This window comes from Haliotis rufescens, unplaced genomic scaffold (genome assembly GCF_023055435.1).
Source record: "Haliotis rufescens isolate VD_foot unplaced genomic scaffold, xgHalRufe1.0.p SCAF_29, whole genome shotgun sequence".
NCBI lineage: Eukaryota > Metazoa > Mollusca > Gastropoda > Lepetellida > Haliotidae > Haliotis > Haliotis rufescens.
In genome coordinates, this window is record NW_025963990.1 from 5,729,122 (window position 1) to 5,801,210 (window position 72,089).

At 41.5% G+C, this 72,089-nt stretch overlaps 3 protein-coding genes across 5 annotated transcripts in view; 2 read left to right on the top strand and 1 right to left on the bottom strand.

Annotated features, from left to right (window-relative positions):
• Positions 1 to 12,600: 12,600 nt before the first annotated feature.
• LOC124123775 lies at positions 12,601 to 19,375 on the bottom strand. The gene is made up of 4 exons (XM_046486946.2): positions 19,183 to 19,375; positions 17,162 to 17,363; positions 14,214 to 14,293; positions 12,601 to 13,246 (listed from the first exon to the last, which is right to left on the bottom strand). The coding sequence occupies exons 1-4, from the start codon at positions 19,310 to 19,312 to the stop codon at positions 13,059 to 13,061; spliced, it is 600 nt and encodes a 199-aa protein (XP_046342902.2). The 5' UTR covers positions 19,313 to 19,375; the 3' UTR covers positions 12,601 to 13,058.
• A 241-nt stretch (positions 19,376 to 19,616) lies between these two features.
• On the top strand, positions 19,617 to 49,868 carry LOC124123771 (caspase-3-like). 2 transcript variants are annotated; one of them, XM_048402816.1, is made up of 10 exons: positions 19,617 to 19,802; positions 20,753 to 20,832; positions 22,815 to 22,952; positions 25,407 to 25,659; positions 26,187 to 26,296; positions 30,389 to 30,580; positions 33,959 to 34,175; positions 37,890 to 38,090; positions 44,283 to 44,392; positions 48,550 to 49,868. In XM_048402816.1, the coding sequence occupies exons 2-10, from the start codon at positions 20,827 to 20,829 to the stop codon at positions 48,709 to 48,711; spliced, it is 1,389 nt and encodes a 462-aa protein (XP_048258773.1). In that variant the 5' UTR covers positions 19,617 to 19,802; positions 20,753 to 20,826; the 3' UTR covers positions 48,712 to 49,868. The 2 variants fall into 2 exon arrangements, with proteins under 2 accessions (XP_048258773.1, XP_046342896.2); XM_046486940.2 differs by lacking the exon at positions 20,753 to 20,832.
• A 6,782-nt stretch (positions 49,869 to 56,650) lies between these two features.
• The window catches only part of LOC124123773 (caspase-3-like), a 20,960-nt gene continuing 5,521 nt past the window's right edge, over positions 56,651 to 72,089 (top strand). Inside the window, exons 1-7 of one of the 2 annotated variants that reach the window (XM_048402817.1) lie at positions 56,651 to 56,828; positions 58,321 to 58,458; positions 60,820 to 61,015; positions 62,364 to 62,473; positions 63,247 to 63,426; positions 65,702 to 65,918; positions 66,747 to 66,938. In XM_048402817.1, the coding sequence (XP_048258774.1) occupies positions 56,826 to 56,828; positions 58,321 to 58,458; positions 60,820 to 61,015; positions 62,364 to 62,473; positions 63,247 to 63,426; positions 65,702 to 65,918; positions 66,747 to 66,938 (1,036 nt within the window). In that variant the 5' untranslated portion in view covers positions 56,651 to 56,825. The remainder of the gene's footprint in view (positions 56,829 to 58,320; positions 58,459 to 60,819; positions 61,016 to 62,363; positions 62,474 to 63,246; positions 63,427 to 65,701; positions 65,919 to 66,746; positions 66,939 to 72,089) is intronic. The other variant, XM_048402818.1, reaches the window with a different exon arrangement.

The following is a 72,089-nucleotide window of genomic DNA, read 5'->3' on the forward strand; positions in this document are numbered from 1 at the left end:
CTCGTCACTCTCATTTAGAATAACGTCCCTTAAAGGGGAAATGTACACGCAAAAATCACTTTCTTTCTTTTTCTAAACAAAACGCAATTTTAGAATTAATTAGTATCTGTGTTTGAAAATATACACTCATTTTTTTCACAGTGAAAGTAGGAAGCTCACAATAGTGTGAAAATGATATGCCGTTATGAGGCCTTCGTTTTTCGAGCTAAACAGGCCTGAGTTATCCCCCTTAGATTATGACGTAATTGGTGCCAATTCAACTGGGTCCCTGTCTATTCTCAACGCAAAAGATATCAAGTACCGGTTTGCGGTAAAACAACATGGCCTACGACACACTCCGGCGCAGTGGTGACTCAGCATAACACTATGCTGGCTGGCATCTGAGACGCTAGAATCACACACCTAGACCTACACCACGTGAAGCGGCTCTAACAAAGCATGATGACGTCATAATGTTTATCAATTGGCACCAATGACGTCATATTGCAAGGGGCATAAGCCATGGTGTTTTTGTTGTGGAAATAGAACACTTGGTAAATGTGAAAAATATAAATCGTTTTAATGCGAAAAATATGTTAATTAATTGTGATATTTTTATATTTTTGTCTATGACACTTCTAGGTTAACACTTTTAATGTGGAAAAAGTACAAGAAAAATAGGTTAATTTCCGTGTGAACTTGCCCTTTAATTACCTTCGTCCTTGACTTTGTACTCGAAGTGTTGACATAAAACTTTACGGGCTCGCGAGAGGATCACTAGCAGGGGAAATAGTGAAGTATCTTTTTTGCACATTATTCCAATTCTAATAACTATAGTGTGGTAACGCTTCACTTATTGATTATAACATTTATTGCCTTTGCATAGCACACCGTTCGCTCGTCATACCGAAGACCCAGGTTCGAATCCCGACATGGGTGAAGCCCATTTCTGGTGTCCATCGCCGTAATATTGCTGGGATATTGCTAAAAGCGGGCTTATCTCATACTCACTCACTCACTCACTTTGCATGGCACACGAATGCTATTTGTGTTCGGGTGGTCATGGTATCATTTATCATAAGAACAAAACGTCTACATATTAGACATATGTAGCATTGAATGGACTGTCACTCAAGTACAGTAAAGTACGGTTATAACGAACTCAAAGGGACTACTAATTTTAGTTCGTTATAACCGTAGTTCGTTATAAGCATATATACAGCATAACTACAGCAAATAGTCGGGACCAAAAAAGTAAGTTCGTTATATCCGTAAGTTCGTTATAAGCGTGTTCGTTATAACCATAGTTTACTGTAGTTGCATGTTAAACAGTGTGACCTGACAATGTGATTATGAATTCTGTTTCACTTCTCCATGTTGTTATTGTCAGCAGCTGGGACATTCCCGTGACATCACTGGAAAAAAACCCGCTCTTTCAATCTCTTACACAAATGAGTTCTCTGATAGGGATCGTAACTTTATACGACCAGCGACATATTTAAGATAGTTTCGAAAATGTTTCTGATCTTAAACGAGATATCGTATCTTTGAACGTAAGTTGTTATGATTAATCGTACCTAAGATCCCTTCGAAAATCTAGACGTGGTCTCTGATGTTTCAGCCCCAATTGTGACGCGCCAGTTCATTTGAATGAGTTAGTCTAATGTTTCAGCCCCAGTTGTGACGCGCCAGTTCATTTGAATGAGTTAGTCTAATGTTTCAGCCCCAGTTGTGACGCGCCAGTTCATTTGAATGAGTTAGTCTAATGTTTCAGCCCCAGTTGTGACGCACCAGTTCATTTGAATGAGTTAGTCTAATGTTTCAGCCCCAGTTGTGACGCGCTAGTTCATTTGAATGAGTTAGTCTCTAATGTTTCAGTCCCGTTGTGACGCGTCAATTCATTCGTATGTGTTAGTCTCTAATGGGCTCTTTGTCCTCTACAAACTGACAAAACACAATATTCCCCAAATTCGATCTACTTTATTGGCAGCATAAAAAAACATGGCGGATTGGTGTCCCGTATAATGCATGTGTACCCAAAAAGGTTTCAGAATTGTATTTTGGGGAAGAAATGACAGCCAGATAGAAAGCAATGACAGAGCTGAAAATTTATATTTTCGCATGAAACACTCACGTGACACAGCCCACGCGTCTTTTCTACTAAAACTGCATTTCAGCAGAAGTGATTCTAATTATTTCCTCACAAGAGTCAAACGAGAAATCAAGAGAAAAGGAGCAAAATTAAAATGAGATGCGATCACGTGCGCGCTATAACGGGGAGCTGGTTATTGTTGGTCCTCAGTGATAACTGGTCAGTACCGATATAAAATCCCGATGAAATTGTCCTTGTTTTTTACATCCTAACAAAACTGACGGAAGTGGTCGTGATTAGTTCGTACGCAGACTGTCAAAGAGTATGTTACAATACGAATGACAGTTTGGAATGTATATCTTGAAGAAATCCCGGTTACGTCCATGTATGTTTCAGTGACCGTGCTCTTTCATTAGTGATAAAAACAACTTCGGGGTAATTGACACCGGACATTTTCACAGGACAAAATGTGTAACATCGCTAAACAGCCCTAAAAATACTCAAATTGACATCGCTCAATATCTGACATCATTATTATTTCTTAATAATTAACAAGAGCATAACGTACTACCACCAAAGAGTATGTACATGTAGATTCAATCAAAATCGTTGAAACGGTTTCATGGGCGGCAAATCTATTCAACAAACCTATTTTCGATCACACGTAACGTGGGCGCTGTATGTCATACAAGCATATTGCTTCGTTGTGTTAAGATGTGTTGTTAATGGTTTAAATCTACCTTACACAAAGCTTGAAACGAGATGTAATTGGACAATTTTAAACTTGAATTTGAAAGCTCAAGAAGCATAGAGTTGACTTTATTTAATACAAGGAAACGATAACTTGCACAGGTGAAGGAAGGCAATATTATTGTTTTTGCGGTACAATTATAAGTATTAACTAGATCAAGTGAAAGAGAAAATTACGAAAATATTACTTACTTCGATTGAAGTAGTGGTCAATGTATATACAGTTCAAGTGCTCAAAACAAATTTGTTTCACAATGACCATTAGAAAACATACATCTTCGTCTCAGCATGTATTTTGGACTTGGCTGCCTCACTTAGACCTTTGCTCAAAATACATATACTTGTATAGTCAGTCCTTGAAATACAACTTTTTCTTTCATATTGTTTTATAAATACGACTTTAGAAGTGTATTTGTATACCTAGGTGATGCACCACTTCCTATAACGTGATGGTTTCCATGTTTCAGCTCCAGTTACGGACACCACTATATAGTGAGTTAGTGTCTGTGTTTCATCTGCAGTAGTGATGCACCACTTCATATAATGAGTTTCTCTCTAGTGTTTCAGCTCCAGTTGTTATGCACCACTTCATATAATGAGTTGGTCTCTTGTTTTTCATATAATGAGTTTCTCTCTAGTGTTTCAGCTCCAGTTGTTATGCACCACTTCATATAATGAGTTTCTCTCTAGTGTTTCAGCTCCAGTTGTTATGCACCACTTCATATAATGAGTTTCTCTCTAGTGTTTCAGCTCCAGTTGTTATGCACCACTTCATATAATGAGTTTCTCTCTAGTGTTTCAGCTCCAGTTGTTATGCACCACTTCATATAATGAGTTTCTCTCTAGTGTTTCAGCTCCAGTTGTTATGCACCACTTCATATAATGAGTTTCTCTCTAGTGTTTCAGCTCCAGTTGTGATGCACCACTTCATTTAATTAGTTGGTCTCTAGTGTTTCAGCTCCAGTTGTTATGCACCACTTCATATAATGAGTTTCTCTCTAGTGTTTCAGCTCCAGTTGTGATGCACCACTTCAGATAATGAGTTGGTCTCTAATGTTTCAGCTCCAGTTGTGATGCACCACTTCATATAAGGGGTTGGTCTCTAATGTTTCAGCTCCAGTTGTGACGCGCCACTTCAGATAATGAGTTGGTCTCTAATGTTTCAGCTCCTGTTGTGATGCACCACTTCATATAGTGAGTTGGTCTCTTGTGTTTCAGCTCCAGTTGTGATGCACCACTTCATGTTATGGGTTGGTCTCTAATGTTTCAGCTCCAGTTGTGATGCACCACTTCATATAGTGAGTTGGTCTCTTGTGTTTCAGCTCCAGTTGTGATGCACCACTTCATGTTATGGGTTGGTCTCTAATGTTTCAGCTCCAGTTGTGATGCACCACTTCATGTTATGGGTTGGTCTCTAATGTTTCAGCTCCAGTTGTGATGCACCACTTCATATAATGAGTTGGTCTCTTGTGTTTCAGCTCCAGTTGTGATGCACCACTTCATATAATGAGTTGGTCTCTAGTGATTCAGCTCCAGTTGTGATGCACCACTTCAGATAATGAGTTAGTCAGTAATGTTTCAGCTCCAGTTGTGATGCACCACTTCATATAAGGGGTTGGTCTCTAATGTTTCAGCTCCAGTTGTGACGCGCCACTTCATATAAGGGGTTGGTCAATAATGTTTCAGCTCCAGTTGTGATGCACCACTTCAGATAATTAGTTGGTCTCTAGTGTTTCAGCTCCAGTTGTGATGCACCACTTCATATAATGAGTTGGTCTCTAATGTTTCAGCTCCAGTTGTGATGCACCACTTCATATAATGAGTTGGTCTCTAGTGTTTCAGCTCCAGTTGTGATGCACCACTTCATATAATGAGTTGGTCTCTAATGTTTCAGCTCCAGTTGTGATGCACCACTTCATATAATGAGGTGATCTCTAATGTTTCATCTCCAGTTGTGACGTACCAATTCATATAGTGAGTTGGTCTCTAGTTTTGTAGCGCCAATTGTGACGCGCCACTTCCTACTGTATGAGCTGTTTTTTATGATTTATGTCCAGTTGGGACGAAGCGGATTCATATTCCAGACAGAATCATTTTTCTCAATATTATGGTGTAAACTCGGTGCTACTTTAACTCCATACAGTTTCTATAGTCACGGTAATCATGTCCTTCTACAATTGTAGGTAATACCTAGACGACCAAGGTGCCTGGATATGGGTTACACATTGCAACTGTCCGTGGTCATGTGGGCTCCATTCAGAGAAAGCCACGCTATGCTGGACTTTCCCTGTGAAGAATGTGATCAGTAGATATAGCGGTGTATTTTGCTGGTCAGAATGTTCCGAGTAGTGGGGAAAGTATAACCTTCCGCATCCATGGTGAAGTGTAAGAATGAGTTGCGGGTGCTGCTCACACCCAATGATACCCCAGTTACCGTAGAAAGGCAGTTGTAGTGTCAGCTGAGGTCTTCTGGAAGTCCTATCTCTGGAGCACATATACTGATAGATATGGGGTACGCTGAAATGTATTGTTTGTTAAACTTTGTTTTATGGATTTAAGGATTAGATTATGGTCCACTGGCTCTCTTGTTGATAAACCGGTAAAGATTGATTAAGTCCGTTTTCGCGAGAGCGATACCTACTCTACTGAAAGATCTCTATTTTGGACAATGAGCGACAATAAGCCATTCAGTTACCACAGTAGTCCTGCACCATGACCGTGGAATATATTTATTTTATGAAAAAATAATAATCTAGAAATGCATACAAAAGCAAGTCTAGCCATCTCAAGCTAGCTCTATTCCACATAGAGAATTTTTTTTATTTTTAGAGTCAAGAAGGATATTGTGTAATATAAGATTTCAGAGACTAAATGTTAGTCTATTACCACAGGACCAGCCGGGGTTTCTCTGTGACCCAAAACATTTTCACAAGCAACAAAGACCAGCTTTTCCCAAACTATTCGACACGCGTCTCAGCCGTCGAGCATTCATTCGGAGATCTATTTCGTACCCAAACGAGGCTCCACATAAGCGTGCTGTTCTCAGCGTCTCTGGGCGTTTCTACATGAAAGTCGTTGGTTACGGCACCCCTGCAGAAGGGAATTTCATTGTGACCAATTACACGTGGGACCAATTCCACAAAGATATCGTAGCGCTAAGACGATCGCCACTTCCATACGTAACATAGACGTACGACTGTCGTAGAGCCAAGTTAGCTTTGTGGACGTGTTGAGGTGAGGTGGGGTGTAATAGGTTTGTGATCTCGCGTCCAAGATTATTACACGTATATAGCGACGCGTGCGTGCGTGTGTGCGTGCGTGTGTGTACTAGTCCGGACTGATGCCGATTTATAGTGCTTGCCCACTGAGATACCATGCCGCAGTTTAACATGAATACCCCACTCAGACACAGTATACTGACTCCGGACAACAAGTACCATCTTTTAACGTCTTTTGGTATGAGTTGGCCGGGGATCGAACTCCCGACCTTTCCCATCTCTGGGCGGACGCTCTACCACTAGACCACGGAGTCTTCAGTGTGCAACCTGGGTGTTACATTAGGCTGATGTTTTATATTTAACCCAAAAGGGATTTGGGAGTTATTTATGACCTGGTGCCTGAGAATGTTAAAAATAGTTTTCAAAGCCATGAAACATCAAATCTTGTTGAAGAAAAATCAAAAACACAACTGTTAACAGTATAAACATTTATTCTTTGTGCTGGTCAACAAAGAGTTCACAACAGCTGTATTGCTGAAGACTATCATGATACAATAACATATCTGACATATATTTATCTTTTAACAACAACAAACACAGACATTGTGCAAGGTAAATATGATAAAACAAAGTGTCATAGCATGACAAAACATATTATCTAGCAAATAAGAGTACAGAATGCAAACTTACCATGCTTACATATCAGTTAAACCTTGTTATTTCAAACACAGGCATTGAACTATTTCCGTTTTTGATTTAGGATCTAAAGTGTACAACAAGAAGAATACTTTTTATCCATATTTGAAATTGTTGAATCTCATTTTACAATAAGCTGGATAATAATGACCATGTCACTGGCATTCTAATACAAGAAATTAAGAATCCTGAATCTTCATTTACTATCATGTTGTTCAAGACAATGTAAGTTCACAGTCAACAAAGATTTGTTTGTTTGTTGCACTCTGCAATATTCCAGCTATAGGACGGCGGTCTGTAAATAATCAAATCTGGCCCAGACAATCCAGTGACTGACATTATGAGCATTGATGTCAATCACTGGATTATCTGGTCCAGACATGATTATTTACAGACCGCCATCATGTAGCTGGAATATTGCTGAGAGCGGCATTAAACAACAAACAAACAAAAACAAAAACTAAACAATGAATACTTTTGAGAATTCAAACTTATGTCATTATTTAATTATAACATTGTTACCTTGTAATTAGGTTAGTCAGTAAATTAGGTAAATCAGTAATATGTAGAGACATTGTTACCATGTAATTAGGTAGATTGTTGAACAACTTGAATCATACTTGCTGGGGCTGCGATAAAGCCCCTGCCTATGTACCAGCTGCCATAAAGCCCCTGCCTATGTCCCAGCTGCCATAAAGCCCCTGCCTATGTACCAGCTGCCATAAAGCCCCTGCCTATGTCCCAGCTGTGATAAAGCCCCTGCCTATGTACCAGCTGCCATAAAGCCCCTGCCTATGTCCCAGCTGCGATAAAGCCCCTGCCTATGTCCCAGCTGCCATAAAGCCCCTGCCTATGTACCAGCTGCCATAAAGCCCCTGCCTATGTCCCAGCTGCCATAAAGCCCCTGCCTATGTCCCAGCTGCCATAAAGCCCCTGCCTATGTCCCAGCTGTGATAAAGCCCCTGCCTATGTCCCAGCTGCCATAAAGCCCCTGCCTATGTCCCAGCTGCCATAAAGCCCCTGCCTATGTCCCAGCTGCCATAAAGCCCCTGCCTATGTCCCAGCTGCCATAAAGCCCCTGCCTATGTCCCAGCTGCCATAAAGCCCCTGCCTATGTCCCAGCTGCCATAAAGCCCCTGCCTATGTCCCAGCTGCGATAAAGCCCCTGCCTATGTACCAGCTGCCATAAAGCCCCTGCCTATGTCCAAGCTGCCATAAAGCCCCTGCCTATGTCCCAGCTGCCATAAAGCCCCTGCCTATGTCCCAGCTGCCATAAAGCCCCTGCCTATATCCCAGCTGCCATAAAGCCCCTGCCTATGTCCCAGCTGCCATAAAGCCCCTGCCTATGTCCCAGCTGCCATAAAGCCCCTGCCTATGTCCTAGCTGCGATAAAGCCCCTGCCTATGTACCAGCTGCCATAAAGCCCCTGCCTATGTCCAAGCTGCCATAAAGCCCCTGCCTATGTCCCAGCTGTGATAAAGCCCCTGCCTATGTCCCAGCTGCCATAAAGCCCCTGCCTATGTCCCAGCTGCCATAAAGCCCCTGCCTATGTACCAGCTGCCATAAAGCCCCTGCCTATGTCCCAGCTGCCATAAAGCCCCTGCCTATGTCCCAGCTGCCATAAAGCCCCTGCCTATGTCCCAGCTGTGATAAAGCCCCTGCCTATGTCCCAGCTGCCATAAAGCCCCTGCCTATGTCCCAGCTGCCATAAAGCCCCTGCCTATGTCCCAGCTGCGATAAAGCCCCTGCCTATGTCCCAGCTGCGATAAAGCCCCTGCCTATGTCCCAGCTGCGATAAAGCCCCTGCCTATGTCCCAGCTGCCATAAAGCCCCTGCCTATGTCCCAGCTGCCATAAAGCCCCTGCCTATGTCCCAGCTGCCATAAAGCCCCTGCCTATGTCCCAGCTGCCATAAAGCCCCTGCCTATGTCCCAGCTGCCATAAAGCCCCTGCCTATGTCCCAGCTGCCATAAAGCCCCTGCCTATGTCCCAGCTACGATAAAGCCCCTGCCTATGTCCCAATCACAAGGTTTCACTTCACGTATCCACAGCTTAACATACAATATCCAAGGAACCGAAAACACAACCATAGTAACTATAAGATATAGTTCGACATCAAGACAGGACTGTAAGAGACACGGCACACATCCAACACTACCAAGGACATGCTTCACAAAGCAGTCTCAGCAATGTGACTTTAGTCTATGACACATGATACAAGTTCCAACAGAACGTCTTTATGAAACTGGTCCCTGAGTCACTAGGTGTGACATAAAGAGGTTGTGTCATGCACATGTAATGATTATTGCAAAGGTAAAAACAATTAATCTGTATTAGGGCTGGGACGGGTAACTGAGATACCCGGGTTGGGTTGGTACTGACTAGGACCTAGGTACCTACAGGACTACCCGGACCCGTGGTTAGTCACGTGATATATTGTTTAATGACAAAAATTATCTCGGACTCTATGGTTACAGTACAAGTCACTGGGGCGGTGGGGTAGCCTAGTGGTTAAAGCGTTTGCTCGTCACGCCGAAGACCCGGGTTCGATTCCCGACATGGGTACAATGTGTGAAGCCCTTTTCTGGTGTCCCCCGCCGTGATATTGCTGGAATATTGCTAAAAGGGGCGTAAAACCATAGTCACTCACTCACTCACTACAAGTCACTAATGTTCGCATTTCTTTCTGACTATGCACCAATTCCTTCTGATTTTTCATATGGTTGAATAAAGAAATAACTTAATTCAACGTCAGTGTATGAATGACCAGATTGTTTAATACGTGCATTGCCTATGCTACATTTTTCCAGGGCTATGCTAAAAATGTTCCCAATCGGACCTACAGTGGGTACCCGGGTAGGGTTGGGTAATAGGGGGATGGGTACCCGGGTAGTAAATTTGGACTCATCCCAGCCCTAATCTGTATATCATCAAACATACAAGCCACCTATTTTCAGCTGAAAGAAGCATGGCCTAGTTAGCTGCTTCTAGATTATTATCTGTGACTTATAGTGCACAACACAACACAACAATCACCCTTGAGGCCATCTGAACGTGAATGTGACATGTGACAATATCCAACTGCACAAACAAAAGCAAACTATTGCAACATTAATCACAGTTTCGTTGTTCAATGATGTATTTGATTTTACTCGATGATTATTTTTCTTCACTGTGACCTTGATTTAAGTTAAAATGCAATATCATAACGATCCCACCAATAAATATTGATAGTATGAAGCATGACTATGAAATTCTAAGAAGTTAAATAGTGTTTGTTTGTTCGTTTGATGTTTAACACCGCACTCTGCAATATTACAGCTATATGGCAGCAGTCTGTATATAATCGAGTCTGGACCAGACAATCCAGTGATTGACATCATGCAATTGGGATCGATGACATGCATCAACCAAGTCAGCGAGCCTGACCACCCAATCTCGTTAGTCGCCTCTTACGACAAGCACAGTCGCCATTTACAGCATGTATGGGTTGCTGAAGACCTATTCTAACCCGGATCTTCACGGGCTGACAATAGATATTAAGCTACAACTCAATTTAAACTTATATTAATGAGGGACTTGGGTTGAATTCAGCTTTGAACAATATTCGAGTTTATGAATTATATCACAGTGTCAGCTTCACGTGGAATGAAAAACCCTAATTGATGCAGGTTTCGGATGCTTACCCTTTTTTTGCACTGGGCATGGGTGTAGTGCCAACAAACAAAGAAACATAGTCATTGCGAATCGGTTGCTAGGGATCTGTTCTAACCAGGTATCATCACACAGCTAAATATTATTGGTTAGTAAAACAACAGCAATTGAAAAAATTCTGTCTTCATGAAATGTCTTGTTCGATAGGAATGATCGTTTTTATAAGTCTCACATTCTAAAACAATAAGTACTGAAATATAGTAAAACAAGTAGTTTTGTAACACACATGCAAAACAGTAAGTACTGAAATATAGTAAAACAAGTAGTTTTGTAACAAATACAAAACAATAAGTACTGAAATATTGTAAAACAAGTAGTTTTGTAACACATACAAAACAATAAGTACTGAAAAATAGTAAAACAAGTAGTTTTGTAACACTTACAAAACAATAAGTACTGAAATATTGTAAAACAAGTAGTTTTGTAACACACATGCAAAACAATAAGTACTGAAATATAGTAAAACAAGTAGTTTTGTCACACACATGCAAAACAATATAAAAAAGTATGAACATAAAATTAACAATGGAAAACGTTTCAATGTAAACAAAATTATTGCACAATTTGAATGCCAATAAATCTCTCTAAGAACTGTCACTGCAAAAGCAGACACATAATGACAACATTATCACAAAAGTGAGCATAAAATTTCCTCAAGCGACACGTCACACTTGTACCCAACATGACACTCTCAGGTCTGACATACTGAGCGAATTGGGTTTAACGCCGCTTTTAACAGTATTCCAGTTATATCACGGCATGTCAGCTTAATGTGGGAGGAAGTCCGAAGTGATGCAGGTCTCAGACGTTTACCACTTTGATGAAACCCACGAGCACGGGTATTGGGCTGACAAACCTAGAAACATAACTGGGTGAACCGGGATTCAAACCCACAATCATAGGTTTCTGGCATGCCCAAGGGACGCAACTCTGCACAGCGAATTGTGGCCCCTTAGGCGACTGGGCCAACCGTGGCCCTGTCAAGTCGGACATAAATATCTTCGCATGGACACATGTGAAAAGATAAGGAAATGTTTTAAGTCTGAACTTGTGTCACATGCTACACTCTTGAGGCTTCCCTTAAAAGGGGAAATTAGTCACCAATCAATAGCATTTCAACCATAAGTATTTTGAAAACAAGGTCTTCTCATTGATTTAATGAAACCTAAAACTGGAATCATTGGAGTATAAACATGATGAATATCCATAGAAAACTATCAATACTCAATGGGAATAACATGCACGTAAATACTCAATCGCTTAATACATCATCTGCAGTTCTGCCTATGTTACTTCACGACAGAATGACTTTCAAATAAATAAAGAAAGAAAGAATGGAGATATAACACCCTGGATAACGGAGGATGGTACAACACACTAAGGGGGAAGCTGCAGTAGGCTGTAGCCATGGTAACTGTCAGTGTTCATTCATGTCCTACATTTGACTGAAAATATCTGATACTTGGCACAAAGTATAACAGCACAAAAATAACAAGTTGAGAATGTTTGCTGAAGACGTGAGCCTGATCTACGACACTGGGATGAGGAACAAAGTATATGTTAATGTCAATCTCATTCACTATAACGTGGTCTGCTATGTCACAGCAGTAGGCAATGCATGACCTGTGTCACTAGCCATACATCCCGTTATTGACACATTCAACAAGTTTATCAGAAGTTTGCAAGTATTGGAGAGACATCTGCATGTGACAAACTTTCAATATGATAATTCAAATGCGAACAGGGTCAATTGTGACATGAACAGGAAGTGACATCACATCAAACATGTCACGGATGGGAGACATGTCCATCGGGCAGTTTCTTTTATCAAGGCTAAAAAAGATAATAGTCTTGGTTCTCAGGCACCACCTGCATCAAAAAGTTCACTGCACGTTTCATTCATATTTCCATTTTAAAAAAACCAACAAAAATCCAAAAATATTCCAAGTCCAACGGTAGTTAAATACTGTATTCCAGTATTTTACTCATCAAGGAATACATTTATGTAGGGAGGCCCTTTCCCAGGTAGATTGTACACAACTGATTATTTGGTTATATACTAGTTTGAACAACCAACAACAAAAAACACACTGCCCGCCCACCCGCCTGCACTATATTTTCAAAAGCCATTGCCTGAGAACCAATTCTTTTAAAGACCAATACTATTCTGGAACACAAAATCATAGTAATAATAATGATGATACACCTACACTTCTATTCATATAAGTTTCCATAAGTACATTTTATCAATCAGCCAAATATTTGTCAATGAGATCATCTTAGTATTAAAGATATTCTTTCATGGAACCGACACACAGAAATATGGGTTGTGGGGTAGCCTAGCGGTTAATGCGTTCACTTGTCATGCTGAAGACCCGGGTTCGATTCCTGTACAAGGGTACAATGTGTGAAGCCCATTTCTGGTGTCCCCTGCCGTGATATTGCTGGAATATTGCTAAAAGCGATGTAAAACCATACTCACTCACAAACATGACCTCTGCATAAACGAACACAACTGGGGCTGGTCTGATACAACCGTTTTGTTTGTTCTATTGCTTGCAACAGTGTTTCTCTGAAGAGTTTATTGTTTATATTATACTCTTACACACTTCATATCAGTCTCCTGAAACTGTGGAAGAGGAAGTGAACGATGAAGATGAGGGAGACTGTGACAAAGCTGTGGGACGTCCTCGTCGCGATGTCAAACACAGTGGGGTCATACTCGAAACAGTTGGTGCCCTCGACAACTTGGAAGTTCTGAGCCTCACAGAAAGCTGTCCCATTCTGGTACTTGTAGCCTGAGAACAATTAACACACACAATGTAATAGTTAGTATCATTGAAGTCAGATCTTGTTTGTTTGTTTGTTGTTTAACGCCGCACTCAGAAATATTCAAGCTATATGACGGCGGTCTGTAATAAATCAAATCTGGACCAAACAATCCAGTGATTGACATCATGAGCATCAATCTACGCAATTGGGATCGATGACATGTATCAACCAAGTCAGGGAGTCTAGCCACCCGATCCCGTTAGTCGCCTCTTACTACAAGCACAGTCGCCTTTTACGGCAATCATTTGTTGCTGAAGACCTATTCTACCCTGGATCTTCATGAGTCCACAGCGGAATTTGTTGCTATGAGGGAGGTGGTTGGTGGGTGTGTACGGGTGATTGTTTTTAATTGTTCTACACTGTTACAGGATTGAAGCAAGAAGGAATATTGCATACTGTTGTGTCAGGATAAGCATATAAATAAGGGGAATACTCCGATTCTCTATACTTCTTAAATAAAGACATACATAGATCACTGAGGTAAGCGTGTTTCCTTATCTTAAGTTTCATAAGTAAGGAAAAAAAAAATACTACGCAAGCCGTTAATGAGGGCAATAATCGGTAAATCATACAATGTCATTCAGAAAGAAAATACGGATAGACAGACCAGATAATGACAATATTTTGAGTCCGCTAAGGCTAAAAAAATAATCGTCTTGGTTCTCAGGCACCGCCCACATCATCAAAAAGTCTGCACATGTTTCATTTTTCCATTTTAAATTCTTAAAAATAACCCTTATACTTAAACAATGCAATCCAATATAACACAGTTACTTCCCTTTACATACCCACTGCTTTACTGCACATCTCATGTTATGGTCATGGCAGCAATAGGAGTTTGTATGCTTGTTTATGTAGGGAGGCCCCTTCCCAGGTTGATGCCTGAGAACCAATTCTTTTATTTTTTTAAGACCAATAGCCTGAGACACTCACCGACAGTGTCTCCTTCAAAGGAGGCTGTCTTGCAGTCTTCATACAGCGAGTCACAGTACTCAGAACACACCATCAGCTTGCTGGAACAAACAAACTAGTCTCAGAAAAGTTATATCCACACTCAGGGCGATTGATGCTCAAAATTCTCTTTTGTGACAGTATGACATATATATGTCAATAAAGTGTTCTTTATTTATATGTTCCCAATTATGAAAACAATGACGACAATACGTGGAAATGTTATCACAAATTGGCCTAAATCGCTAATAATAGACCAACTGAAGTTAGCAGGCTCTGGCACACCGCTGTTATTGATTGAAGACATGCTATATAAAATGTCACAAGCATAAGCAATTAAGAACTTCACAAACAACATCAATAATAAATTAATTTCTTAACAAGCACCCATTAAAAATGTCCAATTTTAAAGTCGAATAAACAATTATCCTTTTTATTGTTCACACTTGCATACTTTTTAGTGAGTGAGTGAGTGAGTTGGGTTTAACGCCGCTTTTAACAGTATTCCAGTTATATCGTGGCGTGTCAGCTTAATGTGGGAGGAAAGCCCGAAGTGATGCAGGTTTCGGATGTTTACCACTTCCGTGAAACCCATGAGCACGGGTATGGTGCTGACAAACCTAGAAACATAATCGGGGCGAACCGACATTCGAACCCACAATCATAGGTTTTTGACGTGCCCAAGGGATGCAACTCTTGTTTGTTATAACCGTAGTTTGTTATAAGCATACATACAGCATATATATACAGAAAATGGACGGGACCAAGAAACCCTTATATCCGTCAGCTCTTTATAAACATAGTTTACTGCATAAAAACATAAGTATAGAGCCTTTTCCTAATTTTCAGTGAAACAAAGTCACCATTACAACCCTGAAACTTTTATGTCATATTTGTCCTTAATTGCTGTAGACATTGAGAGACCTCGGACGGAATATCCAGAGAATGGCCTATGAGAACACCCAGATGAATGTGTAAATACTTCCTTCAAGTCAACCTGAGGAGGTTGGGTGAGGACTGGCCCCAATGTTAAGGAAAACCTCATCGATATAAACATTGCCGATGGCTGATAAATACACTAATTTGAGTTCCATATAACCGTAGTTCATTTTTATCATATATACAGCATATATACAGCAAATGGCCGGAACAAATAATAAATCTGCAAAATCCATCAGTTTGTTGTAAGCGTGTTGGTTATAAACATAGTTTACTGTACTAGCATGTGTCTGGTGGGCCAGCATATTTGTTGAACCCTGTAGAGTTACTGTGAGTGAGTTGGGTTTAACGCTGCTTTTAACAGTATTCCAGTTATATCACGGCTGGTCAGCTTAATGTGGGAGGAAAGCTCGAAGTGATGCAGGTCTCGGACGTTTACCTCTTCGGTGAATCCCACGAGCACGGGTTTTGTGCTGACAAACCTAGAAACATCACAATGATAGGTTTCTGGCATGCCCAAGGGACGCAACTCTGCACAGCAAATTGCAGCGCCTGAGACAACTGGGTCACCCGTGCCCCCACTATCAACAATAAGACGGCCTAACTGCACACTGATGTGTAAATACCAATTTGAATATAAACACAAACACGGTTTATCAAACAGCAGTTGTAACAAGTATCTAACAATGTCATTTAAAGAATAGGAATTACACAATGGGCATCTAGTGAGCTATCACTGCTGTGGTCAAGAGTTCTACCCAAACAAGGCATCATTGACCACTCCAGCAGTCCAGACAGACGCCACCCACGCAACACTTCGCCAAAGGCCAACACGACACAACGCGCACCGATGGGCTTCATCACACTCCTCAGATCTACAGCCTTTATCTTGTCATCTGCCTTCAAGTTTGTTGACATCTTCTCAGCAAACCAATAATTGGACTGTTGTTGGATCAATTATTATATTGCCCTTGAATTTCCGCAATGCAAGTCTACAGAATAAACATATAAACTGTGTTGTTTTTAGGAAAACATTGTCTATTGTTTTTACGGAAGTGCTCTAAGTCAGCACTGATAAGCGGTGCTATTTGTGTTTGATTGGATTAATTTAAGGTTGGATTAATGTAAGGATATGTATCATTCCACTGGGGATGGGGTGGAGGGAGTCGCATTGGCAGTGAGTCTTATTTTTGGGTAGGGGTCAGCAGTCTTGTTAATTTAAAGATTTACAGTATTCATTGTATTTTAAGAGCAGTTATTCGTGTCTGTCATTTCATCCATCAGTCATGACCACTGTCTACATGATCATTAATTCATTCTACATGTTCTAGGCTCTAAGATAATTATCAAACATACAGTTCACTACACCATTTCATTACTTTACGGGCAGGACCCTCATATTGCCTGTATATTGCCATATAATAATTATTGGGGCCCCCTCGACTCCCACTTTCGTAAGTCCAGGTAAAACCCTGCGGTTTGTATTGAGCTTGCATAACTTGTTAATTTAAGATTGTTCTAATCATACTAAGAGTACTAGACCATCCAATTTAGCATTTTGATTTGGTTTGTTATTTAACGCCACACTATATGCCAGCTATATGATGACGGACCGTGAATAATCGAGTCTGGAACATATCAATCAGTGATTGACATCATGAGCATCGATCTACACCATTGGACATGATGACATCCATCAACCCAGTCAGCGAGACAGACCAGCTCATCTCATTAGTCGCCTTTTATGACAAGCATGAGTTGCTATTTCTGAATTCTAAGCTGGATCTTCATGGGTCAATTTTGGTTTCTGCAGGTGATAAGGTAAAGCTCGCTGCTATAATCATAAGGCTGGGCCATTGGAAAACTTTGCAAACATTACAATTTTAAAATCGCTACAGGATCAAATTGATATATGGGTAAGCACATCATGAAGTCAGGTGTAAGTTTGTGATGCATCAATACATCAGTGAAGCGTGGCATCCCCAACTTACTCCCTGTAGAAGAGGTACTGGTCTGGGCTACAGAAGTAGCACATAAGATAGTTCATCTGGTAGCGGCAGATCTTGGTGGCTTGATGGAGGGGGTACATGCTGGAGAACACGGACGTCACCTCAGTGCGCTTGCAGCAAGCCTGGTTTGAGTACCAGGAACAGTTGATGAGACCTGGGGATGGGGCTGCAAACCTCTTTTCATCTGAAACATAAGAAATAAATGAGGAAAACAGACAGTGAAATAGTGACACTGCATTACTAAAGCATTATTAACTACAGTAGTTGTAATTATTTTTTTACTGTGATAGTTTCACTGTTAGTTATATATTTATATATAAACAAACAGACCCGCCATCTACCTATGCTGATTGTGTACACATATGATGTAGATACATAGAGATTGTTTGTATAAATCTGTATCGAATTATCGTATTGACTAGCAGTTACATCTTTCCGAGGTAAGGTAGTTATCTGACTTTAAAAGTCCAGTTTCCACCCTTGCTGAACTAGACTGGAATGACTGGGCTCATTCGTTGCGCCACCAGTGGCTATTACCAATTATGTCCCTTCTAAGCCCCTCCTATGGACCAATCAGATTCAACCTCTTGTATCACTTGTGTTTGCTTCACACAAAATGGTGGCGCCCAGTCAGGACGATTTGATCGATAATCAAGATCTATATTGTCATAAAACGGGTCTTAATCACGTGAGCACCTTGATTAAAAACATGAAAGGACTTGGAAAATATCTGCTGACAACGAATTGGGGATGCACATGCTTTGCAAACCCTGCAATTGATCGAAATCTGCATGACAGTTTACGAACCGGATTTTGATTTCGGTGCGCGATTTTGATTGGACTATGCATAGACTTGTTAGTCCAGATAAAATGTAACTCCATTATACCAGCCTAGTTCGGCAAGGGTGGAAACTCGACTTTTATAGTCAGTTAACTCCCTTGCCTCGGGAAGATGAGCAGTTAGGGCTGGGACAGGTTACTTGGGTCGGGTGGGTCCTGAGTAGGACCCGGGTACCCACATGACTACCTAGACCCGTGGTTAGTCACGTAATATATTGTTTAATGACAGAAACTCACAATAGCTCAGTGGTTACACTACAAGGTGCTAATGTTCGAATTTCTTTCTGACGATGCACACATTCCTTTGGATTTGTATATGTCTGAGTAAAGACAAAGCTTCAGACAACTTCAGAGTACTGTTTGATACATACAGTATCCAAATAGCTTTTGTCAGGGCTGTGGTAAAACTATTCCAAATAAGACATTTTGTTCCCAATTCTTGAGACCTACAGTGGGTAGGGTCTGGTCATAGGGGGTAGAGTAGCCGGGTAGTACATTTGGGCTGTCCCAGCCCTGCTAGTTATGAACATGGTGAATGTAAGAATGTTGAGGTGGAGAGTATGCTTATGTAGCGACCATAAACTTTCTGAGTCCTGTGATGGGATTCGAACCACGGACCTTCTGATCCAAGGTCGGACACCTTGTCCACATGACCAAAGAGGTTTACCCCGTCAGCAAGCTGACAAGGTAAGGATGTCATCTGTCGGATGACTCCACGCCCTGCTACATACTCCCCCGTCAACGAAAGGCACGTCCCAGGCCGCATAGTAGGGTAGGCCCTACTGAGGCTTATTTTGCTCAAATCGAATATGTACGTGCCCAGGCCGACATTGAGCGCCAATGTAGCGACCATAAAATTTCTGAGTCCTGTGATGGGATTCGAACCACGGACCTTCTGATCCGAGGTCGGACACCTTGTCCACATGACTAAAGAGGTTAACCACGTCAGCAAGCTGACAAGGTAAGGATGTCATCTGTGGGACGACTCCACGCCCTGCTACACTTACATGAACATGCATACGATGGATGTTCGGTTAATGAGTAAATACATGTGATTTTAGTGTCTATATGGGCCTCTATATGTCTGAAATTAGCACACGCTGAGCGGAGCTACTTGTCATATTCTGGCGTTCTAAATTCAAAGTTAGGCCTTCAACGCTTACAGAAATATGGGCACGGTTTCTTTGTCGACTCTTCATAATGCAATTCTTCCGATGCACTTTTCCCAGCAAAACATGTTAACACTAACGTACAAATGCACACGACTTTAGCGGCACTAATTTGAGGTAACATTGTAAAATTTCCGTCTTGCAATCTACCAGGAATAGTCTATTGATCAGGTGCTTCCATCTTGAATATACTATTTATTGTAAAAGAGAACTTCTAACATTTAACGGAAACGGAATATAATATTTATTTTTATTACAATGTAAGACCAAAATCAGTTCATCATATGACTAAAATGAGGACAAATGTTATATATTGTCTTGTACTTATACGATACTATAGAGTGTTTTTGAAGTCTGACATCTAATGTCCATGGTCAGCTGATTCTCATTCCACTTATTAGTCTTTACACGCACCTGCAACTTCCGCCTGACAGAAACGCGACAAGCTTCCGCATCGTCGTTAGGCAAGGCAATGCCTATCGTTCGTTAGAAGTGGGTTACAGATCCACGTTTCTGGGAAATCTCGGTCTATTTTCGTCGATTATTTGGATCCACACTTGCCTAACTTAGGGCTATACGTTGTTTCCCGCTATTGTCAAGGTAGAGGCATAATGGTTAGTATGAGAAATAATACCAAGTGAGAGTGTTAACATTTACGGCTTGCACGGTAAAAGGAAAGTAGACTAAGATGATGGTACTGATTAGAACGTCTTGATATTATTATACTTGTTCTGCATGAGACTGAGAACAGCTCACAACAAGATCGAAGAATGTGCACAGTATATACTATCACCTACTGGAACCCTGTGAAGATCCGGGTTAAAATTGGTCTTCATCAAACCATGCTTGTTGATGCATATGTCATCCTATTCCAGTGGCAACTGCGTAGATTGATGCTCATGATGTCAGTCACTGCATGGATTTTCTGGTCTGGTGTAGTGTATTTGTGAGACTATATATCATGATCACGAACTTGAACGACCAACACATAACTGGGAGGAACATCAAGTACAAATGACGTCTGAACTGAACAAGGATTTATTCGTAGCTGACCACAGTTCATTGTCATGACGTCACTCCCGATGCTGGGGCACGTGACGTATGGCGTAATAGCGCATGCACTTTGGCGCTCACAATATGTAAACAAACCTAACACAACATCCGGAATCAGTTATTTACAGACGCTTGGGGGGCGGTCGGGTAGCCTAGTGGTTAAAGCGTTCGCTCGTCACGCCGAAGACCTGGGTTCAATTCCCGACATGGGTACAATGTGCGAAGCCCATTTCTGGTGTCCCCCGCCGTGATATTGCTGGAATATTGCTAAAAGCGGCGTAAAACCATACTCACTCACTACAGACGCTTGCTGTAGCTGAAATAGTGCTATATGCAGCTGAGAACAACAAACAAACAAAACTTTACAGGGAGACTATATAAAGTCTTGGATAGAAGTTGGAACAATATGAATACGTGACACTTTTTGTTGTTAACAACTTCTTTATTGTTTGTAATACTAAACTTGTTTGAAACATTTAGACTAGCTTTCTTGAAATCTTTATTATTTAAGTTTCCAGGGAGGATAAGGCCCCAGGTACCCTTTGCATATCGGAAGAACTGGATTGGCAGGATCAGGCTGTAACAATGAATGTACCAGAAGGCAATCCTAGTTTTACAACTTACCACAAAGTTATCCCAATTACTTAGGGATTTATCTAGACCTGCTCAGAGGCTGAAATTCAGCCTCAATGTCAATAACTTAACATTTCCCAATTCAAGTTGCAATATATATATATATATGCATCATTTTATATAATTGCATTAAAATGCAGTCTTAAAATACCTCTGAAATGAAGAAATTTTTAAGGTATCCCAATTTTGAGCAAAATAATGATTTTTCCCCATTTGCTTGCCAGGGACACTTATTAGTACTCAAAAGTGGGACTACATAAAATTTCAAAACACAGTAGGTTTATCTCCTAAATGTAATAGTTAGTGGGCGTGTCCTCTATCACTGTGTCCACATGTTCAGCCATGCTTACAAGTTGTGCTATGCAACCTCTGTCATTACCGGAGGCATCGGTATGGAATGTTTAAAGTGTATCACAATATTTTATTTCTGTACGCATGTTACCGTATTCAACGCCCAGGGCGCTCTCAAAATTAGAAATAGGGGGCTCGAGTTGAAAGATTGTAAATTTCACGGTTTATGCTGACAGCCTGAAATGATTCAAAAGAAAAGTCTGTGCGTATTACACACGACAGATATATTTTCCAGAATTTAATTGCCCATAATTAAGGGTGCATGTAACACACGAGTGTGTATTATACCCGAATAAATAAGTCTTGTGTACATTGGTCGGAAGGGGTGCTAACTGGGATTGTTCACTAGCCAATATATTAGCAAAAATTGCGGTGGGTGCTTATTAGAGAGGGACGCTTATTATGTCGAATACAGTAATTGAAAGTAATTGGGTTTTATATAGTTTGGGGGTATTTTACGCAAATACAAAGCTTATCTGCAGCACTGACTCAGATTGGCTGCAGACAAGAAATATTTTTGAGAATACGCACACCAATTTCTTCCATAATCACTTAGGCATACCCCAAAATGTGTGTAGGTTACTTATATTTGTCAAAAGTGAACTTTGAATGAGTTTTCCAGATCAAAATTAAAAACAGGCGCAGGTAACCATGGTAACAGGTGTTGGATACAAGATGGCGCCTCCACAAAAACAGCATCAGATTTTGTTTTCGATCTGGAATCTTTGATCATACCAAATAATTTTAATTGTTAACTTTCAGTAATAATTGATCAAATACGTTTCATGTTGTCCTTTGACGTGATTCACAAGTTAATATTCTACTATTTCCATGAGATGTCTGTGGTATATCATTGTATTTCGTGTGGTATTTGTTAATGTTGGGACGATACACCGATGCATCCGAGGATCACAGTATTTTACTTCCCGATACAAGTATCGATCATAGAAGCATACTTAGTACAAAATATCCATTCATACCTTAAATGTTTTCTTTAATGGCTGTTACACCATGGCTGTTACACCATATGACCCGTGAAGATTCCGGGGTAGAATAGGTCGTCAGCAACCCATACTTGCCGTAAAAGGCGACTATGCTTGTCGTAAAAGGCGACTAACGGGAACGGGTGGTCAGGCTCGCTGACTTGGTTGATACATGTCATCGATCCCAATTGCGTGGATTGATGCTCATGATGTCAATCACTGGTTGTCTGGTCCAGATTCGATTATTTACAGACCACCGTCATATAGCTGGAATATTGTTGAGTGCGGCGTTAAACAACAATCAATCAATAAATCAATCATGCTACACCATATACATGTACTAATTATTAGTGAAAATTAGTAGTGAAAAAGTAAGTATTTTCATCCGTTGCGTCATACTTGACAGTGTGCCAGGTATTTGACTATCCTGTCTATGAAAACAAAGGTGTAAACACCACAGATAAGAGTTCATACAAACAAGTATTGTGATACGTATCGGGTCGTGAACAAGGTATCGTGATGCATATCGAATCGCACAGTTGATGTATCGTCCCAGCCCTAGTATTTGTTGATATGTCTACAGCTTGTCACTTATCAATCTTTCAGGCGATGGAGACAGCTCACAAGGAGATACTTCGAACTAACCGAAGTTACTTAGTGGAGAATCTATCTGATATTGCAGAAATTGTCAACCGTCTTTTTGAAATGAAAACAATCACTGCTCCCATGAAGGAGGGCATTCTGGTTTGTATGGCTTTGATCAGTAATTCTATGGCTTTGATCAGTATTGTATGGCTAGGATCAGTAATTGTATGGCTAGGATCAGTAATTGTATGGCAAGGATCAGTAATTGTATGGCTTTGATCAATAATTGTATGGCTTTGACCAGTAATTGTATGGCTAGGATCAGTAATTCTATGGCTTTGATCAGTATTGTATGGCTAGGATCAGTATTTGTATGTCTAGTATCAGTAATTGTATGGCAAGGATCAGTAATTGTATGGCTTTGATCTGTATTGTATGGCTAGGATCAGTAATTGTATGTCTAGGATCAGTAATTGTATGGCTAGGATCAGTAATTGTATGGCTAGGATCAGTAATTGTATGGCAAGGATCAGTAATTGTATGTCTAGGATCAGTAATTGTATGGCTAGGATCAGTAATTGTATGGCTAGGATCAGTAATTGTATGGCAAGGATCAGTAATTGTATGGCTTTGATCTGTAATTGTATAGCAAGGATGAGTAATTGTATGTCTTTGATCAGTAATTGTATGGCTTTGATCAATAATTGTATGGCTTTGACCTGTAATTGTATAGCTAGGATCAGTAATTGTATGGCTTTGACCAGTAATTGTATGTCTAGGATCAGTAATTGTATATCTAGTATGAGTAATTGTATGTCTAGTATCAGTAATTGTATGTCTAGGATCAGTAATTCTATGGCTTTGATCAGTAATTGTATATCCAGTATCAGTATTTATGTCTAGGATCAGTAATTGTATGTCTTTGATCAGTAATTGTATGTCTTTGATCAGTAATTGTATGGCTTTGATCAGTAATTGTATGGCTTTGATCAGTAATTGTATGTCTAGAATCAGTAATTGTGTGGCTAGGATCAGTAATTGTATGGCTAGAATCAGTAATTGTATGGCTAGGATCAGTAATTGTATGGCTACGATCAGTAATTGTGTGGCTAGGATCAGTAATTGTATGGCTTTGATCAGTAATTGTATGTCTAGTATCAGTAATTGTATGGCTAGGGTCAGTAATTGTATGGCTTTGATCAGTAATTGTATGTCTAGAATCAGTAATTGTGTGGCTAGGATCAGTAATTGTATGGCTTTGATCAGTAATTGTATGTCTAGAATCAGTAATTGTGTGGCTAGGATCAGTAATTGTATGGCTAGAATCAGTAATTGTATGGCTAGGATCAGTAATTGTATGGCTAGGATCAGTAATTGTGTGGCTAGGATCAGTAATTGTATGGCTTTGATCAGTAATTGTATGTCTAGTATCAGTAATTGTATGGCTAGGGTCAGTAATTGTATGGCTTTAATCAGTAATTGTATGTCTTGTATCAGTAATTGTGTGGCTAGGGTCAGTATTTGAAAGGCTTTGATCAGTAATTGTATGGCTTTGATCTGTATTGTATGTCTAGTATCAATAATTGTATGGCTTTGATCAGTAATTGTATGGCCTTGATCAGTATTTGTATGGCTTTGATCAGTAATTGTATAGCTTAGATCAGTAATTGCATGGCTTTGATCAGTAATTGTATAGCAAGATCAGTAATTGCATGGATTTGATCAGTAATTGTATTGCTAGGATCAGTAATTGTGTGGCTAGGATCAGTAATTGTATGGCTTTGATCAGTGATTGTATGTCTAGTATCAATAATTGTATGGCTTTGATCAGTAATTGTATAGCTAGGATCAGTAATTGTATGTCTAGTATCAGTAATTGCATGGCTTTGATCAGTAATTGTATGGCTAGGATCAGTAATTGTATGTCTAGTATCAGTAATTGTATAGCTAGGATCAGTAATTTTATGGCTTTGATCAGTAATTGTATAGCTAGGATCAGTAAATGTATGGCTTTAATCAGTAATTGTATGTCTAGTATCAGTAATTGTATGGCTAGGATCAGTAATTTTATGGCTTTGATCAGTAATTATATTGCTTTTTATAATTGTACTGCAAAATTCGTCTGGGACTGGCAAGTGTGGAAGGATCCTCAGGATCTACATATATATATTCTACATGTGCCTACCTTTCAGATATCATTCTGAAAGCATCAGATGTATTCAGATTAATGAGAATTTGACTTTGATCATTTTAATACTTGCATATATGGTACCTTCAACAACACTAAATGTAGAGGTCAGCTGGGCTTGATGGAACGACAATTTTCCATTTCCAATTGTCTCCTTGTACTGTTTGACTATTGTCAAATACTCTTGACATGCTTGAACTATTGGATTTGAGCCAGAAATGGGTGTAGATATATCTAGGACTAAGGGGCTTTAATTGTGTTTTTTTAAGGCAGCAATCTTTGATTTTCTAATGTCAATATTTTATTAAAAAAAACAGCATGTTTCTGGTACTGAAGTTCAATCCCATCAACTCCTTTTGCCAAGATTAGTCAACACCCTGGTCTCACTCGAGTTATGATTCAGTGTTGTTGTTTTTGCTCTAAAGGAAGGACAAAACACGAAAACGGAGAAAAAAAGAGCTTTGCTTGATTTACTACCACGAAGGGGGAAGTTTGCGTTTGATGATTTCTTCAACGCCCTCATTGCAAGTTCCGAATACACTGCTGCTGATGTCTTGAAGCCAGGGCAAGGACAGGCCGCCATGGAGGCGGACAGACAGGCTGGAAAAACTGCCTACTCAGCCCCACAACCCCGGGCTCCGTATGTCGCCTCACCGGTGGAGGATGACCTGCCTAGATGTAGGTGTACCAGTATTGTAATCATCTTCATCACATCTTCCCGAGGACACATAAAGATGCGGGGTAGAATAGGTCTTCAGCAACCCATGCTTGCCGTAAAAGGTGACTTTGCTTGTCGTATGAGGCGACTAACGGGATCGGGTGGTCAGGATCGCTGACTTGGTTGAAGCATGTCATCGATCCCAGTGTCGTGGATTGATGCTCATGATATCAATCACTGGATTGTCTGGTCCAGACTTGATTATTTACAGACCGCCGTCATATAGCTGGAATATTGCTGAGTGCGGCATTAAACAACCAACCATCCCTCCATTGTAGAGGTAACTTGTATATCAATGACAACAGGGCCAGTAAAGTGGAAGAGGCTTTGATGCTCGGTTTTACATTATCACACTAAATGCATTGTGTTAAAATACCTCCAAATTTAGGATATTTAGAACTGATGACAATCATGGGTTGCTGAAGGGCACTTTTAACCTGGATCTTCACAGATTGATACGTCATCTCTGTGCGTGTATTTGTTTCAGTTTGGCCTGATCAGAACTACAATGCAATGGATGTACAGGTTGTGAATGTTGCAGAAGAAGATCACAATATGCGGAATAAATTTGTCAGGTCTGGTACAGCTCAGTCGGGGGTAGGATCATATTTCTCACTCTATGTTGGTTGGTTGGTTTCTTGTTTAACGCCGCACTCAACAATATTCCAGCTATATGACGGCGGTCTGTAAATAATCGAGTCTGGACCAGACAGTCCAGTGATTGATATCATGAGCATTGATCCATGCAGTTTTGATTGATGACCTGCATCAACCAAGTCAGCGAGCCTGACCACACGATCCTGTTAGTCACCTCTTACGACAAGCATAGACGCTTTTTACAGCAAGCATGGGTTGCTGAAGACCTATTCTACCCCGATCTTCACTGGTCCTACGTAAACAGACACTTGAACAGACTAACATGTCTGTCTGTAGTCCAAGCTATGCAGAAATGGCACTGCCATCTACACGCAGGGGGGGGCGGTCGGGTAGCCTAGTGGTTAAAGCGTTCGCTCGTCACGCCGAAGACCCGGGTTCGAATCCCGACATGGGTACAATGTGTGAAGCCCATTTCTGGTGTCCCCCGCCGTGATATTGCTGGAATATTGCTAAAAGCGGCGTAAAACCTCACTCACTCACTCACTCTACACGCAGGCAATTTGCTACAGCTCTGTACAGGGACCGACTATTTGATGTTCGGGGGGTCAGGGAAGGGGTTGGGGATTTTATCGGGGGAAAATTGTCCTAGAAAATTCTTGAAAGAAATAATTATGCTTTGAGACTGTTGAATAGAAAAGAACTTACCTGCCACAAAAATGACATTGATGCACGGTGTTTTTCTTTTAAACAATTTCAGGCTCATTGTTTTTAAATTAAAACACTATCTTGTTTTGAAGCTGTAACTGAAAAAATATCTTATTCAAAACCCAAATCCCCCCTATCAAATGGATGGTCCCTTCAGATTCAGAAAAAAATTATATATTGTCTAAGCAGGATAAGTATTTAGTATCACCTATCATGGTGATACATGGTGATACATTGTATTAGACTATTGTAAAATCAAGCCCTGAATTGCTGTGTTGCTGATATTCTAACCCTTGAAACATCGAGACATTGCCATGGTTGCTGTCTTGCTGATGTTATAACCCTTAAAACATCGAGACATTGCCTTGAATTGCTGTCATGCTGATATTCTAACCCTTGAAACATTGAGACATTGCCATGATTGCTGTGTTGCTGATATTCTAACCCTTGAAACATCGAGACATTGCCATGATTGCTGTCTTGCTGATGTTATAACCCTTGAAACATCGAGATGATGCCATGATTGATGTCATGCTGATGTTATAACCCTTGAAACATCGAGACATTGCCATGATTGCTGTCATGCTGATGTTATAACCCTTAAAACATCGAGACATTGCCATGATTGATGTCATGTTGATGTTATAACCCTTAAAACATCGAGACATTGCCATGATTGCTGTCATGCTGATGTTACAACCCTTGAAACATCGAGACATTGCCATGATTGATGTCATGCTGATGTTATAACCCTTAAAACATCGAGACATTGCCATGATTGCGGTCATGCTGATATTCTAACCCTTGAAACATCGAGACATTGCCATGATTGCTGTCATGTTGATGTTATAACCCTTGAAAACATTGAGACATTGCCATGATTGCTGTCATGTTGATGTTATAACCCTTGAAAACATTGAGACATTGCCATGATTGATGTCATGCTGATGTTATAACCCTGAAAACATCAAGACATTGCCATGATTGATGTCATGCTGATGTTATAACTCTTGAAACATCGAGACATTGCCATGATTGCCGTATTGCTGATGTTAAAACCCTTGAAACATCGAGACATTGCCATGATTGCTGTCTTGCTGATGTTATAACCCTTAAAACATCGAGACATTGCCATGATTGCGGTCATGCTGATATTCTAACCCTTGAAACATCGAGACATTGCCATGATTGCTGTCATGTTGATGTTATAACCCTTGAAAACATTGAGACATTGCCATGATTGCTGTCATGTTGATGTTATAACCCTTGAAAACATTGAGACATTGCCATGATTGATGTCATGTTGATGTTATAACCCTTGAAAACATTGAGACATTGCCATGATTGATGTCATGCTGATGTTATAACCCTGAAAACATCAAGACATTGCCATGATTGATGTCATGCTGATGTTAAAACCCTTGAAACATCGAGACATTGCCATGATTGCTGTCATGTTGATGTTATAACCCTTGAAAACATCGAGACATTGCCATGATTGATGTCATGCTGATGTTAAAACCCTTAAAACATCGAGACATTGCCATGATTGCTGTCATGCTGATGTTATAACCCTGAAAACATCAAGACATTGCCATGATTGCTGTCATGCTGATGTTATAACTCTTGAAACATCGAGACATTGCCATGATTGCCGTATTGCTGATGTTAAAACCCTTGAAACATCGAGACATTGCCCTGAATTGCTGTCATGCTGATATTCTAACCCTTGAAACATGGAGACATTGCCATGATTGCTGTCAGGCTGATATTCTAACCCTTGAAACATTGAGACATTGCCATGATTGCTGTCATGCTGATGTTATAACCCTTAAAACATTGAGACATTGCCATGATTGCTGTCTTGCTGGTGTTATAACCCTTAAAACATCGAGACATTGCCATGATTGCTGTCTTGCTGATGTTATAACCCTTAAAACATCGAGACATTGCCATGATTGATGTCATGCTGATGTTAAAACCCTTAAAACATCGAGACATTGCCATGATTGCTGTCATGCTGATGTTATAACCCTTAAAACATCGAGACATTGCCATGATTGCTGTCATGCTGATGTTATAACCCTTAAAACATCGAGACATTGCCATGATTGCTGTCATGCTGATGTTATAACCCTTAAAACATTGAGACATTGCCATGATTGCTGTCTTGCTGATGTTATAACCCTTAAAACATCGAGACATTGCCATGATTGCTGTCATGCTGATGTTATAACCCTTAAAACATTGAGACATTGCCATGATTGCTGTCTTGCTGATGTTATAACCCTTAAAACATCGAGACATTGCCATGATTGATGTCATGCTGATGTTAAAACCCTTAAAACATCGAGACATTGCCATGATTGCTGTCATGCTGATGTTATAACCCTTAAAACATCGAGACATTGCCATGATTGCTGTCTTGCTGATGTTATAACCCTTAAAACATTGAGACATTGCCATGATTGCTGTCATGCTGATGTTATAACCCTTAAAACATCGAGACATTGCCATGATTGCTGTCATGCTGATGTTATAACCCTTGAAACATCGAGACATTGCCATGATTGCTGTCTTGCTGATATTCTATCCCTTGAAACATCGAGACATTGCCATGATTGCTGTCATGCTGATATTCTAACCCTTGAAACATCGAGACATTGCCATGATTGCTGTGTTGCTGATATTCTAACCCTTGAAACATCAAGACATTGCCATGATTGCTGTCTTGCTGATATTCTATCCCTTGAAACATCGAGACATTGCCATGATTGCTGTCATGCTGATATTCTAACCCTTGAAACATCGAGACATTGCCATGATTGCTGTCATGCTGATGTTATAACCCTTGAAACATCGAGACATTGCCATGATTGCTGTGTTGCTGATATTCTAACCCTTGAAACATCGAGACATTGCCATGATTGCTGTGTTGCTGATGTTAAAACCCTTAAAACATCGAGATGATGCCATGATTGCTGTCTTGCTGATGTTATAACCCTTGAAACATCGAGACATTGCCATGATTGCTGTCATGCTGATGTTATAACCCTTGAAACATCAAGACATTGCCATGATTGCTGTCTTGCTGATGTTATAACCCTTAAAACATCGAGACATTGCCATGATTGCTGTCATGCTGATGTTATAACCCTTAAAACATCGAGACATTGCCATGATTGCTGTCATGCTGATGTTATAACCCTTAAAACATCGAGACATTGCCATGATTGCTGTCATGCTGATGTTATAACCCTTAAAACATCGAGACATTGCCATGATTGCTGTCATGCTGATGTTATAACACTGATTGCTGTTTCTGTTTCTACCATTGCATTGTTGTTGAATTGTCTTTGACCATTGCTCTGCTTGTGACTGTTCCAGTATTACTGTATGCAGCGGAGACCAAGGGGAATTCTTTTAATAATTAACAATGAGAAATTTTCCACTGCAAGACAGGAGAAAAATCTTCCACTTGAAGACAGAGACGGCACAAATGTAGATGCAACATCCCTCGATATGCTGTTCGAAAAACTGTCTTTTATAACAATCACCGAGAAAAACCTGACAAGGGAGGTAAAAGTCACTTTTTATTCTTGAAATGTTTTGATGAATTTCAGTTCAAAATGTTGCTAAGACAAAACATCTATCCATTGCACAGTCCAGATTAATACATCACACACTTCGGGTAACAGATTCATCTTGCGTCACATATTTTATCATAGGTAGATTTTCATTTGAAGTTCTAAACATATGCTATTTTCACTACTTTTAGACATATTTGTGTACTTGACCTTGGCAAAAGCCCCAAACTGATTAAAATAATAAAGAACACATGCTATTGTGAAGCCTAGTTAGCCTAGTGGTTAAAGTGTTCGCTCGTCACACCAAAGACACAGGTTCCATTCCCGACATGGGTACAATGTGTGAAGCCCATTTCTGGTGTCCCCCGCCGTGATATTGCTGGAATATTGCTAAAAGCAACACAAAACCATGCTCGCTCACTCACTCACTCACTCACTCACTCACTCACTCACTCACTCACTCACTCACTCACTCACTCACTCACTCACTCACTCACTCACTCACTCACTCACTCACTCACTCACTCACTCTTGTGAAGCCATTTGAAAATGCAGGTGCCATCCTTTCATCATTTTCTACAACTTAAATGTGTTCCAGTGGGCCACAAATGTCCGTTATCCTTACTCCACCTTCAACTGGTGAAAAGGTCAAGATAAATAGTTCTAGATTTTTCAAAGGCAGCTAAACTGAGAATGTACTATGTTTTTGTTTAATCCCTTTTATGAATGACCAAGCATGCTTAAGTATGCATCAAAAGATTTTTATTGTTGTTGACTAATATACTTTTAACATCTTCAAACCACAAAGTATGTTCTTTGGATAATATCAGAAAGTTGAATATTGTTTAAGGATCTAATAATATCGCTTGTTAGAAGTGAAGTGTTTGCTTGTCCTGCTGAAGGTCTGGGTTCCCCACATTGGTAACAGCAAGTGAAGCCCACTTCTGGTGTCCCATGCCGGGTATTTTGGGAACATCGCTCACTCACTCCCACCCTCCTTCACTCCCACCATCACTCCCACCATCACTCACTCACTCCTTTACCCCCTCCTTCACTCCCTACCTCACTCACTCACTCCTTTACTCCCTCCTTCACTCCCACCCTCACTCACTCACTCACTCCTTTACTCTCTCCTTCACTCCCTACCTCACTCACTCACTCCTTTACTCCCTCCTTCACTCCCACCCTCACTCACTCACTCACTCCTTTACTCTCTCCTTCACTCCCTACCTCACTCACTCACTCCTTTACTCTCTCCTTCACTCCCTACCTCACTCACTCACTCCTTTACTCCCTCCTTCACTCCCCCCCCCACTCACTCACTCCTTTACTCCCTCCTTCACTTCCCCCCCCACTCACTCACTCCTTTACTCCCTCCTTCACTTCCCCCCCCACTCACTCACTCCTTTACTCCCTCCTTCACTTCCCCCCCCACTCACTCACTCCTTTACTCTCTCCTTCACTCCCTACCTCACTCACTCACTCCTTTACTCTCTCCTTCACTCCCTACCTCACTCACTCACTCCTTTACTCCCTCCTTCACTCCCACCCTCACTCACTCACTCCTTTACTCCCTCCTTCACTCCCCCCCCCACTCACTCACTCCTTTACTCCCTCCTTCACTCCCCCCCCCACTCACTCACTCCTTTACTCCCTCCTTCACTCCCACCCCCACTCACTCTCTCACTCCTTTACTCCCTCCTTCACTCCCACCCTCACTCACTCACTCACTCCTTTACTCCCTCCTTCACTCCCACCCTCACTCACTCACTCCTTTACTCCCTCCTTCACTCCCACCCCCACTCACTCTCTCACTCCTTTACTCCCTCCTTCACTCCCACCCTCACTCACTCACTCCTTTACTCTCTCCTTCACTCCCACCCTCACTCACTCACTCCTTTACTCCCTCCTTCACTCCCACCCTCACTCACTCACTCTCTCACTCCTTTACTCCCTCCTTCACTCACTCACTCCTTTACTCACTCCTTCACTCCCACCCCCACTCACTCACTCCTTTACTTCTTTACTCCCTCCTTCACACCCACCTTCAAACCCACCCTCATTCACTCAATCCTTTACTCACTCCTTCACACCCACCCTCACTCACTCACTCCTTTACTTCTTTACTCCCACCCTCACTCACTTACTCCTTTACTCACTCCTTTACTCCCTCCTTCACCCCCACCCTCACTCCCACCCTCACTCACTCCTTTACTCACTCTTGGACGCGACGTTAAACCCAATTTCACCTCACCTCACCTTTACTCACTCCTTTACTCCCTCCTTCACACCCACCTTCAAACCCACCCTCACTCACTCACTCCTTCACTCCCTCCTTCACTCCCACCCTCACTCACTCACTCCTTTACTTCTTTACTCCCTCCTTCACTCCCACCCTCACTCACTCACTCATTTACTCACTTCTTTACTCCTTCCTTCACTCCCAACCTCACTCACTCACTCCTTTACTCTCTCCTTCACTCCCACCCTCACTCACTCACTCCTTTACTTCTTTACTCCCTCCTTCACTCCCACCCTCACTCCTTTACTCCCTCCTTCACTCCCACCCTCACTCACTCACTCCTTTACTCTCCTTCACTCCCACCCTCACTCACTCACTCCTTTACTTCTTTACTCCCTCCTTCACTCCCACCCTCACTCCTTTACTCCCTCCATCACACCCACCTTCAAACCCACCCTCACTCACTCACTCCTTTACTTCTTTACTTCCTCCTTCACTCCCACCCTCACTCACTCACTCCTTTACTCCCTCCATCACACCCACCTTCAAACCCACCCTCACTCACTCACTCCTTTACTTCTTTACTTCCTCCTTCACTCCCACCCTCACTCACTCGCTCCTTTACTTCTTTACTCCCTCCTTCACTCCCACCCTCACTCCTTTACTCCCTCCATCACACCCACCTTCAAACCCACCCTCACTCACTCACTCCTTTACTTCTTTACTCCCTCCTTCACTCCCACCCTCACTCCTTTACTCCCTCCATCACACCCACCTTCAAACCCACCCTCACTCACTCACTCCTTTACTTCTTTACTTCCTCCTTCACTCCCACCCTCACTCACTCCCCTATTTACTCACTTCTTTACTCCCTCCTTCACTCCCACCCTCACTCCCACCCTCACTCACTCACTCATTTACTCACTTCTTTACTCCCTCCTTCACTCCCAACCTCACTCACTCACTCATTTACTCACTTCTTTACTCCCTCCTTCACTCCCACCCTCACTCACTCACTCATTTACTCACTCCTTTACTCCCTCCTTCACACCCACCCTCACTCACTCACTCACTCACTGTGAGACACTGTAATTAGAATGTTGAATAACTGCTGGATTGTCTTTTCAGGGAATTATTGAAGTCCTAAGAAGACAGCAGCAGGTCAATCATGACAATTATGACTGTTTTGTGTGTGTCATCTTGTCCCATGGGACTGGCGGGGGCGTGTTTGGTGTTGACGGCGAGGTCGCAAACACACAGGACATCACTGATATGTTCAACGGTCAGAACTGCAAGACACTCGCTGGGAAGCCAAAACTATTCTTCATACAGGCCTGCCAGGGAAGTAAGTGCACCAGACATTGCCAAAGTGAGCATGTTTCATGGGTTTTGGTCCATTATCATTGGGTAAAGGATAACAACCTTCTCCCACACCCGTGAAGATCCGGGGTAGAATAGGTCTTCAGCAACCCATGCTTGCTGTAAACATGAAGGCGACTATGCTTGTCGTAAGAGGCGACTAACGGGATCGGGTGGTCAGGCTCGCTGACTTGGATGATGCATGTCATCGATCCCAATTGCATGGATCGACATGATATTAATCACTGGATTGTCTGGTCCAGACTCGATTATTTACAGACCGCCGTCATATAGGTGGAATATTGCTGAGTATGGCATTAAACAACAAACCAACCAACCAGTTTATACAACTTTAAAACCTTTTTACAATTCAATGGAAGCTGGAGCATTTCCTTCCAAAGGGTCGGGACATTGGGGTGGAATGCCCGAGGTTCTTGGTTAATGAATACAATTGCAGTTTATCAACATTTTAATACCTACTCTACTCACACAGTAGTGTTACGTGACAAAAGGTTTATAATCCCAGTGATATCATATTGTAACAGGGCTATTGCTGTCTTTGCATGTTTTTAAAACAGATTTATTTAACCTATCCTGCATTACTCCTTAAAACATTCACTGCTTACCTTTTGACAGTAGTGAAGCTGTGATTGATCCTGCTGAAGAAAGGAAAGTGCAGTTCCGTTCAGAAATTTCTTTGTGGGGAATAAAATTTGTTTGGTTTGCTCTTTATTTAGACAACCAACTTGTTTACTATTTTGATTTAAATTGGCTTGTTTCTTACGCTTGGCACTAATTGCCAGGGATTTTTTTTCCAGAGATCCTCACTCTCGGTGTCTAGACTGCACCATACTTTGCATTTCATCACACAAGATTCCGGAACTGCAAGCTTTATTACCCTCATTTCAGCTTGAGGCCACACTTTGTCACCCAGTGTGTGATCTGAATGTAGTACTTCAGTGTTTCACTCTGTTCGAGCCTCTCCACGCAAAATCCTTCTTCACCCCCCCCCAAATGACAATTTTTTTCTTGGCCTTAGCCACAGCGGCAAGAGTGAGCGAGATTTATGCGCTCGACATCACTTGTGTACGCTTTGAGTGGGGCACGCAAGGAGCAGTCCACCTCGGGTTATGCTGGGATTTTATAGCTAAAACCAGTTGCCGGGACAACCCGATCGGTCTTTCGCTAAGCCACCATCATCATCAATCGTGGGAGTGGAAGACGAGGATGAACTATTATTGTGCCCTGTGCGTGCATGACAAGCTTTAGGCATGGGACATGGAAACAATTGTTTATCCTGGTTTCTGAGACTTCCATGAGCAAAGTCAGCCATATTACCGTTTCATTATGGTTGTGAGCTATCATCCTTCAGGCCTACAAGATTGTTAAGATCGAGCGACTGAGAGCCAACAACCCCCATGAGATCCGGGCGGTTGCCTCCACGATGACTCTTCACAGTAATTGTTCTATTAGAGTCATCATGGAAGGATGTTTTTGGAGGTCGGACTCGGTCTTTGCTAGCCACTTCCTGAGGGACTTGGCTTTCGAAGACGTCGACGGTATTCGCAGTTTTGGACTACTGGTTGTAGCACAGCAGGTAACCAACCAGCGACGCCATAAAAACATATGAATCATGTCCAGAGCCAGCCTTACCCTACTCGAGTAGTTTCATCATTCAATTGTTTAGGTTTTTTTCCCCCGCCGCGCGAAAGCGAGAAGCGGGGGACATAGTATTCACGACCGTCCGTATGTCCCACCTGTTTCTTGCCGCGATATCTCAAGAGCTAAACACTGGATTGTCTTCATATTTGGAACTATGGTGTATATACAGACTCCGCAGACCACAGTCGGTTTTGGTGACCTTGACCCCATTTTCAAGGTCACAGCAGGCAAATCTGCTTTTGGAGTTGGAAAACGGTGTTGCCGCGATATCTCAAGAACTAAACACTGGATTGTCTTCATATTTGGAATTATGGTGTATATACAGACTCCACAGACACCAGTCGGTTTTGGTGACCTTGACCCAATTTTCAAGGTCACCTCAGGCAAATCTGCTTTTGGAGTTGGAAAACGGTGTTGCAGCGATATCTCAAGAACTAAACACTGGATTGTCTTCAAATTTGGTACTATGGTGTATATACAGACTTCGCAGACACCAGTCGATTTTGATGACCTTAACTTAATTTTCAAGATAACAGCAGGGAAATCTGTTATTCGAGATGGAAAACAGTGTTGCCGCGATATCTCAAGAACTAATTTCTGGATTCCTTCATGTTTGATAATATTGGCTTTTGGAGTACGACAAATAGTTCCATGGAGGTATCTAACACAGAAAATAAAATTATTCAAAAGGAATAAAATATTTGGAAAAAAAACACATATCGCATAAGGCGACAGGGGACATTTCTTCACTTTGTGACAAATACTTGTTTTTACTGCGTTCACGCTATCGTAGCTTGGTAACTCAGTTTCTAGACCTTACTGAAGCTGTTGTCTCTTATTGTTTGTTTACCCGGACATACTCATACTCTCGTAACCTTTCCGTGAACAGGATTGGCTGATCAGTTCCCAATCTGTGCAGAAGAATTGAGCCACACAGCCGACACGACCTTTAGTTGGGAGAGTTTTTATCGAGTTCACATCTGAAGGTACTTCTGCCTCCACACCGTCGCGTACAGATGCAGTAAGGAGTTATGCAGGATAAGTTAAAAAATCGGGTAAAATGTTGATATTTTCTTATTTGTATACTTATCCTGCATTACTTTGTCTAAGGCCCCACCTGTCATAGACATGCCCCCCCACAATATCTTCAGCCATTTCATGTGTGACCGACAGTAATATCATCTTCCCGAGGCAAGAGAGTTAACTGACTCTAAAAGTCCAATTTCCACCCTTGCCAAACTAGGCTGGAATTCCTGGGCTCCATGGTAGTGCCACCAGTGGCTATTACGAGTTATGTCCTTTCTATGCCTCTCCTATTGACCAATCACACTCAACCTCTCGTATCACTTGCATTTGCTTCAAACAAAACGGTGGTGCCCAGTCAAGACGATCTGATTGATAATCAAGATCTATATTGTGATAAAACGAGTCTTACATCGCAAAGTGCATCAAATCACGTGAGCACCTTGATTAAAAGCATGAAAATATTTAGAAAATATCTGTTGACAACGAGTTAGCGGTACACATGCTTTGCAAATCCTGCAGTCGACAGAAATCTGCATGACACTTTACGAACCGGATTTCGATTTCAGTGCGCGATTTTGATTGGACTATGCATAGACACATTAGTCCATAATACCAGCCTAGTTCGGCAAGGGTGGAAACTGGACTTTTATAGTCAGTTAACTCACTTGCCTCGGGAAGATGCAGTAATATGGAGACATCTTTTGTCTACCACTTCCAGTATGACACAGCAGCTAGTGATTGCAGGGGGGTCCTACTCCTGCTTTTCTTTCTTCAGCAGGATCAATCACATCTTCACTGCCCTCAAAATGTAAGCAGTGAATGCATTAAGGAATAATGCAGGATAATAGGTGTGTCATGATAAATCGAAATATTGATATATTGCTATTGGTAAGCACTTAAAGTCAATATATCTATTGTTAAATCAATTTCCGATCAATAGTTTTAATTGTATTTACCACATCTTACAGTTCCCTGTAATGTTTTTGTATTTTTTACTGTTTTTTTTCTACAGCTAAGCGAGATACAGGCAGTGCTGGAGCACAAGATCCCTCTGTGGGTGAAGTCAGTCTCAAGTTTGAGAAGATGGGCTTGAAGAATGAAACAGAGGCATCATCCAAATCACAGGTGCAGTGTGAAACAAAGGCGGATTCTGTTGCTGAAGAAAACCTTGGAACCAGAGCAGACACTTTTGTCGCTCTTGCCACAACACCAGGTGATGCAGCAGTCTGGTCTATGTTGGTTGGTTTGTTGTTAAACGCCGCACTCAGCAATGTTCCAGCTATATGACGGCGGTCTGTAAATAATCGAGTCTGGACCAGACAGTCCAGTGATTAATGTCATGAGCATCGATCCACGCAATTGAGATCGATGACATGCATCAACCATGTCAGCGAGCCTGACCACCCGATCCTGTTAGTCGCCTTTTACGACAAGCATAGTCGCCTTTTACGGCAAGTCTGGGTTGCTGAAGACCTATTCTACCCCGGAATCTTCACAGGTTCTCGTCTATGTCCCTAGTGGCTTGACTTTCATTTCTTGCCATGGCTTCATGAAGTATTCTCAGTCACTGCACCAGGATATATTTTTATTGTGTACAGATTTGGCCTCATCCTTGTGTTAACTAAACATTGTGACCTCTTCAGTGTGTGGGGTGGTCAGGTAGCCTAGTGGTTAAAGCGTTTGCTTGTCATGCTGAAGACCCTGATTCGATTCCTGACATGGGTAAAATGTGTGAAGCTCATTACTGGTGTCCCCCACAGAGAAATTGCTGGAATATTGCTAAAAGTGGCGTAAAATCAAACTCACTCACTCACTCATGTTGAGAAGTAATTGATATGACATCATCCATTGTTGATGTCAAACATTACTTACATTATGTCATCTGAGCCAAAGGCTGTCTTCACTCACTCATTCTTCAGTGTGTACTGTACAGTGGGTGTCTTCAGTGTATACTGTACAGTGGGTGTCTTCAGTGTGTATACTGTACAGTGGGTGTCTTCAGTGTGTATACTGTACAGTTGGTGTCTCCAGTGTGTATTCTGTACAGTGGATGTCTGCAGTGTATACTGTACAGTGGGTGTCTTCAGTGTGTATACTGTACAGTGGGTGTCTTCAGTGTGTATACTGTACAGTGGGTGTCTTCAGTGTGTATACTGTACAGTGGGTGTCTTCAGTGTGTATACTGTACAGTGGATGTCTGCAGTGTATACTGTACAGTGGGTGTCTTCAGTGTGTATACTGTACAGTGGGTGTCTTCAGTGTGTATACTGTGCAGTGGGTGTCTTCAGTGTGTATACTGTACAGTGGGTGTCTTCAGTGTGTATACTGTACAGTGGGTGTCTTCAGTGTGTATACTGTACAGTGGGTGTCTTCAGTGTGTATACTGTACAGTGGATGTCTTCAGTGTGTATACTGTACAGTGGGTGTCTTCAGTGTGTATACTGTACAGTGGGTGTCTTCAGTGTGTATACTGTACATTGGGTGTCTGCAGTGTGTATACCGTACATTGGGTGTCTTCAGTGTGTATACTGTACAGTGGATGTCTTCAGTGTGTATACTGTACAGTGGGTGTCTTCAGTGTGTATACTGTACAGTGGGTGTCTTCAGTGTGTATACTGTACAGTGGGTGTCTGCAGTGTGTATACTGTACAGTAGATGTCTTCAGTGTGTATACTGTACAGTGGGTGTCTTCAGTGTGTATACTATACAGTGGATGTCTTCAGTGTGTATACTGTACAGTAGGTGTCTGCAGTGTGTATACTGTACATTGGGTGTCTTCAGTGTGTATACAGTACAGTGGATGTCTTCAGTGTGTATACTGTACAGTGGATGTCTTCAGTGTGTATACTGTACAGTGGGTGTCTTCAGTGTGTATACTGTACATTGTGTGTCTTCAGTGTGTATACTGTACAGTGGGTGTCTTCAGTGTGTATACTGTACAGTGGGTGTCTTCAGTGTGTATACTGTACAGTGGATGTCTTCAGTGTGTATACTGTACAGTGGGTGTCTTCAGTGTGTATACTGTACAGTGGGTGTCTTCAGTGTGTATACTGTACAGTGGATGTCTTCAGTGTATACTGTACAGTGGGTGTCTTCAATGTGTATACTGTACAGTGGGTGTCTTCAGTGTGTATACTGTACATTGGGTGTCTTCAGTGTGTATACTGTACAGTGTTTGTCTTCAGTGTGTATACTGTACAGCTGGTGTCTTCAGTGTGTATACTGTACATTGGGTGTCTTCAGTGTGTATACTGTACAGTGGATGTCTTCAGTGTGTATACTGTACAGCTGGTGTCTTCAGTGTGTATACTGTACAGTATGTGTCTTCAGTGTGTATACTGTACAGTGGGTGTCTTCAGTGTGTATACTGTACTTGGGGCATCTGCAGTGTGTATACTGTACATTGGGTGTCTTCAGTGTGTATACTGTACAGTGGGTGTCTTCAGTGTGTATACTGTACAGTGTGTGTCTTCAGTGTGTATACTGTACAGTGGGTGTCTGCAGTGTGTATACTGTACATTGGGTGTCTTCAATGTGTATACTGTACAATGGATGTCTTCAGTGTGTATACTGTACATTGGGTGTCTTCAGTGTGTATACTGTACAGTGGGTGTCTTCAGTGTGTATACTGTACAGTGGATGTCTGCAGTGTATACTGTACAGTGGGTGTCTTCAATGTGTATACTGTACAGTGGGTGTCTTCAGTGTGTATACTGTGCAGTGGGTGTCTTCAGTGTGTATACTGTACAGTGGGTGTCTTCAGTGTGTATACTGTACATTGGGTGTCTTCAATGTGTGTACTGTACAGTGGGTGTCTTCAGTGTGTATACTGTACAGTGGGTGTCTGCAGTGTGTATACTGTACAGTGGGTGTCTTCAATGTGTATACTGTACAGTGGGTGTCTTCAGTGTGTATACTGTATAGTGGGTGTCTTCAGTGTGTATACTGTACAGTGGGTGTCTTCAGTGTGTATACTGTACAGTGGGTGTCTTCAGTGTGTATACTGTACAGTGTGTGTCTTCAGTGTGTAAAGTGTACAGTGGGTGTCTTCAGTGTGTATACTGTACATTGGGTGTCTTCAGTGTGTATACTGTATAGTGGGTGTCTTCAGTGTGTATACTGTACAGTGGGTGTCTTCAGTGTGTATACTGTACAGTGGGTGTCTGCAGTGTGTATACTGTACAGTAGATGTCTTCAGTGTGTATACTGTACAGTGGGTGTCTTCAGTGTGTATACTATACAGTGGATGTCTTCAGTGTGTATACTGTACAGTGGGTGTCTGCAGTGTGTATACTGTACATTGGGTGTCTTCAGTGTGTATACAGTACAGTGGATGTCTTCAGTGTGTATACTGTACAGTGGATGTCTTCAGTGTGTATACTGTACAGTGGGTGTCTTCAGTGTGTATACTGTACATTGTGTGTCTTCAGTGTGTATACTGTACAGTGGGTGTCTTCAGTGTGTATACTGTACAGTGGGTGTCTGCAGTGTGTATACTGTACAGTAGATGTCTTCAGTGTGTATACTGTACAGTGGGTGTCTTCAGTGTGTATACTATACAGTGGATGTCTTCAGTGTGTATACTGTACAGTGGGTGTCTTCAGTGTGTATACTGTACAGTGGGTGTCTTCAGTGTGTATACTGTACAGTGGATGTCTTCAGTGTATACTGTACAGTGGGTGTCTTCAATGTGTATACTGTACAGTGGGTGTCTTCAGTGTGTATACTGTACATTGGGTGTCTTCAGTGTGTATACTGTACAGTGTTTGTCTTCAGTGTGTATACTGTACAGCTGGTGTCTTCAGTGTGTATACTGTACATTGGGTGTCTTCAGTGTGTATACTGTACAGTGGATGTCTTCAGTGTGTATACTGTACAGCTGGTGTCTTCAGTGTGTATACTGTACAGTATGTGTCTTCAGTGTGTATACTGTACAGTGGGTGTCTTCAGTGTGTATACTGTACTTGGGGCATCTGCAGTGTGTATACTGTACATTGGGTGTCTTCAGTGTGTATACTGTACAGTGGGTGTCTTCAGTGTGTATACTGTACAGTGTGTGTCTTCAGTGTGTATACTGTACAGTGGGTGTCTGCAGTGTGTATACTGTACATTGGGTGTCTTCAATGTGTATACTGTACAATGGATGTCTTCAGTGTGTATACTGTACATTGGGTGTCTTCAGTGTGTATACTGTACAGTGGGTGTCTTCAGTGTGTATACTGTACAGTGGATGTCTGCAGTGTATACTGTACAGTGGGTGTCTTCAATGTGTATACTGTACAGTGGGTGTCTTCAGTGTGTATACTGTGCAGTGGGTGTCTTCAGTGTGTATACTGTACAGTGGGTGTCTTCAGTGTGTATACTGTACATTGGGTGTCTTCAATGTGTGTACTGTACAGTGGGTGTCTTCAGTGTGTATACTGTACAGTGGGTGTCTGCAGTGTGTATACTGTACAGTGGGTGTCTTCAGTGTGTATACTGTACATTGGGTGTCTTCAGTGTGTACTGTACAGTGGGTGTCTTCAGTGTGTATACTGTACAGTGGGTGTCTTCAGTGTGTACTGTACAGTGGGTGTCTTCAGTGTGTATACTGTACAGTGGGTGTCTTCAGTGTGAATACTGTACAGTGGGTGTCTTCAGTGTGTATACTGTACAGTGGATGTCTTCAATGTGTATACTGTACAGTGGGTGTCTGTAGTGTGTAAACTGTACATTGGGTGTCTTCAGTGTGTATACTGTACAGTGGGTGTCTTCAGTGTGTATACTGTACAGTGGGTGTCTTCAGTGTGTATACTGTGCAGTGGGTGTCTTCAGTGTGTATACTGTACATTGGGTGTCTTTAGTGTGTATACTGTACAGTGGGTGTCTTCAGTGTGTATACTGTACAGTAGATGTCTTCAGTGTGTATACTGTACAGTGGGTGTCTTCAGTGTGTATACTGTACAGTGGGTGTCTTCAGTGTGTATACTGTACATTGGGTGTCTTCAATGTGTGTACTGTACATTGGGTGTCTTCAGTGTGTGTACTGTACATTGGGTGTCTTCAGTGTGTATACTGTACAGTGGGTGTCTGCAGTGTGTATACTGTACAGTGGGTGTCTTCAGTGTGTATACTGTACATTGGGTGTCTTCAGTGTGTACTGTACAGTGGGTGTCTTCAGTGTGTACTGTACAGTGGGTGTCTTCAGTGTGTATACTGTACAGTGGGTGTCTTCAGTGTGAATACTGTACAGTGTGTGTCTTCAGTGTGTATACTGTACAGTGGATGTCTTCAATGTGTATACTGTACAGTGGGTGTCTGTAGTGTGTAAACTGTACAGTGGGTGTCTTCAGTGTGTATACTGTACAGTGGGTGTCTTCAGTGTGTATACTGTACAGTGGGTGTCTTCAGTGTGTATACTGTGCAGTGGGTGTCTTCAGTGTGTATACTGTACATTGGGTGTCTTCAGTGTGTATACTGTACAGTGGGTGTCTTCAGTGTGTATACTGTACAGTGGGTGTCTGCAGTGTGTATACTGTACATTGGGTGTCTTCAATGTGTATACTGTACAATGGATGTCTTCAGTGTGTATACTGTACATTTTGTGTCTTCAGTGTGTATACTGTACAGTGGGTGTCTTCAGTGTGTATACTGTACAGTGGATGTCTGCAGTGTATACTGTACAGTGGGTGTCTTCAATGTGTATACTGTACAGTGGGTGTCTTCAGTGTGTATACTGTATAGTGGGTGTCTTCAGTGTGTATACTGTACAGTGGGTGTCTTCAGTGTGTATACTGTACAGTGGGTGTCTTCAGTGTGTATACTGTACAGTGTGTGTCTTCAGTGTGTAAAGTGTACAGTGGGTGTCTTCAGTGTGTATACTGTACATTGGGTGTCTTCAGTGTGTATACTGTATAGTGGGTGTCTTCAGTGTGTATACTGTACAGTGGGTGTCTTCAGTGTGTATACTGTACAGTGGGTGTCTTCAGTGTGTATACTGTACAGTGGGTGTCTTCAGTGTGTAAACTGTACATTGGGTGTCTTCAGTGTGTATACTGTACAGTGGGTGTCTTCAGTGTGTATACTGTACAGTGTGTGTCTTCAGTGTGTATACTGTACAGTGGGTGTCTTCAGTGTGTATACTGTACAGTGTTTGTCTTCAGTGTGTATACTGTACAGTGGGTGTCTTCAGTGTGTATACTGTACAGTGTTTGTCTTCAGTGTGTATACTGTTCTGGGGGTGTCTTTAGTGTGTATACTGTACAGTGGGTGTCTTCAGTGTGTGTAGTGTACACCGGGTGTCTTCACTATGTGTGTACTGGGCTTGTCAGGTTGTTAGTTCAGATCTGGAAGTGTGGGTTGTTACTAAATACTTCATATTTCTTCTTTTTTCTTGCCTTTCAAAAAATTTATTTCTCTCTTCCAGATTATCTGTCGTACCGAAACACAAAGAGAGGCACGTGGTTTGTGCAGGCCATCACCTACATCTTTCAGAAGTTTGCTCGTTCAGAAGATCTGTTGTCAATGATGACCAAGGTAAATTATATTTCTTGTCCGGGATAAATTAGGTCCTCAGCAACCCATGCTTGCCGTAAAAGGCGACTATGCTTGTAGTAAGAGGCGACAAATGGGATCGACGGGTCAGGCTCGCTGACTTGGTTGATGCATGTCATCGCTTCCCAATTGCGTGGATCGATGCTCATGATGTCAATCACTGGATTTTGTGGTCCGGACTCGATTATTTACTGACCGCTGTCATATAGCTGTAATCAGGGGTCCGGAAAATTTAAAATTCCAATCGGACATTTGCATTTAGGCCACGTATTTTAGTACGACTTTTCACAAACATTACAAGTTTACGTATTCATAATATAATGAATTATGAATTGTTTCAATTTAAATTGTTTAATTCACCGGACAATTAATAACAAATAATATCATTTTAGATTTACATGGAAAACATACGTTTGTTTCTGTTATAATAACGATCTGTTAACGTAGTGAACGGTCTAATTAATATTCATGAGTCTGCTCAAGTGTACGCGTTGTTACATTTGGATCGAGACTATTATCCCATATTTGGTTATCACGTGACCTCACGGGAAAAGTTTTTTTTTAAACTAAAGATTTTTTTAAAAACAAGACAAATAATTTAATCACAAATACTAAAATATCGTTGATAGCAATAGTTATTTGAATACTTTTTTCATCTGTACTTAATTATTGACCATAAAAAAATTGGATATCTATCGTCCGAGAAAGCAAAATGGCGGTCAATCAAGATTCAATATAAGACTAGCTACTGAAAACAATAAAATCTGCAAATCCTCATTGTATGTCAACCAAGTGAAAGTTGTTAGCCACGACTTACAAAATGATCGTCCAGACTTTGAGGGTTTGGCAGATCCGCTCGACTGATCTGCATCGGTCGACTGGCTGTCGTCACGCTTTCGCTTCTTATCTGAGGTTACATATTGTAGCATTGTGAGGATAATGAGGTACATCGATGATGCAAGGTATTAATGTACAGTTGTAAACACCTTTCACTCAAATTAACAAGATGTTCTCAGTAATTAATCCTCGATTAATCAGTGTCAACTCAGTTTATTGCCTATTACAGTGATTGACCGATTGGACTATCATGTAGGTACGATGTATTTACAGCAATCAAAACAAACAAAGCTTGTCAGTGTAGTTAATCTTCATTGTGTTGCAACTGCAGACTGAAACTGCTCAGTCCTAACTGTTGATCATGTCCGGTCAAAATTTAAGAATGTCCGGACAATACTTTTTAAAATGTCCGGTAAGCAATATTTTAAAACGGACATTTGAGATTCCCAATCGGACATGTCCGGCGCATATGACGGTTTCCGGACCCCTGGCTGTAATATTGCTGAGTACGGCGTTAAACAACAAACAATAAATCAATCTTTCTTGTCATTTCTCTGACCATAGTTGTCATACATCTACTTTTGACTACAAATAGGAGACAGCGTGGCCTGATCAATATGACCATGTATAAATCTACATTACTGTGCCACGGGCTGTGGTGTTACGCCTGGGACGATTTCAAGTAAATCTCTCAAGATAATTCGGTGATTCGATTGTGAAAAGTGCAATCTCATTAAAATCAGATCTTAGTTCCCGCTATTGCTAAACAAAGATCTTAGGACATCCCATTACGGGTCACGTCAGAACGACCATTCATTCAACCAATCAGAGCGTCGCTTACCAGATCATTAAAGTGACAGACGGAATGTATTTTCTGATCATGCAACCTTGAACTATTTAACAGAGGGTATTCCAAACGATAGTTACAGGTTTCAGAGCTCCAGATAAGCTTTTGGTGTTTTGGGTATTTTACCCATGCATTTTAAAATCATTGGGTATCAGTAATTCTATCTGGGTATTCAAATTTCAGTTACCCACTAGTTTTTACACATGTGGGTATTTAAGTTAAATATTTAAAAACACTATTCATCCAGTCCCTGCAAACTGGTGTCGTGTGGGTTTGAGAGCTTTATAGGACTCAAAAATACCACGATACTTCCACACGAAAGTGTGATGGCAAATGATCATGATGTGACTGTCATCGTGGAGTTTGGCAAGGTTGACGAAATGCCCGTTTATAATTTCAAAATAAGTTGCTGATTTGCTAATCGAATACGCAGGGTTACTTCACAATATTTTGGTGATACGCACAAATGTTATTTTTGTAGCGTATCTGTAATGTTCGTTGCGTATTTGATACGCTTGGATTATATTTTACTGCGTATTTCTGCATTTCTGATGCGTATTTCACGCAGATACGCAGCCTATCTGGAGCTCTGGGTTTTATGATTTTATCCATATAACTTAGACCATCTGTAAGCCATTCCAGAATGTTCTTTTTATCAGTTTTATATTTTTTAACTGAGGATATGTCAAAATATGTTTCGAAGAGTAGTCGCCAGTTTGAAACTAGTGTCGTAAAGCGCGAGAAAGCTGCTTTCTGATTGGCTCATGTCGATTTCTTGTCAGTCATTTCATTGATCGGTCAAAGTTCGCGAGAGGTCGTTCTTACATGACCCGTAATGGGATGTCCTCAGATCTTTGTTTAGCGGTAGCAAAAACTAAGGTCTGATTTTAATGAGATTGTGAAAAGTGGGACATAGGGTTTACGAAATTCAATTCTTTTCTTCCACAATAAACTGGAAAAGTTTTACCCAGATAAATAAACTGTTGCGCCAGGCCCCTCTGCCCAATATTTCACAGTGGGTTTCCGAACACTGCCAGCAGGACTACAGATCCACTGAGCTGTTTACCTTGTGCATGTCCTTGTTTTTGTACTGGTCAACCCTCAATACTTCACAGGATTATCCATTGTCTGTATTTCACAGGATTGTATAGTCTGTTTATCCTTGGTTGTTGTTCGGTGTGATAGTGACACGTGTTCAAGCTAACTAACGGCAGGCCAATTTACTGTACTCTGAGTTAACTTTATGCCAAACCCGTGAAGATGAAGGAGTGTTAGTACATATATAGAACGACCTGTGAGGATCCAGGGTAGAATAGGTCTTCAGCAACCCATGCTTGCCGTAAAAGGCGACTTTGCTTGTCGTAAGAGGCGACTAACGGGATTGGGTGGTCAGGCTAGCTGACTTGGTTGATGCATTTTATCGATCCCAATTGCGTGAATGGATGCTTATGATATTAATCAATGGATTGTCTGGTCCAGACTAGATTATTTTCAGACCGCCGTCATATAGCTGGAATATTGCTGAGTTTGGCGTTAAACAACAAACAAATGAACAAACAAACTTTGTGCCAACCGTAACATTCATTAAGGCAATCATCTTCCCGAGGCAAGAGCGTCAACTGACTTTAAAAGTCCAGTTTCCACTCTTGCCGAATTAGGCTGGATTTCCTGGGCTCGATCGTAGCGCCACCAGTGGCTATTACGAGTCATGTCCTTTCTATGCCTCTCCTATTGACCAATCAAATTCAACCTGTCGTGTCACTTGCATTTGCTTCAAACAAAACGGTTGCGCCCAGTCAGGATGATCTGATTGATAATCAAGATCTATATTGTGATAAAACGAGTCTTACATCGCAAAGTTTATCAAATCACGTGAGCACCTTGATTAAAAGCATGAAAAGATTTAGAAAATATCTAGAAAATAGTTAGACGAGTTAGCGGTACACATGCTTTGCAAATCCTGCAGTCGACCGAAATCTGCATGACACTTTACGAACCGGATTGTGATTTCGGTGTGCGATTTTGATTGGACTATGCATAGACTCATTAGTCCAGCCAAAATGTAACTCCATAACACCAGCCTAGTTCGGCAAGGGTGGAAACTGGACTTTTATAGTCAGTTAACTCACTCGCCTGGGGAAGATGTAAAGCAATATGCGGAGCGGACAGTCACAGGGCTAATGCACATATTGTCAAGCTAGAAACATTTGTGCAATGTAACATGAATGCTCATTGGTCTGGGTACTTGCATCCCTTGCATCCCTCTCCATGGAACCAGGCATTCGCTTGATTGGTTGGGTAAAAAATATATATATATTCACAGGTGTAGAATCTTAGTGTGAACATACCCATAGAGCATTGACAATGACATTGGCCAGGCAAATATAGAATTTGCTTTGAATAATACCGCTGAAACTTGATCCATTATTTTTCCAGTTGTCATCTTTGTTTGCAGGTTAACCTCCTCGTCAGTCGAGGTGAAATCTATGGCCAGGGCCTGAAACAGGTCTCCATCTTCAATTCTTCCTTTAGGAAGAAGTTCTTCTTCTTCCCAGGCCTGCAGGCTGATGTATCAGGACAGTCCCGCCCCCGTAATCAAATGCATCCAACCAGCTAGACCTCCACTCCACCAAACTGGCCTACCAGCAGCAGCAGCAGCAGCAGCCTAGGTGTCATCCTTGAACTGTCATCGATGCATGGAGCGTCTGACCCGCGTGTCATTTGATGTCAAATATATCAACACCACTTCATAATGTTTGAAACTTTGATTGTTGAAATAAAAGGATCCAAAGACAAGGGGGAGATTCTATTTATCATCCAGAAACATTCTTCTTATCTAATAGCTTGAAAGCAACAAGAATCAGTGTCTTGAGAGAAAGAAGTACAACTCACCAGCTTCTGTGGCAAAGAGATTCATGATGTTGTTTGATTGAGATGTCATGGTAACCAGTGATGTCACAATGGTCTGCTAAGTATTGTGATGCAATTTCCTTGTTATCATATCTCCTAGGAAATATAATTTGATCTCGCCGATGTGCTATATAGAGAATGTCACCCTCGTGTCTTTTGATATCAAGTATATCAACACAATTGATAAAAGTGGAAAAACTCAAGGCTTGCCTGACAATGGTCTACAAGCCATATCTCCTGTGAGAGCCAGTTTTGGTTGATAAATCCTGTTTTTGCCAGTTTGGGATGATAAATGTCATTGATGGTGTCTTTAGGCTGAAGATGGCAGGACCTCAAAGACTGACACTGACCTTGTCCTTTTAAAGAGAGATGTCATCGATCCCAATCGATGTCATCGATCCCAATTGCATTGATCGGTGCTCATGATCCATGGTCCAGACTCGATTATTTACAGACAGCTATCATATAGCTGGAATATTGCTGAGAGCGGTGTTAAACAACAACAAAACAAAGAGAGATGTGATGGACATTCAATAATTTGATTTACTGTCATGCACAGTTGAATCTGTCTAAAACAGACTTGTAGGTTACCAAAATTTGAGACTGGTGTTCAGACAGTGGTAGATTTTTACCATCCCTTGCCATCATGTGTTAAACATGAAAGATTGAAGAAATAATTTATTTGAGTTTACACATGGGTCAGTTCCCCATGTCTACAATGTTTACACCGTCATTGAATTCATCAAATTGTGTGTATTCATGCTCAGATATCAATCACAGGATTGACTAGTCCAGACTTGATTATTTACATGCAGCTGAAAAATTGCAGAGTGTGGCGTAAAACAACAAACAAACAAACAAACAGTAAATATGTTCGAACTTATGTTCTTTACTCCTTCTCTGAAATGGCTAAATGGATTCAGCTGAAATTTTGTGTGCAAGCTTGTTACTGAGGCAGGGTTCAAAGTTGTTCAAGGTATCAACGTTAGTATTGCAATATAACTGATAGGTAGCAGTCCTTTATTTAAATCTGGGGGCACGGGTGGCCCAGTCGTCTAAGGTGCCGTGATTCGCTGTGCAGAGTTGTGTCCCTTGGGCACGCCAGAAACCTATGATTGTGGGTTCGAATCCAAGTTCGCCCCGATTATGTTTCTAGGTTTGTCAGCACCATCCCCGTGCTCGTGGCTTTCACCGAAGTGGTAAACGTCTGAGACCTGCATCACTTCAGGCTTTCCTCCCACATTAAGCTGGCATGCCGCGATAAAACTGGAATACTGTTAAAAGCGGCGTTAAACCCAACTCACTCACTCGATCATAAAACTCAACCTTTTCCAATTGTAATGATATTTGGTATTTGTGTACTTTGGAACATGCTCTTAATTTTGAAATTCTTTGCACTTTGCATTCTTTCTTTAATTCTTTGCACTGTCGCACTATTGTTTTTGTTAATAATATTGTTACAATAATTCTATGAAATCTTTATATCATGTATTATAACAAAATGTTCATAATCATACTGTAACGTCTCTAACACAAATCTCTCTCCCCTGATATTAAAGGGTATGTCCTAGATATACACCATCTGTGTTTTTGCTCTTTCTATGCAATGGTTACATTGATACCAAAGTTGGCGGGGATATAGAAACGGGCTTGGCCCGTCACGTTTCGTTTCCGGAGCATAACTCATAAACCGTTTAATATTTTTTCTTCAAACTTTGAAAGTCTGTCAGGTACATGCTGAACTGGTGCCTCTCGCTATTTAGAAATTTTAGAAATCTTTATTTTTTTTACGTTTCTATGGCAGCAAGATGGACTTAGGTTCGGTTAAAAAAGGTGGCAAACTCTTGTTGGTTTTCATGCTATGTGGTTTCTCAACTTCAATTTCATTTGAACTGTCACCATGGGCATATGGTTCTGAATATATGGTCAGTCTGCTTGAAAAAAATAATCTCATCCACAATAAAAGGTCTCGACGGCAAAATAGCCATCCACATCAATGTTGAGTATTTCATGAGCAAAGCCATAATCTTTGACAGACAGACATGAGCATGATAGACAGCATTAAAAGAGGTAATGATGCTGCATTGACAGAGCAACAAATGCTGCACTAACAGGGGTACTGATGCCGTATTAACAGGGCGACAAATGTTGCATTGACAGGGCTAATGATGCCGCATTGACAGAGGATATTTTACCACATTGACAGGGATAATGATACCATATTGACAGAGGTTATTTTACCACATTGACAGGGATAATGATACCATATTGACAGAGGTTATTTTACCACATTGACAGGGCTAATGATGCCGCATTGACAGGGCTAATGATGCCGCATTGACAGAGGTTATTTTACCACATTGACAGGGATAATGATGCCGCATTGACAGAGCAACAGATGCTGCACTAACGGGTACGGATGCCGCATTGACAGAGGATATTTTACCACATTGACAGGGATAATGATGCCGCATTGACAGAGGTTATTTTACCACATTGACAGGGCTAATGATGCCGCATTGACAGGGCTAATGATGCCGCATTGACAGAGGTTATTTTACCACATTGACAGGGATAATGATGCCGCATTGACAGAGCAACAGATGCTGCACTAACGGGTACGGATGCCGCATTGACAGAGGATATTTTACCACATTGACAGGGATAATGATGCCGTATTGACCGAGGTTATTTTACCACATTGACAGGGCTAATGATGCCGCATTGACAGAGGATATTTTACCACATTGACAGGGATAATGATGCCGCATTGACAGAGCAACAGATGCTGCACTAACAGGGATAATGATGCCGCATTGACAGAGGATATTTTACCACATTGACAGGGATAATGATGCCGCATTGACAGAGCAACAGATGCTGCACTAACAGGGATAATGATGCCGCATTGACAGAGGATATTTTACCACATTGACAGGGATAATGATGCCGCATTGACAGAGGTTATTTTACCACATTGACAGGGATAATGATGCCGCATTGACAGAGGTTATTTTACCACATTGACAGGGATAATGATGCCTCATTGACAGAGGATATTTTACCACATTGACAGGGATAATGATGCCGCATTGACAGAGCAACAGATGCTGCACTAGCAGGGGTAAGGATGTCGTATTGACAGGGCGACAAATGTTGCATTGACAGGGCTACAAATGTTGCATTGACAGTGCTAATGATACCGAATTGACAGGGACAATGATGCCTCATTGACAGAGCAACAGATGCTGCACTAACAGGGGTACGGATGCCGTATTGACAGGGCGACAAATGTTGCATTGACAGGGCTAATGATACCGCATTGACAGAGCTTATTTTACCGCATTGACAGTGCTAATGATACCGAATTGACAGGGACAATGATGCCTCATTGACAGAGGTTATTTTACCACATTGACAGGGACAACGATATCACATTGACAGAGCTTATTTTACCGCATTGACAGTGCTTATGATACCGAATTGACAGGGACAATGATGCCTCATTGACAGAGGTTATTTTACCACATTGACAGGGACAACGATATCACATTGACAGAGCTTATTTTACCGCATTGACAGTGCTTATGATACCGAATTGACAGGGATAATGATACCATATTGACCGAGGTTATTTTACCACATTGACAGGGCTAATGATGCCGCATTGACAGAGGTTATTTTACCACATTGACAGGGCTAATGATGCCGCATTGACAGAGGTTATTTTACCACATTGACAGGGCTAATATTAGATGCCTCATTGACAGAGGTTATTTTACCACATTGACAGGGCTAATGATGCCGCATTGACAGAGGATATTTTACCACATTGACAGGGACAACGATATCACATTGACAGAGCTTATTTTACCGCATTGACAGTGCTAATGATACCGAATTGACAGGGATAATGATACCATATTGACCAAGGTTATTTTACCACATTGACAGGGCTAATGATGCCGCATTGACAGAGGTTATTTTACCACATTGACAGGGATAATGATGCCGCATTGACAGAGCAACAGATGCTGCACTAACGGGTACAGATGCCGCATTGACAGAGGATATTTTACCACATTGACAGGGATAATGATGCCGTATTGACAGAGGATATTTTACCACATTGACAGGGATAATGATGCCGCATTGACAGAGGATATTTTACCACATTGACAGGGATAATGATGCCGCATTGACAGAGCAACAGATGCTGCACTAGCAGGGATAATGATGCCGCATTGACAGAGGATATTTTACCACATTGACAGGGATAATGATGCCGCATTGACAGAGCAACAGATGCTGCACTAACAGGGATAATGATGCCGCATTGACAGAGGATATTTTACCACATTGACAGGGATAATGATGCCGCATTGACAGAGGTTATTTTACCACATTGACAGGGATAATGATGCCGCATTGACAGAGGTTATTTTACCACATTGACAGGGATAATGATGCCGCATTGACAGAGGATATTTTACCACATTGACAGGGATAATGATGCCGCATTGACAGAGCAACAGATGCTGCACTAGCAGGGGTAAGGATGTCGTATTGACAGGGCGACAAATGTTGCATTGACAGGGCTACAAATGTTGCATTGACAGTGCTAATGATACCGAATTGACAGGGACAATGATGCCTCATTGACAGAGCAACAGATGCTGCACTAACAGGGGTACGGATGCCGTATTGACAGGGCGACAAATGTTGCATTGACAGGGCTAATGATACCGCATTGACAGAGCTTATTTTACCGCATTGACAGTGCTAATGATACCGAATTGACAGGGACAATGATGCCTCATTGACAGAGGTTATTTTACCACATTGACAGGGACAACGATATCACATTGACAGAGCTTATTTTACCGCATTGACAGTGCTTATGATACCGAATTGACAGGGACAATGATGCCTCATTGACAGAGGTTATTTTACCACATTGACAGGGACAACGATATCACATTGACAGAGCTTATTTTACCGCATTGACAGTGCTTATGATACCGAATTGACAGGGATAATGATACCATATTGACCGAGGTTATTTTACCACATTGACAGGGCTAATGATGCCGCATTGACAGAGGTTATTTTACCACATTGACAGGGCTAATGATGCCGCATTGACAGAGGTTATTTTACCACATTGACAGGGCTAATATTAGATGCCTCATTGACAGAGGTTATTTTACCACATTGACAGGGCTAATGATGCCGCATTGACAGAGGATATTTTACCACATTGACAGGGACAACGATATCACATTGACAGAGCTTATTTTACCGCATTGACAGTGCTAATGATACCGAATTGACAGGGATAATGATACCATATTGACCGAGGTTATTTTACCACATTGACAGGGCTAATGATGCAGCATTGACTGAGGTTATTTTACCACATTGACAGGGATAATGATGCCGCATTGACAGAGCAACAGATGCTGCACTAACAGGGGTACGGATGCCGTATTGAGTGAGTGAGTGAGTGAGTTGGGTTTAACGCCGCTTTTAACAGTATTCCAGTTATATCGCGGCGTGTCAGCTTAATGTGGGAGGAAAGCCCGAAGTGATGCAGGTCTCAGACGTTTACCACTTCGGTGAAACCCACGAGCACGGGTATGGTGCTGACAAACCTAGAAACATAATCGGGGTTCGAACCCACAATCATAGGTTTCTGGCGTGCCCAAGGGACGCAACTCTGCACAGCGAATCGCGGCGCCTTAGACGACTGGGCCACCCGTGCCGCCCGATGCCGTATTGACAGGGCGACAAATGTTGCATTGACAGGGCTAATTGACAGAGCTTATTTTACCTCATTGACAGGGGCTAATGATACCGTATTTACGGGGCTACAAATGTTGCATTGACCGATATGGTGGCGAGCCCACAATACGACACAAACGTCAGAACTGATTTGGTGGGGAGCCATTTATACGACACAAACGTCAGAACAGATTTAGTGGCGAGCCCACTATACGACACAAACGGGAGAACTGATATGGTGGGGAACCATTTATACGCCACAAACAGGAGAACTGATTTGGTGGCAAGCCCACTATACGACACAAACGGGAGAACTGATTTGGTGGGGAGTCACTTATACGACACAAACGGGAGAACTGATATGGTGGGGAACCATTTATACGACACAAACGGGAGAACTGATTTGGTGGCAAGCCCGCTATACCACACAAACGGGAGAACTGATTTTGTGGTTAGCCCACTTTACGACCCAAACAGGAGAACTTATTTGGTGCACAAATGAAAGAAATACCAATCATACATGTTCTAATTGCGACATTCCTATTGCAGATGCGATATTTAAATTTGATTAATGAATGAGCATCTCCCTGTAAGAGGTCTGATAAATGTGTTTGCTCAAATGTGAGCAACCACTCGCCTTTGACACATGCCAAAACTCCATACTTGATTTAGTTCCTATTTTTCCCAGGGACCCAGAACAAGGTGGGGTGTTTTACTTCAACATCTGTGCGACCTTGTACTTGAAAACGACTTCATGGATTCTTTTCAAATTGGGGGTACAGTTTTTATACCAATGGGAGAGGTGCAGTGCAACTTTGATTTCAATAAGTGGACTATCGTTAAGTGCAATATTCCAGCATCTCAGGCTTTTGGTGTGTACACATCACAACTTTTGAGATACAATCGAGCATGCTCTTTTTGTCAAGATTTCAAAGAGCGTCATACGACTCTTGCTCAGAAGTTGTGTGATCAAGGTTACAACATTCAAGGCCTCAGTAAAGCTTTCAAAAGGTTTCATGGTAGACGTGTAAATCGTTATGACGGGGAAAGATATTCGTTATCACGGAGACAAAATGGGATCTATAACGTAAATACATTTGTCAAAACGAAGACTATATCCACCTAAAATGTTTAGAGAGAAATGTTTAAATACAATAATCGTGAACCCCATTTCCAATCCTCTTTAACAGCGTCTCCTGCCTCTAAGCCAGTCTGTCCCGTGGAATTGATGTCTTTACGTTGTATTAAGCGAATGCGTCGACCACCTTCAATTAAAAAACGTGAGAATGTTGCCTTTAGCAGACATTAGCTGGATTAGCCTGCCTAACTCGGCCGTTTCTTCAAAGAATGAGTGTTAGACTGAGACGGATCTTAGGTGGATATAGTTATCTTCGTTTTGACAAATGTATTTTCGTTATAACGCATTCTTTCTCCGTAATAACGAATATTTTGCCCCGTTATAACGATTTTCACTCGTTACACACACTATATAACTAATGTCTTTTTTTTGTAATAATGAAAGATTTATTCGTGCCTTTACCATATTCTAGTACCTATTTTTTACTCCGTAACCAAAGTTTTTTTCGTGTCTTTTTCCATATTTCAACTTTGACCTCAGTAGCCTTTCGAAATCATCGGCTTTTCCGGAGAACGCTAAAATATTTCCGAGGAGGATAAATAGAATATGAATCAGCATATTTCTGTGCACATCCACCTCTTCTCGTTTGACCAATTCCCCCATGACAAAAACAAATACCTACTTGCTACTGAAATACTTCTCACTATTCAAAAATACAATAAAAAACACATCTTTCGATCAGTAACGAATGTTTCGCTTTAGTCTCCCGTAATACTTTGACAGAATTATCAGCTGGCCCGGCCCGGTCTGAGTTTCTTCCGCATTCATGGATTCAAAAGTCAGCTCTTGCTAGACAAGGATTTATATCATCAGTTAATGAACGGATTTCCTGAAATTAAGTTATGACAGTTGCATAACAATCAATATTGGATCCGGACGACTACCAAGGAACACACATCATGGTAAGACTGCTTTAAACGGGGAGCACTTGCTGGGTTCGTGACTCGCTTTGAGGTAAAGAGAAAGTAGCCTCGATAGTGAATGTTGCCTACCAACGAGACTGATATGATTGTGAACGTGACATGTTTTATCGTCATTGTTATACATCTGTTATAGGGACTGACATGCGGCGTCTAGTACCTTGTAGTATGTAACCATGGTCGAGGGTACTTTAGTGTCTATCTGCATATAGCTGAATAGTGTATTTGATACTACACGCTGCCGGGAGATTTAAGGGTGTTTGTGAAAAGTTGGACCTGGCCGGGACGGTGGTTAATAATGAAAGTGGAATGAGGAACATTAAAACGAAATGTGGATAATTACGCGAAAAGAGGCACACCAATTTAAACGGAACATTTGTATGTATGTATGTATGTGTGTGTGTGTGTGTGTGTGTGTGTGTGTGCACGCGCGCGCGCGTGTGTGTATGAGTATATATGTGTGTGTTGTATATGTGTGTGTGTGAGTATATATGTGTGTGTTGTATATGTGTGGTAGTAGAGATTTAATGATGTTTGTATGTGTGTGTGTGCATGTGTGTGTTGTATATATGTGTGTTGTATGTATGTATGTATGTATGCATGTATGTATGTGCGTACGTATGTGCGTACGTGTGTGCGTCCGTGCCAGCGTGCGCGTGTGCGCGCGCGTGTGTGTGAGTTTAAATGTGTGTGTTGTATATGTGTGTGTGTGTAAATGTGTGTGTTGTATATGTGTGGTAGTAGAGTCTCAGTGATGTGTGTATAAGTGTGTCAGTGTGTGTGTGTATGTATATGTCTCAGTGTGTGTTGTATATGTGTGTATGTAGAGTGTCAGTGCGTAAATATGTGTGTATATGTATGTGTGTGTAGAGTATCAATGGTGAAAGTGTGTGTATGTAAGGATGTATGTATGTGTGCATGTGTGTGTATGTTGCTGTATGTGTGTGTATGTATGGATGTTTGATATATATATGTGTGTGTGTGTATGTGTGTGTATGCATATACGTTTGTGTGTACATATGTGTGTGTATGTATGTGTGTCTATGTGTGTGTATGTACAATGTATGTGTGTGTATTAATGTATTTGTATGTGTGTGCGTGTGTGTGTGTGCGTGTGTGCGTGCGTGTGTGTAGAGCCTCAATGATATATGTGTAGGGGTGGTAGGGGGTAGTTGTAAGAGGTTACAGGTTTGAAATTAGTTACGTAAAATGTGAACTGATACTGTATTCAACTTTCCTCGTGTTAGACACGTTAATACGTTACCCAGTAGAATAAAAGTAGAAGGCCCCGTATGTATACCGGGTGATTATAGATCCCTAACATGCCGCAGTGATTAGCTGGCATATTGCTGAGTAAGCAAGGAAATGTTGTTTGTATACACGTGCGAGCGTGCGTACGTGAGTGCGTGCATGCGTGCTTGCGTGCGTGCATGTATGCGTGTGTCTATGTACATATGATCAATCATTCTTATAGGCGATGACCGACGACCACAAGGATATACTTCGAACTAACCGAAGCAACCTGGTGGACAATATGGCCGACGTAGTTCGGATTGTCAGTAAACTTTTTGAAAGGAAGACAATAACAGCTCACATGAAGGAAAGTATTCTGGTTCGTATTGTTATGACAATTGTTCATTTTGGTTATTGTCGTCGTCATCATCAGCATCATACAGAATTTTAGTGACATGTGGAATATTCTGCAAGGCTAGATTGTAGTGGTTACTGTACCCTCCGCGATCAGCACCATGTTCATCATCATCATTATCGTACAGGGCCCCGTTCCTCAAAGCGATCTTAGCGCTACGATGATCGCAAGCCTATGTTAAAGTATGGGACTTACGATCACCTTAGCGCTAAGATCGCTTTGTGGAACGGGGCCCTGAACTTTGTGTACACATTTTAGTGATATGTGGAATATTCTGCAAGGCTAGATTGTAGTGTTTGCTGTACCCTCCGCCATCATCACCATGTTCATCATCATTATCGTAAAGAACTTTGTGTACACATTTTAGCGATATGTGGAATTCTACAAGGGTAGAGTATAGTATACACTGTACCTTCCGCCATGTTGGTAAAGGATGCGGTGTTGTTTGCGCAATCGCATCCTTAGTAAGTGGACAATCATTTGATATTATTGGTTAGGCATGGTAAAAATAATATGTTCTCGAAAAACGCACAAAAATAAATCGTTAATTGGACTTGCTGGATGTACTGAAAAAATAAAACAATTCACACACACGTATGCGCGTGCAAGCACGCACACGCGCACACACACACATTCGCTGAAACACACACACATACATATTCGCGGAAACACACACACATACACACTCTCACACACACATATTCGCGGAAACAGACATATTCCACCCGGATTCGAGTGTGTTTTCGTGGGTACCCCCACACACTTGACAACATTATGGAGGCGTTAAACGAATATGGGCGCCCTCTGTCCGCATATAGACTCGCGTGGAGGAACTGCCTCTATTATTAACCAAACGTTGTTGGCATATATAAGAACACAGATTCTTCATTGTCGTATTGTTCAAAGCCGCGTAATACACAACTCATTCACTCATTGTGAGACAATGTACAATGGGGCTTGGGTGTGGGCCTCAGGTCGATGTTAGCTCATGATCATTTTAAAGATGTCTATACTTACCATAAACTGTACCCGATTTCTCGGTTTTTAAGTTTTTTAAGTTTTTACTCAAATTTCCAACTGAGTTAGCAAAAAAACTCAGCCTTTCTCGAATCAAATTCAGGTGAAACCCTAAGTCTTAAGTCTTACGTGGTTTCGAACTCAGTTTGAGTCAAAAATTGAACTCAGTGTGGTTTGAGAAATGCATTTTGCTGAGTTTTCTCAAATTTGAGTAAAACTCAGACCTAAGTCAGTTTTTTAACTTAAGTTTGTTTCGAGAAATCGGGGCCATGTCCATGACAATGGTAGCGAGAACGAGGTAGATTTGTCACCTTTTGCTTAATTAAACCTATTATATTGTACCATCTTGTATTCGGAATGGTCTACAAGCGGCTTCAATCAACGGTAGACCACTTTTTGGAAGATGGTTCTTCATCGTAATCAACCACATCTGTATTTCAAAATATTTGTTTTCAAATCCAACCAATAGTTCATTTACAATACTGATTTTACTTAACAAATGTCTCAAGTTAGTGCAGTTTCAAAAAATATATTGTCAATCTTTCTACAAAAAAACATAAGGTAAAGTCCACTTCATAACAAAAAAACCGAATACTACGAAATGAAATGAACCATTGTCAGTCCCACATTGAAAAAAACATTCGGCTTAGCGACATCAATACCACATTCAGTACATATTAAACTTAATCAATCCACATTAGAATAACTTCGATGATGTGTCTTCGCATTCTGCTGACTAGACCTGTTCAGTTTTCATGGAGACACCGTCGCTCACTGTATGGTTACGTCTTTGCGGGTGTTGTTGAGTATTTGATACCCGAAATGTATTTGGAAGAGTGTGACGCCCCTTTGCGTCGTCTGCCGCCGTCATATTGCTGTGATGTTGCTTAAAAGCTTTTATATCGCAACTTACTCACTCGCTCGAGACCACGAATGCAATGGACACCTTATTGCGAACCGTGGAAGTTTATTGTGGTCTAAATATGTTTTGTTTGTTTGTTTGTTTTTTTGTTATTTAACGCCGCACTCAGCAATATTCCAGCTATTTGACGGCGGTCTGTAATTAATAGAGTCTTGACCAGACAATCCACTGATTGACAACATGAGCATCGATCCACGCAATTTGGGCACGATGACATGCATCAACCAAGTCAGCGAGCCTGACACCCGATCCTGTTAGTCGCCTCTTACGACAAGCATAGTCGCCTTTTACGGCAATCATGGGTTGCTGAAGACCTATTCTACCCCGGATCTTCACGGGTCGTTCTAAAACTGTACCCATACTCATACTTTGTTCCTGTTCAATAGGAAGGTAAGCACCACACACCAACGGACAAGAAATGGGCTTTACTTGATTTATTACCAAGGAGAGGAGGTAAAGCTTTTGAGGAGTTCTACAATGTCCTGATAGAATGTGACGAAAACACTGCAGCTGATATCCTGAAGCCTGGAGCGACAGCGAACACTGGAGCCTCACAACCCATAGAAGATGACCTTCCTGAATGTAGGTTTTGTCTAGCATTATAAAATTGTTTGTTTGTTGTTTAACGCCGCACTCAGCAATATTCCAGCTGTATGACGACAGTCTGTAAATAATCGAGTCTGGACCAGACAATCCAGTCATTGACATCATGAGCATCGATCCACGAAATTGGGTACAATTACATGCATCAGCCAAGTCAGCGAGTCTGACCACCCGATCCCGTTAGTCGCCTCTTACGACAAGCATAGTTAACTTTTACGGCAAGCATAGTCGCCTTTTACGGCAAGCATGGGTTGCTGAAGACTTTTCTACCCCGGATCTTTACGTGTACCTGAATGTAGGTATATGGCCAGGGCCTATTTCTTTTTCTTTATGTATAATTATGTGTCTTTTCCTGCTGCAATGGGATAACTAAAACGTCAAAGTTAGAGAATAACCAATCTTAACGCGAATGAGATAAAACTGGGCGTGAAAGGCAAAGAAGCGGTGAAAATTATTTGAATGGATCAATGAAAATCAGCGATGACATGTGATGGAGAAATATCGTATCATTATGCATCATGAGTTTCGTCTTTGCGGCGAGCTAGATAGGTACAGACGGTTCGAATTCAAGATTCTGCATGATTATAATTCTTGGTTTGCCAGTAACACAACCTTGGTCGTGGGGTTTACCAAACTCATACGCCTGATAGTTTTACACCAACATCAGAATAAAAGATTTCTAAGATGTGAGTAAAAATCACGTAATTTTACATGGAAAATTATTTTGGTCTGACTAGTCAACTCCAGGAGTCATGGTTGGGTGACCTCCGAATCTCTACGTAAGTCTGCTCATGTATAAAGCCCCGATTGGCTGACCAGTCACGAGGATACTAACCAGTTGTCATCACTACCATAAGTTATTGCACGTTTGAAGGCCTACATGTGAATGTCCATTTCTTATTTCTGAAGTGACCAATACCCAACTCCTTTAAGGACTGATGCCGACATTTTGCTTCTCACAATCGACAAAATTTCAAAAATGTATTCTTACTTTTGTTAAAATAAATGAATTTCAAGGCAAGATTCTGTTAAAGTTTCCTACAAACGCTTTACAGACTGGGAGCATGGATGGCACAGCCACCGCAATTAGCTGTGCAGAGTTACGTCCCTTGGCACGCCACAAACCAATGATCGTGGGTTCGAATCCCGGTGCGCCTCGATTATGTTTCTCATTGTCTTAGCACCAAAATGGTGAACGTCTGAGACCTGCATCACTTCGGGGTTTCCTCCCATATTAAGCTGACACGCCGTGATATTACCTAGTTATTGTTAAAGCGGCGTTCAACCCAACTCACTCTCTCTTTAAAATCAACTGTATCTGTTTCAGCTTGGCCGCCAGACGACCACAGTACATGCAACGTAACAGTTGAGATGGTTGCTGAAGACAACTCTGCCATGCGAGAATTGTTTGAAAAGTCTGGTTCTTCAAAGTCTATGGTATGTTGATATTTTAATTTTTTTTATCAACCACAAACATCCACATCATCATGTAAGAGGGGTGGTCGGGTATTCTAGTGGTTAAAGCGTTCGCTCGTCACGTCAAAGACCCGGGTTCGATTCCCGACATGGGTGCAATGTGTGAAGCCCATTTCTGGTGTCCCCCGCCATGAGATTGCTGGAATATTGCTAAAAGCGGCGTAAAACCATACTCACTCACTCACTCAATCATCATGTAAGATTATTACACACATAAACAGACTGCCTCCGGGGTCTAGTGGTACAGCGTCCGTCAGGAGTGCCGAACGTCATGGGTTCGATCCCCGGCCGCGTCATACCAAAAGACGTTAAAAGGTGGTACTTGTTGTTACCCTGTCTGGCGCTCGGCATTAAGGGGCTAAAACAAGGACTGGTCGGCCTGGTGTCTGTGTGGGGTATTCATGTTAAACTGTGGCATGGTATCCCAGTCAGCTAGCACTATAAATCGGCATCAGTCCGGACTAGTACAAGCAGACACACACACACAGGCACGCACGCACGCACGCACGCACGCACGCACACACACGTGCATGCAAGTCGCTATATAAGTGCAATACTATTGGACTCGACGTTAAACCAATTTCACCTCACCGCCTCACAAAATATTAGTATGATGAAACTTAACTTGATTACATTATGTGGATGGTCCCAAGATAGACGACGTACATCCATGTTCTTGAACTGACCAAACACCATCAATGAATGTCACAAGCTATGCTTCTCTTCCTTGACAGATCTACCGTATTCAAAGATCCGAGAGGGGGAGGGTATTAATAATAAATAATGAAAACTTTTCTACTGCAACAACGCCACTGGAAAACAGAACAGGGACGGATGCTGATGCTACTTCAATAAGTCTCCTTTTTGACCAGCTATCTTTCAAAACAGTCATCAAAAGAAATCTAACGCAAACGGTAAACACCTTTTTGACAATATGATTGAATGATTATTTTTTAAAGCATCAGATATGAAAGCAGAGGAAGAACAAATCTTAACTGTAGCTAAACGACAACCGAAAGAGCAAAGTTTAAAACAATATTTATTCAACCAGGGTCCTGTTCCACAAAGTTGGTCGGAAACCTCCTACTTTATCATAGGCTTACGATCAACGTAGCGCAAAGATCGCTTTGCGGAACAGGGCCCAGATCTGATGGAATTTCCAGGCTCACACATGGTCATTTTCTATGATCCAAGTCGCATGTACGTAAAACATAAGGGAACACCCAAGGGTGCAGCAGAACCCCCCTCACAATCGTACTCAGCAGCCATTCGCAGATCGCAGAGCCACATGGCAGTAATACAAGGGGCACTCCCAAACCCAAACTGTAACCACAAGTACGATTAACATGACATTGATGCATCGTCACTTTTTCTGTATTAAGAACAATAAAGTCTGTTGGTGTACCTTGTGAGTTTGCGAAACGTGCCAATTTTCGTTTTTGGCGTAAATGTGCAGGTGTTTAGAAGCATTTTGCAGTGACCAAATGTCACTTCAAACGGTTGTATTTCCCTCATGACCCCTTAGGTGTGTCGGATTTGGTATCAAACGTCTTAAAATTTTGAGAGCTTTCCAACGAGCCATCATGCACTAAAATCGCTTGATATTTGAGAAAAGCGTTTTTCACCTCTCAAGCAAAAGTACCTCCAAGTCAGCAAACGGAAAAGACATTGCTGTACCTTGTGTGTTTGACAAACGTGGCAATTTTCGTTTGTGGCGTAAATGCTTCACACCATCGAATCTCAATCTCAAACAAATTGAACTATTGATTTAGGCACGTTTTATTAAGAATTGAACGTCAGTTTGGATTGGTTCATTGAAGTGTGAACGATTTAAATGCGCTGGTTAAACTGTGTGAATCTCCGAGCTTGCGAGTGTTGATATATTTGATATCAAAAGACACAAGGGTAAGATTATATTTATCATCATGTAAGACATAATTCTTCCAACTTTTTCAGGTTGTTGACAGTAATTAGCAGTGTCTGAAGTGTAAAAAGTACCGCTAACAGATTCAGTAGCTGAGCCATTAGCAATGTCATTTGTTGTGACGTCATGGTAACCAATGACGTCACAATGGTCAGTAAAGCATTGTGGTGCAATTTCATTGCAGCTTGATCTCACCCAAGCGATATCTCCTGTGGGAGCTAGTTTTGGATGATGAATAAGTATATGCTATGAACTATTCATGATTCTTTTGAATGATAATGGCAGACTTATAGTCCAAATACCTAATTGTACTCTGCCACCTACACTATATTTATGTTGATCCCTTTGAAACTTACGACTTACATGTAATCCTTTTCTTTCGTTACAATCATACTAGATTGACATGTGTCACAATAGACACGTGATGTCCACATATTGGTATTCTGATCAAGCGTTTAACTGATTAACTATTTAAGCGAATGTAACCAGGTGAGCTACATTACCTTAACACTAATCCTTCGACTTATTGATTGTTTTCAAAATCTGATTGAAGCCCTGGACAAAGTGAATTAGGTCAAACATGTATGACGTACATGTATCTTCATTCGTCCCCACTCGCCCCTTTCCGTAACCTGCAAGAAGACTCGTCCCCCTATCGATGAATGTTATGCGCGAAAATACGACAAACCAATCAGAATGCGTGTACGATTTCGAGTTCTTTGTCAAATAATCCCTCAGAAATAATTTTTGATTTTACATATGTCTTGCACCTAAAAATATACACGAGACACAATTAAATATGTTCAATCATACTGTATGCTTCCGCACGTCCCGATGTGCTTTAAATTGCATCTAAAATATTTATAATATATGGGGAAATATATGTGAACCATTACGCAACGAGTTGACAATTGTTTTAGGTATGCCCGTTTGAGCTAAGACAGAACCCAGTCGCAAGAATGGCCATGAGCGGGGCACGAGTCGCTATTCGGCTTGTCCCGGAATAACACGAGTTGCTCACGAATGGGTTGTAACCATCCTTGTTCTGATGATTAATTTGTATTTAGGTGGCCACATTATGATGGCTTTCGAAGTAGCTCTGCATAACACTTTCAATGTTTGTTTGTCATATACATTTTGTATGCTGGTAAAGTATTATGATGTAAACGCGCCAAACACACAAAAAGACCACCCCGTTATTATACCCCCAGAAGGAGAATCGGAACATAATAGATTACCCCGAATATTGTTTGTTTTAATTTCAGCAAATGATTGAAGCCCTGGAAAAAGAGAGTAAGATCAATCATGACAACTATGACTGTTTTGTCTGTGTCATCTTGTCCCATGGCACCAGAGAAGGCGTGTTTGGTGTAGACGGCAAGGTTGCTAACCTGGAGGAGATCAAGGACATGTTTAATGGCCAGAACTGCAAGACACTAGCTTTGAAGCCTAAGCTATTCTTCATACAAGCTTGTCAGGGAAGTAAGTGCGACATGGGAACTTGTAAACCTATAGAAAGTGTGTTCTGTGTTGTGATTGGCTAATTTGGGTCACATGACCAAATGTCAAAGGGTGAAAATATGATTTGCATTCCCTGAAGCAAGCTACCGAATCACTATGTAGGAATACAAACCTTGTTTTCATGGATTTTTGAGAAATAATGAAAATATAATTTGAAAATAGAATTAAAATATGGAAGTAATAATCAAACAAAGCATTAATGAAAATAAATTTCTTCCTGATGGATGAAGTCACGCAAGTCTTCCCCTCTTGTATGTGGTAGCAGCCACGTGCACCATGGCAACGATAGAACTTGCATTCAAACCAAAGGTTCATATGGACCCAGGTGAATCCTTCCTTAAAAGCAAAGGCTCATGCGATGATACTTGATTCAAATCAGAGGCTCGTAACATGAATCCTTCCTTAGAAACAAACAAAGGCTCATGCGATGATACTTGATGCAAAGCAAAGATCCATAACATGAATCTTTCCTCAAAAACAAAGGCCTTTGCAGCGAAGGTCGCAACCAGATTGGTCAGGTCGTGCGTTCCATATGATCCGACCATTTAGCCTTCTGGAGTGGAACCTGGAATGTTAGTTTGAGACAGAATAATTTGTGGATACTCTTTTAGGAAGCACACTTTCATTTTAGCACAACCCAATTTTTCGGGACACCTCGCAGGTAAAACGAGAGAATTATTGGGGGTAAAACATGAGGTAAAATTGTCCACCATTTTCTTTCAAAATATCCAAATATCGAATATATACAAACGGAGTTTATATTATGACATATTGTTTTCAACTTGATAGCTAAGCGTGACACGGGCATTACAGGACCACCAGATTCGTCGGTCTCTGAGATCAGTGAGGCACTGAAACAAACAGGAATACAGGATAAAGCACATGCACAAGAACAAAACCAAGTTGCTTCAACCGAATCAGCCACTGAAAAAAACCACCCCACAAGAGCGGACATCTTTACAGCTGAAGCTACAACGCCAGGTGATATAAATGATTTTAGTTAATGTTCATGTCTGTATGTGTTAATCTAATTTTCTGAAAGGTGTCAGTCCTGAGGGTGTAATGATGAATAACAAGGACAATACGCTCATCAGAAGGTATAAAATCAACGACTCAGAGTTGCAACTTTATCAATAATGCTTTATTACTTTATCAACATTGCTTTATTACTTTATCAACAATGCTTTATTACTTTGTCGACAATGCTTTATTACTTTATCGACAATGCTTTATTTCTTCATCAACATTGCTTTATTACTTTATCAACATTGCTTTATTACTTTATCAACAATGCTTTATTACTTTGTCGACAATGCTTTATTACTTTATCGACAATGCTTTATTACTTTATCAACATTGCTTTATTACTTTATCGACAATGCTTTATTACTTTATCGACAATGCTTTATTACTTTATCAACAATGCTTTATTACTTTATCAACAATGCTTTATTACTTTATCAAGTTTGCTTTATTACTTTATCGACAATGCTTTTTTACTTTATCGACAATGCTTTATTACTTTATCAACGTTGCAGATTAAGACACATTGTTGAGTGAGTGAATTTGGTTTACCGCCGCTTTGAACGGTATTCTAGTTATATTACTGCGTGATAGTTTGATATGGGAGGGACGCCCGAAGTGATGCAGGTCTTACACGTTTACCGGGGCGGTCGGGTAGCCTAGTGGTTAAAGCGTTCGCTCGTCACGCCGAAGACCCGGGTTCGATCCCCGACATGGGCACAATGTGTGAAGCCCATTTCTGGTGTGCCCCGCCGTGATATTGCTGGAATATTGCTAAAAGCGGCGTAAAACCATACTCACTCACTTACTCACTTACACGTCTACCACTTTGGTAAATCATACACCCACCGCCAATATATCAAAAACCCGACTCTCCAATTCACACGTGTTTACTCAGATGAGGGAAAAAATACCAAACTGGGATTACAGTAGAAACGAAATGCGAATTACGCGAAAAGAATACAAACGAAAAGCGTTTCAAATACGATGAAGAAAAAATAGAAAATGAACATAGTGGCGCGAGCACTTTCTCCTCTTTCTTTAATGTCAATGGTGATCACTAGAAGTGTCTTATTGCATCAGCCACTCTCCAGAACTTTGCCATGCTGGTGGGTGTCGTGTCCTTGTGGATTGTCTGAGCGGCTGCACTGGAACCTGTCTTGGGTTGTTCTGAATCTCATGTTGGACGATGTCTTTGTCCTCATCACTATCCTCATCAGTGCTGTGAGGATTGTCCTTTTCAGTTAAGCCTCTTATTGGCTCATTAGTTACCACAGATTCTGTTGACGGTTTGATCGGGTAACAGCAGACAATGGGAACATCGTAAGTTTTTGATCGGAATTGAGTCTTTGTGAACTTACGAAGTTGGCATTTGTCTTTTGTAATGTTGACAACCATGTATTTGTATCTGGTATTTGTTTTCTCCTTCTCCCCCTTTATATATACGAGATCGCCAATTTGTATGTCTGATCGATCAAACAGAGTTTTGCCATGAGCCTTTGACTTACTGCTATATGGATGGTTGTTAAGGCGGGTAAGATGCTGTTTCATGATGATGTCACGATCATCCATTGGTAGCTGTGCGCCAGTTAGTTGGTCTCGCTGAGTGAATACTTCTCGTGCGGACATTCCACTCTGCCTCAGTCTGCTGTTGAGATTAGCTGTTGCAAGTGCGAGAGTGGATCGAGACAAAGGACCTCCCTCTGGTGAGAGGTTTAAGCACTCTAAGCCAAGTTCAGAGATTGCCTTTTCTGCAAAAGGATTCTTGTTGGGGTTTTTGCAGGAGCCAATATCAAGAGTTATCCCAATGTTTTGACAGAACAGGATCTCTGACCACAGCCTGAAACCCAGGTGCTGGATCAACTCGTATGATGACTCCACTTTCACCGAGATTGCGAATATCTGCACAGAGACACAGAAGGGCGTCACGTAGTTCGTTATGTCGCTTATTTTCTACAAAACATGTGAGAGTGAATGAGGATACTGTTTCTCGTAAGACACAGATAAGTTGGCCATATCTTTTCATGATATCAGCTGCGAAGGATGACCCAATGGATGGAGGTGGAGTGGTTGAGCTTTGCGGAAACAACTGTGCTGGAATGGTTTTGAGGGACGCACAATGATGACAGGAGGAAGATACTTCTTGTAAGGCTTTGTCGAGGTCCAAGGCATGAAAGTATCTACGAAGAGCTGTTTTGTTTGGTAGACACTTGGGTGGCTGAAGCGGATGTGTAGAGCAGTCAGCAGACCATGAAGAACTGCTCTTGGGACAACCACACGTTCTCGTACTTTGTTGAAAGGCAAAGTGTCACGCACCACCAAAAGGCCATCTGAAGCAATGCACACTTCATTGAGATATCGCTTAACATCGGGGATATTTGTAGCCTTTTTACCGGGTCTCGTGCTTTGAGTTAAGTGAGAATGAGTTCGACGTAAATCTGGACACTCATGTTGTGTGACATGCCAGGCAGTTCTGCTTGTAAAAGGCATGCGTATTCCTCCTTCAATAACGTCCGTGACCGTTAACTCTCGAATGACAGAGTCTGAAAATACGTTCACAAACTTGCACACCTGACATCGTTGATCATTGCATTCTATGGGATTTCTGCTACTGTAGTCTGAGGGGATGTTATTAGCTCCAGCGATGTGTGTAATCAGTACATTGTAGCGACTGATGGTCGACAGGAATGTGGTCACTCGTGAACTGTTTGAGAACTCTCCCCATTGAAGTTTCTCGTGTGCTTGAACACAGGGCCGACTATCAGTGAGGATTTGAGTTTTCTGAGAGGAGGTCATGATGTACGGGGCAAAGTGTTTCACTGAAGCTCCTATTGCTTATGCTTCAACTTCACAGGGTAGCCATGTTACCTGATAATGTTTTAGTTTTGCATTATAAAATCCAGCCAGCATGACCTTGTCATCTCTTGTAGTATACAATGTAGATGCGATTCCATGAGATTTCACGGATGCATCAGTGACAATAGTGAGGCTATCACTAGGTCTGGGTATCGTGATGCATTTGTGATTTTGTAAAGAGTCTTGAGCCTTTTTGAAGGATGTTAGGGAAGTATCAGACCATCTTAATTTTTCAGCCGATGGTCGTCCAGCAGTCATCAAGTCAAGAGGATGGAGAAGATCTGCATAGCCTGGTAATACTCTGCTCATAGCCTTGTAGGCACCGACAAATGAACGTAACCCCTGGATGGTTGTAGGTGGTTCAATCGAAGCAAGGGCAGCTATTCTGTGGCTACTTGCTGTCAATGTACCATTTTTCCACATCCAACCAAGTATTGTGGTAGACAGTGGACAAATGACTGTTTTTGGAGCAGATATGCGCAAGTTGTTTCGGCGGAGAGCATCAAGAACAAGCCTCCAATTTGAGAGAACTTCTTCAGGTGTATTCCCTCCACAAAACAAGTCATCTGCCAGTTTAACTACGAGTCCATCCTGAACAAGGTGGCCTAGAACTCGACACATCAATTCTTCCAGACAGGTTTCCGATCCTGGCATTCCCATTGCACTTCGAGTGTAGACTCTAACGCCCTTATAGGGAGTGACGATACCACAAAAGCGCATAGAAGAGTGAGATAGTGGAATCTGATAAAAGGCTTGCAACAGGTCAGTTTTGATGAGATATTTCCACTTTCCTATCTCGCGTAGGACATTGTCAACATTGGGCATAAGCGCTGGCTGAGGTTTGCTGTACTTAGCAACTTCACCAAATGACGTAACCAATCTGTAGCTGCCATTAGGTTTTTTAACCAGGAAGGATAAGTTGAGATACTCAACGTTGATATTAACTTGTTCTGGTTTGGCAAACACACCCATGTCTTCAAGTTCATAAAACTTGTCTTGGAGGGCATTGAGCATATCTTTGTTATAGTGAGGAAGCCTTCCCTTACGTTGTGGTGGGAGAGAGGGGCCCATGTTAACAACAGCCTCCAGCTTTCCACTTGCACCGTTGTACTTCGACACCTTTGGGTTAAAAACATCATCAAACTCTCGGTGCAGAGCAGCAAACTTATCACATATGTCAGAAGATAGACACCCATCAGGATTGAGACACACAGCAGCAGAGTGTGGACCAGCAGCTTGATGGTGAGTCACAGCTGGACGTGGAGTGTCTTGTGGTGTTTCTGGACATACAATAGGACGAATTTGACAAAGGTGTTCATTGCCCAACTGGTATCGGGATCTGCACACTCAGGTGTATGGAGATCGATGAACTGGCCTGGGAGAATGGCAGTTTGAACTGGAGGACCTCTGAGAAGGTGTGCCTGAGTGCGACGTATGGTAGCATGACGATTTGGTTGTGGAGCATAATGGATGACCTTGTGACCTCTGATGACGATTTGTCGTTTAGCAGGACGAGTTGCGATGTCATTTGTGACATGGAAAGGATTACCAGCAAGTACATCGACATCCAATTGTTTAACAATGAGGGCATCAAGTGTGAAGGTGTCATTCTCTCTGGTAAGGGTACAATGGACTTCCCCAATGACATCAAGGGGTGTTATTCCATCAGCCTGACGAGCCATCTGAGATGCAGGTGTTATGGGTAAGTTAATAGCCTTGGCAAACGATGCTTGTACCATGTTTGAAGTTGCTCCAGTATCAAGGGTTAACCTTACTGGATGTTGTTCATAATAAGCATTGAGGAAAGGAGACTGAATAACGTCAACACGGCTGGCGGTTGGTGTATCAAGTAATGGGTTTAGAGTAAAGTCACTGTCAGATTTAGCTGCAATCTCATCATCCACTGGCAAGTCAGGTTCTTCCTCAGCATTGGCCAATCTTGAGTTGCTAAACAGTTGGCGTTTATCAGTGTCAGGAAGATAACGGCAGGTTTTCAGGCAGTGGGTATTGTAGGCTGGCCTACCTGCAGTCTTGCATAGGATGCAACTTTTGACAACTGGTTTTTTCTTTGAAAAGTTCTGCTTCTGAAAAGAGGAATAAGCAGCTGAACGCAGAACCTTTGAGTCTTCAATGCTTTTCAGTTCATCCAGGAGAGAGAGCAAAGCCTGAGATATTTCTGGCTTGATTGATGATATAGTTTGGTTACGCAATTCGGCACCATACTTTTGTTTTACAAGATTGGGCAATTGTGGA

Excerpts from the sequence above, each read along its gene's own strand:
- LOC124123775 (XM_046486946.2), bottom strand. The coding sequence starts at position 19,312 with ATGTTACCTCAAATTAGTGCCGCTAAAGTCGTGTGCATTTGTACGTTA. Across the intron at positions 17,364-19,182 it reads GAAACCGTGCCCATATTTCT|ATGAAAAGAGGTTTGCAGCC; the intron begins GTAAGCGTTGAA and ends CTTATGTTTCAG. Across the intron at positions 13,247-14,213 it reads CTTTGAAGGAGACACTGTCG|GCTACAAGTACCAGAATGGG; the intron begins GTGAGTGTCTCA and ends AATTGTTCTCAG.
- LOC124123771 (XM_048402816.1), top strand. Across the intron at positions 30,581-33,958 it reads AGAAAAACCTGACAAGGGAG|GGAATTATTGAAGTCCTAAG; the intron begins GTAAAAGTCACT and ends TTGTCTTTTCAG. Across the intron at positions 34,176-37,889 it reads CATACAGGCCTGCCAGGGAA|CTAAGCGAGATACAGGCAGT; the intron begins GTAAGTGCACCA and ends TTTTTTCTACAG.